Source organism: Erigeron canadensis, chromosome 8 (genome assembly GCF_010389155.1).
Source record: "Erigeron canadensis isolate Cc75 chromosome 8, C_canadensis_v1, whole genome shotgun sequence".
Lineage (NCBI taxonomy): Eukaryota > Viridiplantae > Streptophyta > Magnoliopsida > Asterales > Asteraceae > Erigeron > Erigeron canadensis.
In genome coordinates this window covers 33,368,563-33,439,757 of record NC_057768.1, presented here as the reverse complement: position 1 = coordinate 33,439,757, position 71,195 = coordinate 33,368,563, and the positions used below count along the sequence as shown (strand labels likewise).

Genomic DNA, 71,195 nt, shown 5'->3' with positions numbered 1-71,195 from the left:
GCTAATTTACTATCCAAGTTACGTTGCTATGTCATGGTTCTAGAAGTCATTCACGACTTGTTATACGAGTAGTTCGGATATTGTAGTATCGACCAACACTTAAATTGTTTTAAGTTTTGGAATCAAGAGTTACTTAAGTTTTTTGCTTTAACTTTTAATTGTTTAGTGTTTGACATTTTAAATGGTGAAATGTCAATTGATGGCACCACTAACACTTTCCTAATATTCCTCTTGAAGTTTAATTAATTACTATAATGATAATAAATAATAATACCGTCATAAAATTCCATTGCTTAATGATTATGCTAATGCCAAGAAACAATATCTCGCTATGTAAAGATTTCACCGTATGATGATTATATTGGTGAAGCCAAGCATATATCCCTTATCTATGGTCTATAATCCTTGATAATCAAGAAACGCATATCAACTAGCCAACTATAGTACAAGAGCTGTAGCTCAATGGTCATCAGATAGTAGGATAGAGCCTTTAGATAGTATGATAGAGCCTTTAGATGTGAATACATCATGGGTTCAAGTCTTGCAACAAAAGGGTTTTTCCAATTATTTAAGTTTCTTCTTGAAAGGTATTTGGAAATGATCGTGTGCCTCACTAATTGCAAAAGGTGATGACATGAGTAATCTTAATTGCATTTAAAAATTAAAGACTAGCCAACTATAAAACATGAAAAATGCATGTATCAAATGGCAATGACATGAGGTTAGTTAAAAAAAATTTGTTAACTAGTGTCTCTAGTGCACTTGTTAAAAAACATTTAATGAAGTCCAATTTTTCTTAAAATATGAAAATATGTATTAATTATTCATTTAAAAATAGAAATTGTTAGGTTGAATTAATACAAATTAAACATTAAAAAGAATGGTTTTGCTAAAACAAAGCCCTAAGGCTCTCATTAAGATGCATTAATTAGTTTTACACTTATCATAAAAATCAGGGGCCGACATTTAATATATAAAATTGTACAACCTTTTTATGCACGTTAAGTGAAGCCCTTATTTAGGATTTTCCTAAATAAAAATACACATTAAATATAATTTTTGATTAATAAGAAAATAACGAGTAGTTCATTAAATATTTTTTAACTAGTGCACTAGCAAATTCCTTTTGGCTATGACTAGTGTTTAATGAATTTATATAAAAACAATAAAAGTTTCCGTATATAATCGTGTTACACTTAGAAAGATTTGAGTTATTTAATGTGTATTGATTACATTTTATAAGTATAAACAGAACTAGTAAGATCAATTTTTTTTGTAACAAAGTTCCTATAAGGCACAACTTTGGAAGATCTCCGTTTAGGTCTATCAAATTACATATCAATAGGACATTTTTTTTTTATAATTATATCTGAAAATTTTAATACGTTCATGTTTGAATATTGTCGAATAGTTTTAAACAGTGTATACAACTCTATTAGATTTATGGTTGCGTGATTTATTGAAATTGGTTTGATGACCAAACATGATTATAACATAGTTTACATTTTTTTTTTATTTGGAAAAGAAAAACTCAACAACAAATTATACTCTGTAAGTTAAATAGAAGTACATGTTGGTAGGCCAGTCACCAATGTATATTCACATTATAAAATAATTATGTTATATATTATGTATATATAAGTTATGGTTTAAATAAAATATAATTACTTTACAAAAATAAAAAATTAAAAAATAAAATATAATTAATATAATATGAATAATTTTATTGTTTTAACCTTGTGTTTATAAATTGTGAAGTAGTATATTTACTTGCATTCTACGGATCTTTGTACATCAATTTTATTACTTTCCAACAATCACTATGTTATTATATTTGTTTATACTTAAAAAACAAAATGTTGTTACACTTGAAAGATTTTACTAGTTTTTGTTTACAAAAGATTTTACTATCATTAGTTCTGTTTTATAAGTGTACCAATTTTATAATTTAATCGAATAGAAAGCACCATTTGATTAAGGTGGATAAAGTGAATTAGATTGGAGACAAAATTCCCTTTTAACAGTAACTCCGGTGATTATGCTATCGAACAAACCATTAAATGACATTTTCAATCGACTAATGATAGTATTCGGGAACCTTTGAAAAGCGAAAGTTTGGTAGAGAACCAATTTTTTAAATAATAAATATTTCAAAAGTAGATAAAAAGGAAAGAAATTGTGAATCTTCACTCTATTTATTGTCTAAGAGCTTTAGCTCAATGGTGAGTGGGATAGAGCCCCTAGATGTGTATACATCACGGGTTCGAGTCTTGCATACAAAGGGTTTTTCTCAATTATTTGGGTTTCCTCCTGAAAAGTATCTGAGGATGATCACGTGGCTGCCACTAATTGCAAAAGGTGGTGCTGTGAGTGATCTTAATAGCATTTAAAAAAAATGTAATATGTTCAAATGAAAATATAGATGAAAAATTCAAATGTAAAAAATTTAATTAGAATCTATGAAAATATTGAAAACATAATTTACTAGATGATAAACTATTGATATATATGATTTTATCTTTTATTATAATTGTTTGCATATTTGTAATACTATTTTTTTTTCTCGATATGCCACTTTTGCCGCTTTCATTAGAACCTTTTTTTATTTTATTTTACTAGAGATATTAAAAAAAGATTATATGTTTTCGTTGTTGTATGATATTAAATTTTAAACTTTAATGTTTTAATAAAGTATATGATATATATATATATATTATATTGTGTAAATATTAAAATAAAACAAATATGATAACATTTCAACCAAAGGATTCACATTGATATGCCAATAACTAGCCCAAAGTTGATGTTAGAGTGAATCAATGCTTCAATGTACTCGTTTTAACTTAAAAGAACCTTAGAAACCATTTATTTCGTGTGGTGATGGTTCTTTTGGAAACACATAAAGGTTATTCACGGGGCTAGTAATGACTTGTTAATGACGTGTTCCAGTCTATTGTCTTCGTTTCTTATTGTTAGTTGTCTAGTCGTGATAGAAAACTAGTTTCTCGTGGCCTTTATGGGCAACGAGTCCTTCTTTTCTATCTTAATTGTACTTATTCCTTTAATTGCGTAGGCGTCTTTCCGAAGAACATACTTAATAAATTTTTAGCTGTTAAAAAAACACATTAATGCACGAATGCTTCCATGAGCAAATAATTTTCAGCTAAGAAAAGTAATTGCTTTATTTGTTTTATTTGAATTATAATCATTTTATGTAATCGTCTATATTATCTACATTCGAGTATTGAAAGCAAGTTGAGTTTCTTTACCCAAAGGGTCTAATGAGAGGTTTAGATGATCATGTCGAATGTATTCCTCTTCCTTTTTTCCCCCTTATATATGATGAATATATCAACTCATTCGATTAACGAATTGTTAACATAATAAACCATTTTTTGCTCTGCTTTTCTCATTTCCTTGCTCGATCTAGTCATCTTCTTCTTTAGTTGCCGTTAACATAGTAAAACCAAACAAAATTTCATAATCGCATTATTCGCTCCTAATCACCTATACGTACGTACTACTTTTAATAAAATTTCACAATATATTTTAATTTTTTTTTAATATTTTTAAAAAAAAAATGAATTGGGTACAACTAACATGTGAGATATCCCCGTTGCTATAAGATAAGAATAAAACCAACCAATTAACAATCATTATATTATTAAATAACACATTCAAACTCACCTACGTACGTACGTTTTATTTTATTTTTACACTTTGCTTATAATTAAACACTCAAACAAATTGCTTATAATTAACCACTCAAATAAATGTACGTCGTGTATGTGGGTGAAGCAATCCGGCCATATGCAGGGGGAGGACGGTCACGGTCCCCATCAATTCTTTTCTAGACAACAACGGCACAAGAAAGTCACCGTCTTTTTAAATTTAGTTACTTTGTATCACATCATCAATTAAAACTTTGTCAAATAAATATTACCTCATCTACTTGAAGTACTTTTATTTGTTTTTAAGCAACCAAACTTTTAAATTATTTGTTTAATAAGCTATGCATTCATCAGAACTGGTTTGCTCGATCAATATATAATTACCAAGTCCGTGTATGATGCAATATAATGCAGATTCAAATGTGATTCAATGTTCTTTGAGTAATAATTTACCTTCACGGCTTTACTTATTTAGTCGTGTGCGCCGGGCGGGTTAGCGGGATCGATTTATCCGTATTTGTTTACATTATTATATGTAAATAAATAACTTTGATTTAGCCTACAAATCTCTTTATTTACAACTAATTAAAGAAGTGAAACCTAGTGGTACAAGGCGCTAGACCTGACTATATTGCAGATAATAACACATGAGAAAATGCTATTTAACTATTTATAATTTTTTTACATATCTGAAAAAGAAAACGATACAATCATCATACAAAATATTGATAGAAGCTTTGGATAAAGACGACAAGCGCTAAGGAAGAAAAATTGAACCGAAATAGATAAACTAAAGTTTGCCGTTATGTTACTAAAAATACACAATCTAAAAAACACATAACTCCAAGTTAAGTTCGTCATTGTTACGTATGTTTAATCTGTTAATTATTTATTTCATTATTTGATTATTATAATAATTATAAAAAATGACAATTATAAAAAGTAAAAGTCATACACAGAATCCATGGCCCCAGGAATAGCCCCATTCCCACTTGAACCGCGTACCGGTACCACCACCACCCACCCAAATCTCTTCTCTTCTTTTGCTTAATACATATATATAATCTTTCACACAATATTTTTCCTTTTCATTTCCACCACTCTAATTCTTTTTTTCTTTTCTTTTCCAAAATGCAAATGAGTTCAATATCTCCAAGTTTCACTAGCCATTCTTCCAACAACCTAGCGGATATTGCCGCTAGAGTTGTTGAAGAATTTCGTATCGAAAATGGTCATGACGACCAACTTGATGATATCTTTAGTAACGATTTTTATGATGATATTAGTCTTATCACGGAAAAACAAACACAACATGAAAACGAACACAAAAAAGACCAAGAAGAAGAAGAAAAAGAGTTTGAATTTGCGGTTATTTGTAACAATAGTTCAAGTTTATCTCCATTATCACCAATTTCGGCTGATGAAATATTTTTTAATGGGGAGATAGTTCCACGGTACCCTTTGTTTGACCAAAGTTTGTTATTAGATAGCAAAAATGATATAATTGCGTCTAATAATGAAACAAAATTAGTTGGTTTGAAACATTCGCCTAAGGATGTAAGGCGACAACCTTTGAGCATGTTTTTTAATGAAGATCGAGATTGTAATAATAGTACGGTTTCTTGTTCTTCTTCTGAATCGGATGATTTAGACGGAGCTGCTCCAGGGACGTATTGTATTTGGAAACCAAAAGAAGAGTTATTGTTAGAAGAAGAAAAGTGCAAAAAAAGTAATTCGACTGGGAATTCTTCGAAAAGATGGAAGTTGAGAAACTTGCTTAGCCGGAGTCATAGTGACAGGAATTTTAGTAAAGATGATGCGGCGTCAATTGTTGTTTTTAGTCCGAAAAAAGGAGGTGAAAAGATGAAATTTGAGAAATCGGCAAAAGTCGCCGGAGCTGAAGATGATGATGATGAAATAGAGTTGCCGGCAAAGACGGTGGTAGATGAAAAAATCAAATCGAAAAAAGAAGGTAATCGTATTCGATCATTTGTTTCATTTAAAGAAATGAGATTCTGATGATTAATTAGGGTGTGTTAAGAAATGTGACTTTTATTATAAGGTTTTAAGATCTATAGTTTTTTTTTTTTTGATTTGTATATAAACATGTATGTATGTATCTATTTTTGATCAAATTGATATGGAGTGTTTTTGGTTGGAAAAACTTGTTGGAAATATTGTAACCGGAGAATTGCCCGGCGACGGTGTGAATGGGTGGTGGGGCTAGTAATGCTTTATTGGAAAAGTAAAAGGGGGTAAAGTGGGAGTTAAGAAAAGTTAAAGGGGTTTGAGGATTGCGGAGCGTAGGAAAGAGGTGTGGAACTGTGGGGTAGTTGTGATCACACTATATTTGTGTGGGGGGCAAGTATGTCTTTTTTTTTTTTTTTTTTTTGTGCGTATTGGTTAATGAGCTACAAATGTGGATTTCATTTGAGTTTCTACAATGTGTAATTAGTGATTTCGTATTTATGAAAGTTCCTTCCACTATCAATTTGTTTATTTGATACTCGTAATTGGTTGTCCACTATATCAATGTGTAATTAACAATTAGCAAGTGTTAAGTGTAGTCATCTCAAATAGTAGATGTTTTTTTTTTTTTTTTAAATTTTAACTATAATTTATGCTTTTTAAATACTCTAAAGTGACAAGTCTGTACTTTTTTCATAATTCATGACTCATACCTCATAATCTACATCCCGTAATCTAGTGATCATGTAAAACTTCACCATTATATGGTTATGTGTTTCTTGATATCGAATACCGACTGATTGTTAAAAAAAAAATTTGTTTTTTTTTTCCAACAAAAATGGTAACAATTTTTATTTTGTTATCTGATGAAAATACTGAGATGATATTAAAACCTTGCATTAATTTATCTAATGTAAATTATAATTTCGATTTATCTATTTTATATGAGAGTTTGAGGGAGGATCCCATTGATATCGATGGATGAAACAATAGACAATTTGTTATATATTTCAATACACATGTGTTTTTTTTTACTTCCCCTACACAAAATGCTTTGAACTTTTTACGGATATTATGATTAGAGACATTTTATGATTAGAAAATATAGTCATAAAAAAATTAGGAACCCACAGTATTTTCAATTGTGCCAACACAATATAAAGTTCAATTATTAATTTATTGAAATACAAAGTTAACCTTAATGACAAGTCAAAATAAAATGTTAACGATTTCATAATTAAGTCAATGTGCAACAATAAAAACTTATTTGCTTTTACAGTAAATCAAACTCCTTTTTCTTTACTATAACAATATATATTATAAGTAATAATTAGTATTGTCAATGTCATTTAAATCACAAGATATAATAAAATGTTGATATTATTAATTCAATGTTATTATCACGAACAGGGCATGAAATAGAGAGCCAAAACATTGAAGATTTTAATTTAATTTGGTAAAATGTAATTAATATTGTCATGTCATAGTATAACTTGTGATGATAAATATAAACTGTTCAAAAAGGATAAATATAAACCCTCAATCCATTATTTATCAGGAGTTTGGCATTAAATTATAAGAAGTTTTCGTATATATATTTTGTAGTCTAGACCATGCATACGGATCTTCATGCATGCATATATTTACGAATTAACATGAATATCTTTGGCCTAGCTATTTGAAATAATCCAAATCATTAACCTTCCTAAAAAGTAAATTCTTGATTTTTATAAGTTTTTTTTTTTTACTCAAGTTTTGTTACGCAAGGTAACACCCCACCTTTAGGCTTTAGGTTACCTCATTTTTTGAGAAAAGTTAAAGGGATCATCAACACTTGAAAGAAAGAAAAGAGGAGTTTGTAGAGGCAAACACTAAAAAAAGAACCAAATATAGTCAATTAGTCGTTTAGTCTTTGTCTTCTTAAAAGAATAAACTATAAAAACACCACATCCCCCACCGAAAATACTTTATAACCGGTTTGGTGGAAATATATAGTAAATTAAAGGATTACTAATTAAAAGTATCTTTAGAAGGAACGATATCGTAATGTAAACAAAGAGTTGGTTTTTATCGGACAATTACATTACAAAATGTAATCAAAATTCAAAAGTCTTTATATCGATTTTTTAAAAAATTTTAAAGGCAAATTAAGGCATATGGTAACACGAGCAGAAAAACAGTAACCCGACCAGGGCATCAACAGCGCTGATGACGTGGCGAACCCGACATGCCAACATTAGTTACCCAATACAAAGATGCCACATCATAGGCATTAGCGGCGGCGCTAATGCCTATGACGTGGCATCTTTGGATCATTTACTCCCAATTTTGAAAACACGTTCTGATTAGAAAACTAGAAAATATGATTGAGATGTGAGGGGATGGGGAGGAATGAAATGGAAAATGAAAATGAAAAACAAAAAAAAAATGTTTTCAAGTTTTATATGAAAAAATGGAAAACATTCTTACAAAACTATGATTAGAATCTGTTTTTCATGTTTTATTGGAAAACAAAAATGAAAAACAAGAGGTACCTGTTTTCTGCAACCAAATGCCTCCTTAATCTTTGCATAATTTTAAAGAGATAACTTTTATTCGGTGAGAAAAAGGAGTATATTGGGGAATGAATGAACGACTGGTGATTGACGAAAAACTCCAAGGAATATTATGCAATGTTTCTAAAGCTAAAAGGGTCCCATATGAATCTTCTCGAAAACTCACAAAATCAAAATGGACCAAGAAACTCCCAAATTCTCTCATTGTGTATGTTTGGAAGGAGATTTTTGGGGATTTTTAGGGGCTAGGGGATTGGGCTTTAAAAAAGAAACTCCTCCAAAAACAAAAAACCTGGTTTGGATATAAAGGGCTTTGGCTATTTATTTTCAAAAAAAAGCCCCAAAGAGCTAGAAAAAAGAATCCCTATGGAAGCAGCGTTTAAAAAAAATCCCCATCCCCTAATTATCAAAATTACCCCAATAACCTCCACATCTAAGCCACGTTCCTTTTGGTTTTTCTCAGTTTATATGCATGATTAATAACAAACTCTACATATATTTTTCCTCAAAATTTTCCTCTCTTTGAAGTTCTTTTGATGTCTATGGATCTGCAACTGTAAGTATACACTATTTTCTTATATTTGTCCTTCTCTTTAGTTGCTTGCTAATTGCTATACTTGTTTGAACCTTACTTTTCGTTATTATTTCATATATATATATTGATTTGAGTTTTTATGAGCATTTATGTGTTCTTTATCTTTTCTTGTTCTTGATAAAAAATAATAATAATTTCGTTAACCTATATGAAAAAGGATAAGTATTGATCAATATTATTATGTTGCTGGTAAATCGATTTAATGATGATATAGTTAATATAAACTTTATATGTGCTTAGATAAATTAGGTGTAATCAATTACATAAGTGGACTTGATAGTTGAAATTGTTATATAATTCTCATCCGTAGTTAATAATACATGTGTTTTTTTTCTAATGTATTAATTAATATAAGTTTAAAAGAGATTAGAGAGTTTTTGAGATAATTCTGAATTGAAACGCGCTCTTGTTGTTTGTGTAATTACGAATTGCATAGTTTGCTTTGTTTTAGCTACGATTGCTATAGATGAAGGTCCTACATTTTGTGTTTAATGCTCTGCATGTTTTTGAGTAGAAGTGGTGCAGATATGGAGAATCTTCGAGATAACATATCCGGTAGATGTAGGTGTAGTTATACTATCAGTTCATGTGCTTTCATGTACTAGTTTAGGTTCGATTTCAGCTTAATGTCGTTGCATCTGGGCTTTTTAAAGTCTTTGAAATTCCGAATAAGTTTGATTGCACATGCCAACCTATTATCTGTCATTGTCTTATTAATTTATTAATCGAGCTACTATTTAGTTGTATAATAGTGCATCGTTATCTCTTCACTGATTAACTGAATATATGTTCATTGCTTATTCTGTAGAGTTCTATTCTTATGTAGTTAATAATATATGTAGCACCTTATGGTAATATTTTCTCATCATCTACATATGATGCATCTATATGGTTTTCTTGCCCGTTATGATAATATAGGATCATCAGTTGATTTAAGTATACTTAATAGCTATCTTTATTTACTATTGATATTGATCTGTATTTTATTTCATAAGAAGACGATACATAACACAATATGGGAGAGAAAAGAAGAAGATAAAAAAAGGATAATAGTGTGTTAATGTTTTACTATAAAAAACATAAATAGATTCTTTTACTAAAGAACATTTGATTAGCCTTGGCCTTACCAACAGCAGCTTGGTTGTTCTTATTTTCAATGTTATGAAATCAATACTTGCTACTTAATATAGTCTTATGTTTTTTTTATAGAAAATTTATATGTTTTAATTGATATAATCTTTATAGTTGGACCTAAATGATGATGAAGACAACAGTTTTACTTGGACGGATATAGCTGTTATTACTTTATGTGCTTTCTTAAATGACTACCTTGAAAAGAATGGTCGGACTACCCCATTTAAATGGACTGAACTTCAGCCATAATTTGAAAAGATTGTTAAGCACAAGTTTCAGAGTGATAGAGCATTAAAGAACAAGTATAATGGCATGAGACAAGACTACAACCTTTGGAAGTCATTAAAGCATAGTGAAACTAGCCTAGGATGGAATGAAAGTTTGGGACAAATTGTTGGTCCAAGTGAGTGGTGGAAAAAGAAAATTAAGGTAATAATAATAGGTTATTTAACTTATTTGAATAACATACCAATTTTTTTAATTATAATGAGTATTTTGTATTGTGTAGGAAAACCCCCATCTTAAAAGATTTAAAAAAAAAACAACCTTCTATTGAAGTACAAGAAGCATGGAATAAGTTATTTGGGGATGTAGTTGCTAGTGGGGTTAATTGTATAGCTCCTTCTATAGACCCTAGTGCTACTAATCAGGTACCTTATATGAATCTTGAAGATGATGACATAACGATAGATAATGCTCAAAATATTGATGGAGTATATAATAACTATGCCTCTCGTTTAGATCATCTCGAAAAGCAACAAGAAAACTTCTTCCCATGTTTCTTTGGTGAGATGGAACGAGATCCTATAGGTAACTCAAACCATGCAGAGGGTTCTAAAGAGTCACATAAGTCTAGCAAAGTGAATGATAAACCCAAGCATGTTAATATGAAACGTAAATTGAGAGAGTCCTCGGGAGCTGCCAAGTTTAAAGAATATATGACTAAACAAGAAACTACTGAAGAAAAATTTTTGGAGCTACTTATATCAGATATTCGTAATGTCAATCAAGCTCCTAGTGTCAATGATCAAGCTCCTCATGTGAATCAAGCTACTAATTTTAGTGTTAGTGCTGCTATAAGTGTCGTTGACAGCATGGTGAACAACGGATTAATGGAAAAAGATGAGTTATGGTGCTTTGCAATTACCTTATTTGAAGATGCGCTTAAAAGAGAAATTTTTATGAGTCTCCCCAACGATGCTGGTAGGCTAAAATGGTTGCGATATAAACATGAACATGAAAACTGAAGTATCTTTTTATAGTCGTTTGTGAGCAGCAAAAGTAGAGTTTTTTTTTTTTTGCTGCATTTAGTTATGTGAACTTCATTTGGAGCTTATTGTATCTTTGACTTAAGTGTTATATTTTGGTTTGAGTAATGACTTTGTAGTTAAATATCTTGGTATATGTTTCTGTTTTATTAATTGTGGAATATGATTTATATCTTTCATGTTTTAATAAGTTGTGAAATTATATAGGTGTACCTTTGTTTTATTATGTCTATTTACATTATCTCTAGGTTGTTTTTATCTTCACATCTTTTAATATGTTTTGTGCAATAATTGTTGAAAATGGCATGTTTTTGGTTGTTTCAACGAGCAAATAAGTTGCTTTCTATTTTTGTGGCCTTTTGGACATCAACATAGCTGCTACCAAGTTTTACTATCCTGCAAATTGATTGTTTTTCAAGTTTATGAATGTTTTTAGACAGCAAAAATGCTGCTTTATGATCAGATTTATGTGGCACGCTAATTTATATGTTTGTTTTGGACAGCAAAGAGCTTTATGAGCAGATCTCTTTGGCAGCTCAATTTTTGTGGCATATTATAACGTAATTATGGATATTGAAAGAAAAAGGAAAAGAAAAAGACTATTATTTATATTTGCTAACGGTTTCACGAACTAAACGGGCGATAGCAGCTTGGTACTTTTATAAGTATATGCACAAGGAGCCATGCATGACATCTTTACAAACAGGTAAATCTTGGATAGATGAAATTCTGAGCGGTAACCCCATTCGATATGCATTCAGAATGCATCCTGATGTATTTATGAAATTATGTGATGAACTAGTATCAAAATATGGATTGAAGCCAAGTGATAAGATGTCCGCTGTTGAAAAGCTAGGGGTATTTTTATATACACTCGCATTAGGTGTATCGAATAGGACTGTCGGGGATCGTTTTCAACGGTCAGGGGAGACTATTAGCAGAGCATTTCATGATGTTTTGGAGGCGATCCTTTTCTTCTTTTATTTCTAGTATCCTCAAATTTTAACCGACATTTCTTTCTCTTTTCTTTTTTAAAATGCAAAACATATTTATTCACATTGGCTCTTGCAAACTGCAAGCCAAGGCCGGTGGAGAGGGTGACCAAAGTGGCCGACAGGCCCGATTTTTTCTAATTTTTACTGTTATTTATATACATGTATAATTAGTTAAGTGTATTGTAAACTCTAACCATCATTTAAAAACTAAAACATATAATTTAACCCATAAAAAACTCACGTATATACCTTTTTTTTGTATTAAAAAAGGATGTATTATCACTTACCGGAAACATGTAATCTTTCATTATTCCACTTTTCATTTATTCGGTATGACAAGTAGTTATTTTTGTTTATTATTTATTGTAAATAATATATATGTATATAAATAATATATTATTAAATGATATATAAAATATTATCATGTTTAAAAAACAATAACATAGAAGTTTGTTGGTTGTCATTTTTTAAAGTCTTTTATGTTGTTTTAAACCTATCGAAATTTAATTTATGTTTTTGGGTTTTAGATTTTATTTATTGATATAACATTTATTATAGTTTTTAGAGATTATTATATATGATATAACTTGTTATGTTTAGCTTACGGACCCTTATTTTTATGCTCGGCATGGATCCATAAATCTTCAGAGACGGCACTGCTGCAAGTGGCCGATAATTACAAGTAAATACAAAACTATACAAGTCTGTAGAAGTCTTTAATTGACATTTCTTATTCTGAACTCTAAGCAACTCTTTTCTGTAAGTCTTTATTAATAAAAAAATCTATGGGATATAGATCATGAGCCGTCACAGAAGATTCAAAGAAAAAACTCCGAAGACGCGTCACTCTGGTGAGTAGAATCCGTGACTTGGAGTAAAACTCGAGATGAAAGATTATGTGGCATGCACCTTAAACAGCTGAATGAACGTTTGCAGAAAAACTTGTGTTACTTGATAAGATGCGGTAAAACTTAATACATAATAGAGCTTTTCAAAGTTCGATATATATAATAGCAAAAGGTAACGAAATTAAATATTTAATATAACTTCATTCACGAATTCTTATTAAGATCGAATAAGGTTTGAAATTTGATCGTAATATACAAACTTGGAACTTGTTATAATAAAATGAAATTACAATTTTACAACCTGACTAAATCTTCTTTGAATCCACCTCATTTAAGTTCAACTGGAGTTATTAATTATGATTGTACTAATCCGAAATGACAAAAATTAGTATAAATATTAATTATGATTGTACAAAAATATTATTAATAATGTCATGTTGCCCACATTGGAGTGGGTTGTAAGGGTTCTAAATTAAAATCTTCAACGCACGAGAGTAGCTCCAAATCATTCGGCCAAAGAATTGAATTAGTGCACAATATACATACACAAATGGCAGACAAGAGCTAATCCCATCCCTACGCAATATTTTTCTATTTAGTTATTTGATCTGTTGTGGTCCTATGGACATGAACTAACCTCCATAATTATGTATTAGAACTTCTGTATGACGACATTGATATATATAAAATGTGTAATATAGTTTTTAATTATTTTTATTTTTTTGTATACGGGTATATTTTTAAATTCTTTGTGTCCGTACATTGTTATATATATATGATGTTTTCCTTTTCCTTTAAAGTCAAGTATGAGAGCAATGTGCCTAAGATGTGCGCGCGTAACATAGAGAAAAATATCATGTCAAATTTCTGGTTTTACCTAAGGTCTTGAGTTCGATCCTTAGGGATGACAACATTTTGGGGTTTTTCCCTCTGAATAATTGTAACGGCATGTTCAACATCTCGTTGTCTAGGGTACGTGCAAGGCTTCACCATTATACGGTAAGGTTTTCTCGATGTCGTGTTCCGGCTACATGATAAAAAAAAAATTACAAATTCAACTATCGAATTAGTTTAACTGATATTTGTGTCATTACTTTTCCCTTGGCCACTATCCCAAATTCCCATGTTATCTTATACTAGCTACTTACATGTCCGCGTGATTCGATAGTATGGTGGTGGTGGTGACAGTAACAGGTGATGGTGGTGGCGCACCAGTGGTAATGACAGTGGCGGTAGTGGTGTGATTATTAATATAAATGAAGCAATTTAGTTATTTTAAAGGGTTGAAGGATATATATTGTAGTCTTGTAGATAATCTCATTAAAGGTATTATAAATATTTTAAGTTAAAATACTTTAATTGGTGAATAAAGAAAATGATTAGTTTTTATAAAGTTATTTTTGACAATGAGCCTGTGAAAAAGAGAATCAATATATTATAAAATATTATAAATATAGATACAGATGGGTAGAGATCGAGAGAGAAACTAGCTTAAACAAAGAAGAGAGAAATGTATATTTTTGATTTTTTTAGCTTGTTTTATTATTTTTAAATATTTTTAATTCTTTATATATATTTTTTTATATATAAACTCATTCAAAAAAAAAAAAAAAATTAAAAATGTTCTTAGGTTCTTTCATTGTGTCTTTGGATTGAATATAAACTTTGAGAAGTCGTCGAGTGTGTAAAAATGAGGTTGAGAATATTGGTCAAAAGATTGGCTGCAAAACTGAATCACTTCCTTTCAAGTATCTCGGTATCCCGATTGGGAGTAGAATTGGAAGTATCTCTACGTGGGATCCTATTGTAAATAAATTCAACAAAAGGTTAGCTGGGGTGGAAAAGTGGGTTGCTCTCTATGGGTGGTAGAACGACACTTATTTCATCTGAATTGGGTTCACTTGGTATATATTTTTTGTCCTTCTTTAGAATGCCTAAGAAAATTAATACCAAATTGGAGTCTCTTAGATCCTTTTTTTTGGGGGGGTGGCTAGGGTAACAAGAGAAAGATGGCTTGGGTTAAATGGAAGTATGTGAAGGCCGCCAAAGATGATGGGGGAGTGGGTATCGGAAGTCTGGATGCAATGAGTCTCGCACTTTTGTATAAGTGGAGATATGATGGCGTGCCATTTCAAAACCGTTGTGTCTCCAGACTAAGGTGCTTTCTGCCATCCACGGTAACGATTGTTTCATTAATCTCACAGCTTCTAATAATGGTATTTGGTCAAAAATTGCGGAGTCCATTAGGCATATACATTCACTTCCTAACATTGCTAGCGACTTTGTAAAGAAAGAAATCGGGAATGGAAGGAAGACCAGGTTCTGGAAAGACTTGTGGTTAGGCGAACAAACATTGGAAGCAACTTATCCTGATCGTCTATTTGCTTTGGAAATGGAAAAAGATTGTATGACCAGTGAGAGAATTGTTGATTCATGTAGGAATTGGGTGTGGAGAAGACCTATTCGATCGGGGAGAGAACAGCAGCAACTCGACGGCTTGTTAACTATTATATTCTACCCAACTCACTTAATGTGGCGAAAGATGATAAATGGTTATGGACACTTGATGCGAAGTCTGAGTTCACGGTGGCTCAGGTTTGCACTCTAATTGATCATACATTAATTGATAAATTCATCGCTTCCAAAACTAGATGGATTCCTTTAGTACCAAAGAAAGTGAACTTGTTTGTTTGGAGGTTGCTGCGTGAATGTCTTCCCACATACTCGAACTTATTTGCCCGAGGTATAGACATTGACACTTTTCGATGCACTATTTGGCAAAATGGGATTGATGCGTTGCTACATGTGTTTAAAAATTGCCAACTTGCAATAGAAACTAGTAGTAAGATCAGGCAGTGGACTCGCATGGATTTCCCTCACATGTCACCAAAAGTTGTCTTGGAATGGGTTGACGACTTGCACCTTCCCTACATTATCAACTCCAGATTGAAGGCCATTTAATTTGTTTGTTTGGTGGTGGTTTATTTGGAAAGCAAGAAACAACTTTATACATAACGGGTCAAGGAAAAACCTGAGAATGTTCTTGACTCTATCATGGCTACATCTTATCTTTGGGTTTCAAACCGAAGCAGGCTACACGTGATATCGTGGGTAGATTGGATCACAAACCCATTATGCCATGGACGATGACATTTAGCGTTATTTTGTTTCGTCCCCTCAGTGCCTGTTTGGAATCGTAACAAAAACATATCGGAGTGAAAACCAGTAGCGTGGTCTCTGTCTGGTGGAGGTTTTTAACCTTTTTTGCAATCTTTGCTGTTAAGGCCTGAGTTCGTTTCCTTATTGTAATGTTGAGCTTTCTTTGTTCTTATAACTTTTATTCAGGATCTCTAGTAATTTGCTAGCTGATCTCCTCTTAATAATATATTATTTGTTGTTCCAAAAAAAAAAAAAATATAAAAAATACAATTTACACATAGGTAAATAAAGAAGAAAAAATTAAAAATCTATTTATTTTATTTTTTTAACTTTTTTTTAACTGAGTTTTCACTAAAAGTATAAAAAAAAAATTAAAAATGAAAAATAAAGAAGAAAAAATTAAAAATCTTTCTTCTCTTTTTAAGCAACTTTCTCATTTGATATCCCTCATATACATATATAGATCTAAATATATGTTGTAAATGTAATAGTGACAAGGGGATGTAATTTTTAACACTACCTGTCGCTCGTATGAAGTGATAAAATCAAGGGAAATATGTGAATAAATTGTTGAGCAAATTACTGAAATGATGCCTATGGTTTGGTTGAAATTACTAGTTCCATACATGTTAGATTTAAATTACGCTCATCATCCCATGGTTTACGATTTCCCACTCGGAACATACCTCACGTTGACGGTCGTTAGTTGTATCGTTAAATAACCAACGTGTCTTGCACGTGAGGTATGAAACGTGTAATATTAAACAAAGCACATGTACCATCCGTGTAAATTACACTTACTAATTATCAAGAGATTTGTTTTTATAATAAATATAATATGTACTCCTATATAAAGCAAAATGCCTATTTTTATTTTTAGAAAGTTCTGTCTTTAAATTACTGAAATTGCCTTTGGACATTTTATGTTTTTAATGAATTAATTTACACTTCAACCATTATCTTTTAAAATATTTTCACTATCACCTTTACATCAACCTAGAGTCCTACACCAATTGACACCACTGCCACCACCAATAATACTACCACCGACACCACAAGACCGTTGTCCCCGCTAACGCCGTCGCATTGCGCGGGTACCATGCTCGTGCTAATTTAAATAAACTATTATCATTCTAAAATTATTTTATTTATTTAGAAACTATTGTTGGTTTACGAATTTTGTTATAAATTTATAAAAAAAAGTTAATATTATATATACTTTTTTTTTAAAAAAATTGTATTAAAATTCTAAGATTATTATTTTTAAAAATATTAAATTATTATTATCACTAATGGGTTGATAGTTCATTTATAAGGTCTTTGGTCTTTTGTTATTTCATCAAGATTAGAGTTTCACGTCTTACATTTAATTACTAGCCAAAACTTTAATTAACTATTATTATGCAACAAAAAAAAATTTATAAAAATTGAATTGATTGTTTAATAAAAATCATTTTAAGTTGAGTTACTTTTTTTAGTGTTATTTAAAATACTCCTACATTTTTATTTTTATTTTATTTTTTAACATTCAATGCTATTTTAATAAAAATAAAATAGACTATAATATATATGTATCATATTAATTATGTTTTTATACAATATAAATAATATATACTTTGTAAATTTAAAATACTATGAATTTATTTTAAAATAGTAATAGTTTTTATAAAATAATTTTTTTTTGATAAATAATAACTGTAAATTACACAGATGGTACCTATAGTTTGTATGATATTACATGTTTCATACCTCACGTGCAAGGCATGCATGTTGGCTACTTAACGATACAACTAACAATTGTCAGCATGAGGTATCTTTCGAGTGCGAAGTTATAAACCATGGGTATGATGGGCGTAATTTAAATGTAACATATATGAAACTAGTAATTTCGACAAAACCTCATGTATCATTTCAGTAATTTACTCTAAATTATTTTATAGCCCTACTTATGTCTTCAAAGACTTTAACATGAATAACAAGCATCGCACATTCACAAACACACATGTACAACATATATGTGGTGTGGGATTTGTGTAGATACCAGGTAGGGAAAAGAAAAGAGGAAGTGGGTGGAAGCAACATGGAAGGGGAACGGAAAGAGGTGACCATATATGATACATGAAAAGCATGTAAGTCTATTTCAACGGGTACAATGCACATGCATCTATATATTCATTTATATGCACATCTCAATCAGTTTATATTTTCTGGTTTGATGTTACTATTTTTCTTTCAACAAATTTTGGGGAAAATGAGTAGCGTTTTCTAGATGGACATTTGTTGTGTTACTGTAGAACATGATAGAAATGAAGGTTTGAAAATTTGAACTTGGTCTTTTCTTTAAAGTTCTTGCATCAACCTATTTAAGTGAAATTTGTAAAATTGATATGTGGTATCCACTAATTTTCTTTCCTAATCTTGTCATATGAATCTAAAAATCATCCTAAAACATTAAGAAAGTGACATGTGGTATTCACTAATTATCTTTCCTAATCTTGCCCCTTGATTTTTCCACATGTCATCATATTATGGTTAGGAGGATTATTAAGCTATTTAGTTAGGAGGATTATTATTTTCCCTTAGAAATATATATTTATATATATATACAAAGTTTTTTACCCGCAAGATGTGCGAATATTAAATTTATTTTTTAAAAGTTTTAATATTGACATTGAAATCAATAATATATATAATGTTCAACATTTAAATACCAAAAAAAAATTAAACTTAGTTGAACATATTTAGAAACCTAATGGTGTTGTGTTACTTGGATAGTAAAAATTAGTTTAAATGAGATTGACAGTATCTTGTGGCTGCATATTTGTTCTAAATATCGTATTTGATCAGGAATAATTGTAATTACAACCCATGTTTTTATTAAAACAAATCCTACCGGTGAAAGAAATAAACCCGCATAACCCGTAACTTCAATGAATCAAATTGTGATATCATTATCTAGTTAGAAATATTTAAATTCCTATAATGAAACAATTTTGATAATATACGATTTGATTAAATGAATCCAAGATCAAAAAAGTTAGATAAAGAATATTCCCTTTACAGGGAAAAAAAAGATATATAGAAAATTTAAACTCATATTTAAGTTTATCCGGTTTTAGTTTTCTTTTTTGCTTATGGGATTTGTTTCTTAAATATAAAGGATTTGGTTTCTTAAGTTTGTATATAAATATTCTTTTTATTTAATAGTTAATGGATAAATATTGTCAAAAAAATGTGATAATGACACATAGGATAAAAACCTATGTGGCAAATTTTAAAAATAGCTTTATATTGAAGAGAGCTTTAAAAAGTTAGGATTTCTATTGTTTTAATAAATATATATATATATATATATATATAAAATAAGACTATGAATTTATAAAATAAATATATAATTATAACTGTCAAACAAATTACAATCCAGTGACGAAGCCAAAATTTTCAATATAAGGGTGCCAAAAAGTTTTCATGATATCAATATTAACAAGCGTAAAGTCTTTGGGATTTAGCCAAACTAGACATTTAATGCACCTTATGTCTTTCAGCTAAATGTTGGTCACGGGTTCAAAAACTTTAAAATGCATATTTGGAAGTCCTTGCCAATGAGGTGGGACATGCAGATATTCTCTAACATTTAGCTGATTTTCTCTAGAACGGTAGTCATGCCCTCGGATTGACTGTGTTGGTGACGTGGTCGATCTTTACCGGACGATGAAGAGGCCTGAGACAATGCCGCTGAGTTCAATCACCCCTTCTTTTTAACAAAAAAATTAACAAGGGTAAAATTAGAATTTTTTACACCATTCTCGTGCCCATTTACTTTTAATCAAATAAATACATGATATAGTACTAAAATATATAGTTTAAGATACATTTTAGGATTTCCATGACTACCATGGATCACCATATAACTGCGACACTTTACAATTCACGTCTAACCAAATTTGAAACAAAAGAACAGAAAACGATTATTGGGCATTTGGGCCTTAATTTGCTCATCTCAACCGAACGACGACTACCATACGATGATACACTCACGTGTATTAAAAACCTAAAATCCACTACACCACAGATGAAATGTTATGGGCCACAGTTTTAAAGACCCAGATAGCAAAATTAAGCTTTAGCCCAAATAAGAAAAAAGATAAAAATCCAATCATATAACGGACGGATCGGTGTTACCTTCCTATGGACCTCAACTATTTATTTGTGTCATTTAAAAAAATTTTTTTTTTTTTATTTAATAACGGACAATTAACTATAACCCGATGGCTAAAGACTACCGCAAGGCGCAAGCTGGCACAAACGAGTGGACGGAGCCCAGACCCGTTAGCCCTATGAACCGGGAAAAACCTATTAACCCGTCCGTACATATGTATAACACTGAATTAATATTAAAATCCGATGATTGCTCGACTTGAACCTAAATTTCCACATGCCAAACCATCATTGGAAGACTTCCATATATGTCAATTCTTCTATGAAGGAATTGACAGTATATTAAAGTTTTAGATCTATTTGGTGTTTAATCAATGTCATAATTGTTACATATAAATGATCTTATATATTCAGGAAGCTTAAACCTTACCTATTCATTTGTTCAACAGCCACATAACTCTGTAATTACCATCAACCCTGGGAGTTAAGCAGGGGAAAGGAGCTATACTTGCAAAAACTTTACTAAAACTAAGCTTAATTTTTCAACTACTTTCTTGTTTCTCGATCTATGGACTATGCCCTCTTATGTTAGTTAACTAGGTGAAACTCGTGCGTTGCACCGGACAATTTTTTCCTACATAATTCGTCATGAATAACATGTAATAAAAAGAATGTTATACCCGTCAATTGAAGTACTCGTTAATACTAAAAATCACCCATAATTATTATTCTTATTACTCGTTAATACTAAAAATTACCCATAAACGCCATGAAATCTCACCTCTACGTCAAGTACAACATCATGTGGCCTTTAAAAATTGAACTGATTTATCATAGGCAAAATAAATACTATACCATACAAAAGTTAAAATTGTTGATAATTCAAATGTATACATGTCATAAAATTTCACCAATCGCCACCCATATCAATTATCAAATGAAAGGGAGAATCATTAAAGAGAAGGTTCAACAGATCCTACGTACGTAGAACGTATCATCACTTATAGAACCAAGAGTTATGCTAATTGATCAACTGCAAACCTTGAATACTTAGGAGTGTTGCATTATCATGTTTTTAACTACCATAAAAGATATACCAAAACAATCATAAAGTCATGCATCCATCTATATAACAATTAAAATTAGACTCAACCATCCTGTTTAGTGATCCACAAGTTAATCACCCAAAATGATTGAATTGAAGATAAGGAAAATACAAAGAAAAATATGATAATTATATTTGTTCAAAGTTATTTGTACGTATCTCTGACTGGCAAACTTTGGAACCTACTACTACCTCAAAAGTAAATGAAAATGAGGTTGGCCATAAACTAAGAGCCAAGCCATCCGTATACAATGCACCACGAATTGCATATTCACATATTTTAAGTGAAGCAAACACAATACAAAAGCGAAATTGCAAACAAACCAAAAGCCATATTGCAGACATGCTTTATCTTGTGATGAAATGAATAAAAAATGACACCTTAGTAATCATAATATAACAGAGATACATGGTATTTTGGTGTAAGATCCTCTATACTGTTCGTTTATATCATACAATGTTATATTCGTTTATTCCCAAATTCAAACTCAAAATAAAAATTATACTAATAAATTAATGATAATGTTTGAATTTAAATAGTATCATTCAACAGATTAGTTTAATCAACATTACAAAAATATCTATAAATCAATTAGGTACATAACTCAAAAATTCAGAAACGGATGGTCCGTATATTTCAATATCACAAAGTCATATGATAAGCACATTTATACTTCGTCAAAACAGTAATTTGATATGGAATGCATAATCTGACAAAATGGGCAAGTTGGGTAACGGGTTAAAACTCATATAGAGTTACTCACTTAATCATGATACAAAAAAACTATTAGTACGACGATAAGTTTTTAAAGAAGAATCAATAGAAATCTGTATACATTAATAATACCTTTTCGATAAATTTCAAACCACTCAATCTGTTCCCCCTTTTGATAAATATTTTAATAGAACCTATTAACTTGTATTAGATAAACACAACAACAAAAAAATCAATAGCAACTATATGCAAACTGCGATATCTAATGACTATATCTAACCATTAACACATATTTGTGTGAACCAACAACTAAGAATGTAAAAAAAATAAAAATAGTAAAGGACTTCGTATATGCACTGTCGGAAGAGAAAAAAAACACACTATATATTGAATATAAATAGTTTACATTCTAGGTTGTACCTCATGATTTGCATAAGCAATGTTGAATGTTAGTGGGTTACTCATCAGTCGCTCTGTGACTTTTTTCAAGTTAAAGACAGACTGTCAAGCTTCCTTTGAGGCTGAACTGAAGGAATAATGCAAACCCTACCATGACTGCAGCATCTCCAGTATAGTCCATGGAACATGAAACACATTGACGATGGAGATGTATGAACAAATTAGACAAAAATGCGTTAGACACCGGGATGGCCAACACTACTTGACATGAAAAGACTTGTATATATATGACCAAATACGACGGGGATGCATCAGACACCGAGACAAAAAGTAACAACAAAATCCCAACTTCTAGCCACCAATAACTAATATCAAACATTAAACTAACAAAGTATTGTGAAAAGCAACCCAAACAAACCTATTGTCAATTCCAACTCTAAAAGTTAAGAATAAAGGCAGCCTACTGATGAGAACGACTACATCGTTCATTTAAAGAAGTGGTACTAACGACACGATTTTTGTGGCCCAATCTCATCAGATCAAGAACATCTTTAGTACATTTAATCGTAACTAAAGATGCATTAGAAACATTAGGACCATTCAACTGGGAATTACTTTATAATTCTAACATGTTGGTTGTCAAGGATCAACAAAGATTAATAATAAACATTAAAAATGCAATTTATTTGAAACATAACAACTTTCAATCATTTGAACTCCAACCTCGTATGTTATAACACCTTTCCTTGCCCCCGACAATTGAAATAGATCTCGCAGAGCTCGATGGTTTACAACCCCTGTATCCTCTGTTGTCAAAGTCCGGATCACTCCACACTTATGCACACGAAAATATGTAAGGGTCAATCTCATTTATAAGAAGACAAAAAAGTGTGTATAATGCATGATACCAAAACTCCAAATGAAAAAATGGTAACAAATTGCACTAGAATCGTCTTATCATTGTGTAGAAACTTTATTATCTTAAACATAGAACTCAAACTTTCAAAGGTCTTATTTTTGGGTAATCTTAATTGTTAACTGATTTTCATTTTACAAGCACTAGACAAGCTTCACATGAAAAGATGGTCAATATACTCAAAGTAATGGAAGACCCAACTGTTAAGTATAGAATGAAGAAAAGGTTTTTGACCATTATAAATTGGTCCACACATGTTGACAACTACAAATCTGTTCTCGCTTAGGTCAAGATTACTGCCATAAAAAACTGAGAATGCATAGAATTAATTTCCATTACATATCATTCAAAGTGACCTGCATATTGTGTGGCACCAATTCCGCAAGTCTTTAATATTCATGATTTATATCTCCTAAACACAATTTAAATCAAATATGATTTATATTTACAAAACCCAACACCCATACTCAAACGATATAACCTATTAACCCATACCAATCTCTATATTTACAAACATATAAATAAAGATTCAACTAATATACAGATACACTAAAACAAACAAACATAAGGTCGAAAAACAAACCTGGATGAAAGGATCGAAAGTGTGAAATTGACAATGGAAAAAAGAAAAAGTTTGAATGTTGCTCGATACATATTAATAATATCCATCTAGTTTAAAATCCTAAATCCGGATTTGAGGTTATCAATATCAACGAAATGGGAAATAATATTGGGGTTATATGTTTTCTTTACTAACGATCTGGGATAATTATTTAATAAATCTGTGTAGCGAAGGAATGATGATTTATTACTTGTGGCTTTCCAAATTAAAAACAAAATCAATCTTGGTTCAACCGGTAATATGCAATCATTATATTCGGGGGGTCGTAGGTTTGATACCAACTCCCATTTTTTTTAAATAAAGATTAATTTATGGCTTATATTTGCTTAAGTGGACACTCTACGTCAGTAAATAAATTGTCGACGTAGCTGCTGACATGTCAATCCAATCGTTCTGGTAGCGCCACGTAAGAAAACGCTAACATGGCGGGCTCAGAGATCGCCATGCGAGCACTTTGTGATAGGCTTTTATATATAGAGAGAGATAGAGATAGAGATGACTATAATTTAGTAAATTAATATTTATGTTTTTAGAAAATTTGTTTATGATTTGGAAGATTCACTAAATTTTCAGTAAATAAGTAGGAGTCTCTAAATTTATATCCAAATTATAAGTTTGGCATAGTCCACAGAAGAAGGATATGATGTGATATATAGTTATTCTTGAATATATCTGAGAGTTTGAACTAATGTACATATATGCTAGGTAGGTCTGGGAGCCAATTCATATAAATGTGTCCCATACATGTGGATCTTTCCCTAATGGAGTGAAGTGATGTGATATATAGTTATACTTGAATATATCCGAAAGTTTGAACTTCTTTAAATATGTTTTTTTTTTTTTTTTTTTTTAATTTCGCTGGAAACTTCATCAATTGTGGGGGTCTCTCGGGTGTCTGATCCGATGAGTCTCGTGATGAAGAGAATTCCGATCCCACTCTGAAGAATTCATGGGTCGGCACTCGGCAGACGGACGATTTGACAGCGGAAGGTCTAGCATACGTTGTCTTAACCGGATCCGCGCTAGAGAGCTCCCTCAAAGTAGAAATGCCTATTTCAAATACCCGATGGGGTAAAAAACCCCCTACTAATCCGCCCAAATGCACGTCGATTAATAGGGGTAAACACTGCCCCCTTAGACTTGAACCTACGTATACCCAAACATAGCCCTCATAAGGGACTTGCTTAATTCCCCCACAAGACCTTAACTTTTATGTTCTCCCCCACAAGACCTTTTGTAAGAAAAGATGATCTTTCGACCATTAAGCTAAAGCTGAGAGAAACTTCTTTATAATTTATATGCTAGGTAGGTTTGTGAGCCAATTCATATAAATGTGTGCCACACATGCATGTGGATCTTTCCCTTGGAGTGAACTTGAGCAAATTAATATATTGTTTTGAATGCATTTTGTTTGACATCATCGATATCTATATATATATGGTATTTCTTTGATCATCTAATGTTTGGTTCCGTCAACTTCAGTTAATTAAGTTTGAAAAGTCAGATGATTTAGGACGTTTGAAGTTGATTATGGAAAAATATATATAAAGGCAGGGTACTAAATAACTTCATATGCGTGAATTTGGTTTAATTTGTCAAATTCATGTATGTATTTCAAGTAGCTAGAATTTGAGACGTGTTCAGGACTTTAGGTGTCGACTCCATGTTATATGTTTTCAATTTTGATCCATGGGTTGTGATCATTTAATAAAAAACTGACCAAACACACTGTGATATGAAACTTAACACAATGTGTTTATAAATGTCCTCCTTCACCACCACCAGCACCACCACCATTGCCAAAAATTATGATACGCTACGGGCAAAACCCTTAAATGAATGGTTGTGCCGCTTAGGGGGCTTCACCCTTCTTGGTAGCTTACTCGAGGTATTTATAAAAGATTTGGAAGCCGGACGCATATGAAAAATGGTATGGCTGGATTTGATGGGCGGCGATCCAAGACATAGTGTGACGGTTTGATACGGTAGGAGTGTTACCCTTACTGCCATGGCTCCGCGGTAGTAGGGGGAGAGAGAGAGAGAGTAGCGGTGAATAGCTATAAACATATTGTCTTAAATTCAAATCATATTATGTTAGAACATTTTTATAATTTTCAAACAAACTTTAATTTTTAAATGAAATTTTCACTTTGATCCATTCACATTTGCTCCGTCGTCCGTATGTTCATTTAATTAATTGTTTGTTTTCCTTTCCATCTGAACTAGGTTTTGTGCCCGGGCTTCGCCCCGGGACACATAAGAATTGAACACGTAAAACTTAAGTGGCACATACATAATACATACGAGGTATTTATTAAAAAAATGTCCATATAAGTATAACTTAAATTAAATCAAATTGTTTTAATACAAACAACTTTGTAATGATTTATAAAAGAAATATGAGTTTTGTTGAAAAATCATACATAGAAAACAAATATTTGATTCTTTTTAAACATTACAAGGAAAACGATTAGTTATACCGATAACATTAATGGAAGTAAAGTCATGCATATATACGTTTTTTCCAAAAAGAAATTATAAATCTATGTACTTTAAATATAAAAACGTCTATCTTTTAAACATGAGAAAGATTAAAGTTGGATAGGGAAACGTGGAAAGGAAACGACAAAAAAAAAAATAGAATAAAAAAAGATGAGTTTGTGAGTTGCACGCAAACGCACGCACGGGTTTTAATATATATATATATATATATATATATATTTACCATTGTTGTGCATTATATACTTGTAAAGTATACTATAAAATATTTACAATATGGTAAATGCATCAAAATATGTGGTATGATTATCACTTTCCTTATCAAAAATATCAAAAAATAAAAGACGAAAAACAAAACCTCAAAGTGAGCCCATAAAAAACATTCGTACCACCAAAATTTGATAAGTTTATCATTGTTGCATTATATACTTGTAAAGTATACTATAAAATATTTACAGTATGGGAAATGATTAACCCTCTTAAGGAAATAGCCTAAAAATCCTCCTAACTATTGGATCATGACATGTGGAAAAATCAGGGGGCAAGATTAGGAAAGAAAATTATTGGATATCACATGTCATCTTGTTAAAGTGTTAAGAGATGTTTTAGGCTATTTTGTTAAAAGAATTAATCATTTTCCATAAATACATCAAAATATGTCGTATGATTATTACTTCCTTATTACGAGTAAAAAATAAAAGAGAAAAAACAAAACTTTCAAAGTGAGCTTCACAAAAAAATTAAAATAAAAAATGTTATGTTTTGAAAAAAATCAAACCAACAATATAGCTAAAGTAAAATATAGCTAAAGTAAAAAAAATAAAAAGCTCATATGTGTGGGCTCCATGAAAGTATTAAAATAAATGACTATTGTGAGTGGGCACACAATCTCACACACGGGATTTAATGTACACGAGATATATCACCCGGGCGTTGCCCCGAAAGACATTACATTTGTTAACGATTTAATAAAAAATATTATTCAAGAGATAATGTGCCATAAGCTTTTTGAAGAAAACATGTATTATTCAAATTATTAACAACTAACATTTGTCAGTTAAAAAATGAACTGTAAAAGTTTTGTGTGAAAGTAAAAGTCGTTCACATAAAAGTTTAGTGCTAAAAATGTAAGAGACTTAAATGTTGTGGTGAAAATAAAAGAAAATCAAAAAGTTTAAAAATTTGGTGCTAAAAGTATAAGGGGTTAATATGTTGTGGTGAAAATAAAATGAATAAAAAGTTTATTATTTTTTACAAGTTTTCCCGTACATTTCTTTTTAATATATGTGTTAAAAAGTTTGTTGTTAAAGTGTAAGAGGTTAAAATGTTGTAGTTAAAATAAAAAATTATAAAAAAAATAGAAAAATTTAGTATTAAAAGTGTAAGGGGTTAAGATATTATGGTGAAAATAAAAACATTAAAAATTTTACTAAGAATTATAAAAGTTTTGTTCTAAAAGTGTAAAGAGTGAAACTATTGTGGTGAAAATAAAAAATAAAATTAAAAGTATACTATTATATACACGCTTTCTTGAATCTTAAAGTAAAAGAAAATTAAAAATTATGAAAGTTTAGTGCTAAAAGTGTAAATAGTTAAAATATTGTAGTGAAAATAAAAAGAATACAAAGTTTACTAAAAAATATTATAGTTTAGTGCTAAAAGTGTAAAGATTGAAAGTTTTGTGTTGAAAATAAAAAGAATAAAAAGTTTACTAAAAAGTGTTATAGTTTAGTGCTAAAAGTGTAAATATTAAAACTTCTGCGGTGAAAGTAAAAACAATAAAAAGTATACTATTATTAAAAAGTATTATAGTTTAGTGCTAAAAGTGTAAAGATTGAAAGTTTGTGGTGAAAATAAATAGAATAAAAAGTTTACTAAAAATTATAGTTTAGTGTTAAAAATGTAAAGATTGAAACTTATGTGGTGAAAATAAAAGAAATAAAAAATATATTATTCTTTACACGCTAAAAAATATTATAGTTTAATGCTAAAAGTGTAAAGATTGAAACTTCTATGTTGAAAGTAAAAAGAATAAAAAGTATACTATTACTAAAAAATATTATAGTTTAGTGCTAAAAGTGTAAAGATCGAAAGTTTTGTGGTTAGAATAAATTAAAAACAAAAAGTTTACTAAAAAGTATTATAGTTTAGTGCTAAAAATATAAAGATTGAAACTTATATGGGGAAAATAAAAAAAAAATTAAAAAATATATACTATATTCTTTACACGCTAAAAAGTTTAATAAAAGTATTATAGTTTAGTGTTAAAAGTGTAAAGATTGAAAATTCTGTGGTGAAAGTAAAAAGAATAAAAAGTATACTATTACTAAAAAATTATTATAGTTTAGTGCTAAAAGTGTAAAGATTGAAAGTTTTGTGGTAAAAATAAATTGAACAAAAAGTATTATAGTTTAGTGCTAAAAATGTAAAGATTAAAACTTATGTGGTGAAAATAAAAAAAAATATATATATATTATTCTTTACACGTTTTTTGAGACTTTGTTTTTAATATATATTATAATATAGGATGGAATGTGTATTTGTATGTCGATATTGTGCTATGGCTTTATCACCTTTATATATTTTTGTGAAACAGACTATCATTACAACTTCAATCTAAGTACTTTCAACATCATGGATATTTTTTTAAAAGAAAAATTAGTTGAATGTAATGCATAAGGTTTTTTTAGCTACTAGAAAGTCGCAGGTTAGGAATGTACCTGTTTTTATATTTATTTTTACTTCCGAAAAGATCACAAATTGATGGCTTACCGAATCATGCACCATAGACGAGAAAAAAACTTCTTAATTACTGATGTATTATTAACTGTGGTATATTATCAGATATGTGGTGTATTTATATACATTTACTAACATATGATACATGTACAATGCGACGGTAATCGTGACGACGACAATGTGACGGTAGGGGCGTCTGTTGGTGCTGGAGACGGTATCGAGTGTTATAGCCAATTAATGTAAAGGGTTAATGTAGATTTTTTAAAAGATAAAAGATTGATGGTATAATCTAATCATTGATGTTAAGGGATGGTGTATGCAAAAATATTTTAAGGGGTGGTAAGTGAAAACATGTAACACTTCCAAAAATAAAGGGTTGTTTGTTTTAAGGATTAATATTTTAAAATGAATAAGCTTTACATGAATTATCATAGTATATATCGAACTTTAATCATGTACATTATTGTATGTAATGAACTTTTTAATTTTCTGCATTATTTGTATCTAATCAATCAAAACTTACAAATAACAGCTTATATGGTGGTCAGATGGACGGATGTATTCAACAAGTGACGGGGAAAATGGCCCCAATGGCTCAGAAATAAGTAGACATTTAATGCTTGTCAAATTACTTTTTATAAACCTTCGGGTAAATATGCCCTCTATAAATGAACAAGAAAAAAAAATATAGGAAAGTCAAAGTTTAGTTATTTAATGTTTAATTCTGTGGTCTATTATGTCATTATTAGATAGATAAAATATCGAAAAACTTATTTGCCTTGGCGATAAGGCTTCATACCATTTCTTTCGCTCATTTTTTTCACATATTAATCAAAGATTTGTTCTATTTTGGTGATACACATAACATATTTACATTTACTATTTGATACACAGATAAATGATGAGTTATGTACATATTTTAGTTTGTAAAAGTTGATTCTTAGGCTAGATTTTGTTTAGGCATCTGCATCTTAGTAGAAACTTTTAGAAATATCATTAAAAGTTAAATTTAAAACCTTAAATATATTTTAACACTCTAATATGATATTTTCTTTTTTGTTTTTTTACTCTAAATTCACTCGAGGGTATATAACTCATGCTATCATTTACTTATTATGAGTTCATAACTATTTATTTTACTAATTATGTAATTTAGTATTATTGATGACTGAATGTCTTAGTTTTATTTTATCTTTTTTACTAATACATCAAACAATAAGCTATTTTCTGAAATATTTGTTGCTTCTTTTTTTATCCGGGTGTAGCTGCTTCACGTCTTTTTTTCGTGTGTTAATAATTTGTTTAGATGATATTGTCGCCGCTATAATAAAAAACTTTGCCCACCCCCCACCCCAATGACATCTCTACATCTGTCTCTGGTCACATATACTCGTAAACATAAAAATACACAGTATTTGAAAGTACATTACATACAATGGATAATATTGAAGTTGTATAAAAAATATTTGAAAGTCCATTACATACAATGTATAATATTGAAGTTGTATAAAAAATATGACAATTCATGTAAATCTGCTTACATTTTAAATATCAATTTTTTTTAATTAGATTGTATAGATAATATTATCTTTGACTTGATAAATTTGCATCTTACGATAAACTTTTATCTCATTAGAGTTCACAAATTGTCAAGTTACTTTGCAATTCTTCGCCCGTCATTGTTTTTTCTTTTCTTTAGCTCAGCTATTCCTAAACTCTGGTTTTGCATCATGATTGTCCTCCGTCACTTAGGGTGGACGGAGTGGGTAGGGGAGGGGACCGGTTGGCACACCACGCCAACCCTCCGATACCGGTGGGGTGGGGAGCGATTTGGGCACAGTGGTGCCGGTATCCATGCCTCCTTATTCGAATGTTGGGCTGCTTAATTAAAAAAAAAAAAAATTTCAATGTGGCCCACCAAACCAACGGCTCCTTCACTCCTCTTTTTTCTTTTCTTCTTCATTTTATCAGAACCTCCATTGTTTTTTTTTTTTGATTTCCTATCAAATAATACAAAAAACACACATACATATATCATATATACACATATAATTTATCAAACAACAATTATGAACCCTTTCTTCAACAATCCTATATTTTCGGAACACGGTCCAACACCCCCAAATATGCCATCGGACTCGAGTTCATCCGACAAGACGGAACGGTATATTAATCTATTCACAGTGGCGCATTATGCGATTCAACAAGATGTCTGTGATACTGCCTCCTCTTCAAGAAAGTATACAAAACGCGACGATCGTATTGAGTCTCACAACCGTCTTTTTTGAGATTACTTTGCCGAGGAACCGAAATTTGATGAGACTTTATTTAGACAACGGTTTCGTATGAGTAGACGGTTGTTTGTGAAGATAGCTTCAGATTTGGAAAACAATTTTAGTTTTTTTCAAAGGAAGATGGACGCTCGTGGTAAATGGGGGTTTTCGGCTTTACAGAGATGCACATCTGCAGTTCACCAGTTAGGATACGGTAGTAATCACAACAGTTTAGATGATTACTTAAATATGTCGGAAAGATCGTCACGTGACACCCTTAATGTTTTTTGTGATGGAGTCATTCAATTATACCGGCATGAATATTTGCGTAGGCCAACGCGTACTGATACGCAACGCATTCTTGATCATCATGCGTCTTATCATGGTTTCTCCGGCATGTTAGGTATATATTTACTTATATATAAATATATATATATATATATATATATTACGTAGTTTAGTTAATAATGTGTATATATATATTACGTAGTTTAGTTAATAATGTATATATATATATATATATTACATAGTTTGGTTAATATTTTCGGTTTAATAAATGTGTTTATAGGGAGTCTTGATTGTACACACTGGGCTTGGGATAATTGTCCAGTAGCTTGGTGTGGCCAGTACACGCGAGGTGACCATCACGGGCCGACGATATCGCTTGAAGCAGTTGCGTCACAGGATTGTTGGATTTGGCACGCATACTTTGGTGTTGCCGGTTCAAACAACGACCTTAATGTGTTGAACCAATCTCCTTTGTTCAATCCTTTTGAAGACGGCACAACACCGTTGGTTCCTTTCACTGTAAATGAAACCGAATATCCGTATCCATATTATCTCGTGGATGGGATCTACCCAAGATATGCGATATTTGTGAAAACGATTTCTCATCCAACCGGTGAGAAAATGATTCGATATGCTAAGGCACAGGAGGCTGCAAGGAAGGATGTGGAGCGAGCTTTTGGCATTATAAAAAAAAAGGAAAATACTTAGAGAACCGGCACGACAAATGGAAGAAACCCCCATCCGTAAGATTATGTATGCGTGTTGTATTCTTCACAACATGATTTTAAAAGACGAGGACCACGCTATAAGTCCTGATTACATTCCAGATTCCCCGGTTGCGCCACAGCCATCGGATGAACGTCTGGCAGATATACAGAACCCAAATGTTCACGAAGATCTTAAGATGGATCTCATTGACCATATTCATCGCACATTCATCCCGGGCATCGATCGCTAATTCATTTATGTATTGTGTTGTCGTTTCGTTTAATATTGTAGTTTGATGTTTTATTTTGTTGTTTGTTTTATTTTTAATATTGTATTAGTTTTAATTATTAAATAAAATGTTTTGATTTTAAAAATAAATAGAAATTAAATTAAATAGAAAAGGGTGGGGAGGGGAGGGGTAGCGAGGTACTCCTAGCATTAGGGGAGGGGAGGAGAAGAAAAATCGGGGAGGAGAGGAGAGGAGTGGGCAAGCTCTCCCCCACCCTTAAAAACTATAGTTGCCTTTTTCTTTGTTGATTTTTTAGTAATAAAATTCGCTTTGATTTGTAAGGACATAATAAAATTTAAGTTTTCAACTTCTAAGCCAAATGATTAAATGGTTTTTATATATAGTAACAGATCGAGATAAAATTAAAATAAAACATGATATATCTGTCTTTGTCATATTGCCAAGTCTTTTGGTCAAGACATAAGGGTATTACATACTTACAATAATTAATAATTTAGAAAATGTTTTTTAAAAAGATGATCGGATTAAAGTATATTTGTAGACTAAAATTATATATATATATATATATATATATTTTAAATACAAATTCGTACACTGATGGGTTATTAGCCCATCCGAGACATGAAACTTTTTTTTTTCTTTGTCACATACGATATTTGAACTCATAGCTTTTAAGTCACTTGATATATACTTAAAAGTACTAGATTTTTACATTTGGGATGAAAATTACATAATTTTACATTTCGAACCTTTTAAATATTGAAATAATGGGTGAAAGTAATAAACGAGAAGGGTAAAAAGAAACTGTTATAAGTATGATTGATTAAGAACGAAAACAACACAAATAAAAGTTTCAAGTTTTGTCAAAAACATGATACTAATTCTCTCAATCATAATGCTCATCATTATCTTCCTCAAACCAATGTTGTCTTTCTTTCTCACCAGGTGCACAAGCTCTAATCTCCGGCCCCTTCTGCCTCCGGGTCCAAAACCCTTTCCCTACATTGGTTGCTTAATTACCATGCTCCGGAACAAGCCAACTTTCCAATGGATACATAGAATGATGGATGACATGAACACCAATATTCTATGTGTCCGTCTTGGAAACGTCCATGTTATAGTAGTGAGTGATCCAAAGATAGCTTGTGAGTTCTTGAAAGACAAAGATAGGATGTTCTCGTCAAGGCCAGATTGTGTGTCGGGCTATTTAACTAGTGGTGGTTACTTGAACGCTTCTCTTGCTCCAATGGGTGATCATTGGAAGAAGATGAGGAAAGTTCTAGCTACCGATATCCTTTCCATGGCTAGACATGAGTGGCTTCAAAACAAACGAGACAAAGAAGTTAATAATCTGCTTAGGTATGGAAAGATTTGTAAGCTTAATTACTTGCTATATGTTTTTGATGTCTTCTTAATTAGACATGTGTTTAAGCTTACAATTATCCCCTTTCATTTCCTTACCAAACTAAGTCAATGTATGTATCTATTAGGTACATTTACACTCAATGCAAGACCTGGTGTAGTCTCAGGAAGGGTAGTGAATGTGAGGGTGATTGTGCAACAACACTCGATCAACATCATAAGAAAGATCATCTTCGGGAGTAGATATTTCGGCAAAGGGGATGCATACGGCGGACATGGACAAGAAGTGGTTGAGCATTTTGATTCTTTATCAACGATTGCCGGTCATGTTTATGCTTTTTGTGTGACAGATTACTTCCCTTGGTTAGGATGGATAACTGATTTTGATGGGCATGAGAGAAACCTAAAGAACGCTCTTTGTATTGCAAAAAAGTATTTAGATCCTTTGGTTGATGAAAGGATTCAACAATGGAACAATGATATTAAGACGAAAGAAGATGACTTGCTTGATGTTTTCATCAACCTGCAAAACCCTCGACTCAGCGTAGATCAAATAAAGGCCCAGATCCTTGTAAGATTGACTAACATGATTTTTGGTTTCAATATTCATGTGTTACAATCCTAATATATACGCATTCATTATTTTTGGTGTCTTATTTTCAGGATTTTTTTCTAGCTACTTTTGATAACATTCCAAATAATATCGAATGGACATTAGCGGAAATGATTAGCAACCCAAGAATCTTGGAAAAAGCAGTCCATGAGATTGATTCCTTGGTTGGAAAAGATCATAGACTCGTACAAGAAACCGATCTAGTCCATCTCAGATATATCAAGTCATGTGTGAGGGAAGCGTTCAGGTTGCACCCAGTTGCCCCTTTCAACCTTCCCCATGTGGCGTCTGAAGACACTATTGCTGCTGGGTACTTCATACCAAAAGGTAGCCATGTGCTTTTAAGCCGTCCTGGGCTAGGACGAAATGCTAAGGTCTGGAATGACCCATTAACTTTTAATCCAGACCGGCACATAAATGGTCAAAATGAGGTCGTGCTAACTGACCACGATCTTAACATGTTGTCATTTAGCACTGGACGGCGTGGGTGTCCTGGAGTGTTGTTGGGCACAACCATTACTGTAATGCTCATGGCTAGGCTCGTACAAGGGTTCACTTGGGAGTTGCCGCCCAATGAACCACACGTTGATCTCAAGGAGAACATGCACAATTTATGGAAGGCCAAACCATTACTAGCCTTAGCGAAGCCACGCCTGCCGCACCATCTATATCCCACTTGTTAGACGCAAAAAAATGTCCTCACATTTAGTACATGCATGTTCATATAAATCAATAATGTGTATTACCATTAAAGGCTCGAAAAATTATAAATGATGGCAATTTTTACATATCATAGATCATGATGCATCTCATGTAATGATCCTGTACAGAAGTATATACTTGAGAATATATAGAGAAATGTGTGTGATAAGTCACTACAAAAGTTCTGTATTAGCTCAATAGATATGTTAATCCAAACACCCCCCTTAACTCATCCGAATGGCTTGTCCATCTCTGTTTCTTAGCTAATGGCGAGTAATATCCACTAAATTTTACATTTGTGATGATTTATGCAAGATACTGCTTTTTCGTTCTGATTTGGCATTTGTGGTGGTAAAAATTGTTCCACTCAGGCATTCTTTCAACTGCTGTATGTTTTGATAGATGCTGGCATATACGTGTTCTAGCTTTCGAGGACACGGAGTTAGATGTTGCCGGTATATCTCTATGGAAGATGTGATATAAGGAATATAATTGTGGTTGATGATTGAATATAATGCGACTGAACATAATTGTGTAAATCGTATAAGACCATTTATGTACAAAGGAATACATAAATTACTAGCAGAAACAATATAAATACAAACTCAAATAGATCAAGTGATCTATCTTCAGGATAAATATATATTAATTATTATATTATGTGTCTATAAACTTACACAATACATTGCTGCTTTGAGGACAACAATAATCATAATCACACATCAATGACCTCATTGCTGGTTTTTGACCGATAATTTGAATCAAAAAGGTTTTCTAATGATTTAGTTTTTCTGTTTCTTACCTTCCCAGCAACTTTTAGCAATTCCGCCAATCTTTTTTTCTCTTCATCCACATCAAAGCCTGCCGTCCCGAGCTTTTCCTCCCTCATCTCAACAATATGTTCCAAGATATCTATTGCATCATCCAACCTGCACAATGTGATCAAATTTTTATATCAAGGTATGTGCCTACCATAACAGCAAAAAGATCACATAATACAGTTTCATATCATTATCAGTATATGCTCATTATGAAGTTTTGAAATGTTTTATCAGTCAGTTCGTCCCAACTCAGTTTGATTTTGAGTTGCATGATCAAACAGTTAAATAGAGCACAAAAACACAGAGAGTCCATACCTGCCTACAGCATCATATGTACCCGCAAGATTGCTATAAACGGCAAGGGTATCAGTGTGAAGAGGGCCACACTCTCGTTCCAAAATGATCCTGGCTTCTTCAAAGCATTCTATTGCCTCAGTTAAAGCATAACGTTGCACACAAGTGAGTCCCATTTGGTTGAGTGCGATCCCATAAAATACAGATTTCTTCTCACTACTTGCACGAAGCTTGGAGATGGCGCTTTTGAAAGAATCATAAGATTCTGAATACTTTCCCAGCACGTAATACATAACTCCCATTTGGGCTTCAATACCTGCAATCGTGCTTTGCTGCCCAGGAATATCGTTGTATATCTTTAATGCTTTGAATAGTAATTCTAGTGCATTGTCAAGCTCATTCATGGACTCATATATAGCAGCGATGTTAGTAAAACCACAAGCAATTTCCTCTAAAGGGATCCCAGAAACAGGGTTGTCATATATATGGAGAGCGTTTCTGCAGTAAGATTTTGATTCTTTCAACTTCCCGGTTTTGTTGCACAAATCAGCCAAACGGGCCAAAACAGAAGCAACAGACGGATGGTTTTCCCCTTTGAATGATTTGAGAGACTTAAGTGCTTTTTGATATGCGGCAATAGCTTCATCATATCTCGATAACGATAAATATGAATCTCCAATGCTTAAGTCTACAAAGGATACCTCATTTTCTAGCCCGTTAGCCACCATAGCCATGCTAGCTAAAACTAGATGCTCAAGCGCACCTTCATGGTCACCTTTTGTCTCACAGATTAGACCCATGAGTCTCCTATCCGCAGCTTCTTCTGCTTGCAAGCCCATATTTGAATGAATCTCAATAGCCTTTTGACAAAACCTCTCCGCTGTGATGAAATCCAGTGCTTGAACATATGCTTCTGAAAGATACCTACAAGTTTCAGCGATTCTTGGATCAGAATCACCTAAAACCTCCTGTTGCACTTCTAAACCAAATGTGTAACATTTTAGGGCATTTTCGAGTTGACCCAACATAGAATAAGTATCACCCAACTGCATCAAACCGGAAAATTTAGCCAGTGCGTGATCTTGACTTTCATTGACCACTGGGATCCTGATGGACTGTTCAAGAACCAGTATGGCTTCACTGTATTGGCCCAAACTACAGTGTACGGCTGCTATAACATGCTGACACATGACAACATCTAAATTTGATTTACCATTAGCAGATTTCTCAAAAGAAGAAGCTGCACGAAGAGCCAAGTCGAGGGCTTTACGAGGGTTAGAACCAGATGCCATCAAATCCCGGGCTTGCTTAATCAAATGTGGGCCAAGATCCACATCTTTATCTCCAACAACTGATTTTCTTGACATCTTATTGGTTTTTTTGGCTGAAAGAGTGTTGGTTTGATGGTGTTTGCTCTTAGGACTCCATCTAGAACTTGCTTCTGACTCCACTTGTGAAGGGGCTGCTTTCTTTGAAACTTTTGATGAACGCGAATTCACACTTTCTTCTTCAACTTTCTTAGAAACATCTTCAGTTTCTTTCAATATCTCTACTTCCCTCATCTCCCCTCCCACTATATGCCTCAACTCGGAATCAATCCTCGACTCTTCACCATCCGACTCATAGCTAAGCCTAGACACTGACTCATCAGAACTTTGCATATCACACACATTATCATAAAGCTCTTCAATAGACAGCTCAACACCACCACCACCAGAAGCACCCACATTACCAGGACTTGAAGGAACACGGCCAACATCTTTCGGATACTTGATTAAATCCAACTTCTCTTTATTTTTCGGCACATTCCCATTCTCGGGCATTTCATCAAACACCTTCTCTTCATGAATTTCATCAGTAACCAACCCAGGCATCATTAAATGTGCAAATAAACTCACAAACAAAAACTCTGTCCACAAATGTCCAAAAAGGTAGAAACTTTATAGCATACAAGATACAAACACTAAAATTCAAATATCAGATCTAAATAAATACGGAGTATTTGAAATATTCAAATATAAATAGTGACAAAAAGGATAAAACCAATCACAGTTCAAATTCAAATGTTAAAAAGCATAAAGTTCAAATTCCATAAAGTATCAAATACACACATATATAATAATTACACAAAAAATACTTCAAAAAGTAAACATTTGACCCACAAAGATTTGATCTTTTTAAAATTTGCACACATTCCTTGAAAAAATTCTTAAAAAATATTTAAATAAAAAAAATAGACATAACCCAGATATATAACAACTAAAAGATTGAAGAAACACAATCCCATATGAAATAACTTAAAAAGATTGGAACTTTAAGCATATTTGACATTAAAAAAGACATATTATCAAGAATCTCGAAGAAAAAAAAATCATACCTTAGTGAGCACCCATGAAGTAGTTTGCAAGATTTTGTAAGATTTTTTGGGGGGTTTTATAATGAAGAGAATAAATAATATATATTTTTATTATAAATTTGAAGTGATTTGGGAGTTGAGAGTCTTGAGGCAATGAAAAGAGAAGGGTAAAAACGGAAGATGGAGCAAAGTTTCTTGGGCAAAACGGGAAATTTGTGGGATTTTTATATTTGCAGGGTGGAATGTCAGAAAGAAGGAAGGAGTTACAACTTTACATTGGTTGTTTTAAAACCGAAAGTCTTTTTATGCCAACCAGCCTAGTTGTTTTCTAGGATTTCTAGATATAGAAGTTTCTAGTAGTGAAATGACTTCTTTGGCCCTTGGTTGAAGTAGTCTGGCTTTTTACTCATGCTGGAAGGTAGAATGTTGGAAAAGTAGAAATGAAGTCATAGTCGACCATAACATAACTTTGCAATGTTGCAAACATTTTTGGTCTGGTTAGGGTTGTAAACGGTTCGGTTCAGTTAGCTTGAAATTTCGAACCATTTTTTGAGTTTCGGTTCGGTTAGTTGGAAATTTTAAACTGTTAATTTCGGTTACCTAAAAAAGTCTGTTAATTTCTGTTTTATTTTCGGTTAACCATTTATTAAAATTATGATAATATAAGTTTAAGTTTCAATTATAATAGTCAATTTACATAGTATTGATTAATTTTTCTATGTGTAATAGTTATTTAACTACATTAATATTTTATTTTAATTAATAAATATACATTAAATCTAGTTTTAAATTAATTTTTTTTCAAACGTTATATTTATACAATGCAAGTTTTTATTTAAGAGTATCATGATTTTCACCTTAAAATATCTTCTATATGATATTACTAATATTTTTGATAAATATTTTAAACAAAGTTAACAACTTTTCTTAAAAAGAGTATATATATATATATAAGAAAATTACTTAGAATATTCAAAACTAATCATAGATTGTAAAATAAAGTTTGTAAAATTGTTGATATTTTAGGCAATAAATACAAAATTTAGCTACATTGATATGTAAATGATGTATTCATGTAATAAATATGATTATATGTAGGTATATATCAAAATTCGGTTCGGTTCGATTAACCGCTGGGAATGAATATTGATAACCATAACCGAACCGTTACACATCGGTTTTTTATTTTCGGTTTTTTCAGGTTTCGGTTTCTTCCGGTTTCGGATCACACAGTTCGGATCGGTTTTTCGGTTCATTTCATACACCCCTAGGTCTGGTTACCATATCTTTGGTTTAATTAAGGTTTTAGAAAATAATATAGAGAAATGAAACTTGTAATGATAAACCAACTATTAATATGTTGAAATGGTAAAGGTGGTGTATTGTTAACATTACCTCAATAGTTAAATTTGATCTCAGCTAGACCCTTATTTATGATTATTAGTTGAGCGAGGTTGGCTATTGAATTATAGCCTCAAAGTTTGTGGTGAACGTGAATATAACATTTATTGGCTCACATGATCTACGTCACCCATCTATTATTGATGTTAACTGCGACCAGCTCGTGTTGCTATTGATAGGAAAACAAAGATATAAGATGTTAATATATAAATTAAGGGAGAGGTTGAAGAGTTTGTCTCTCTACAGGGTTCGGGTTTGATTAACATTTAATTATTATTTTCATGGAAACTAAGTAATAACAAACTAACACTTATGATTAAAAAAAATAAAAAAAATATGTAAGATTGAATCTAAACAGAAGTAGTGGCAAACAAAGAGATTTTATTAATTACTAGAATTGTATCCAAACAATCCATATAAGTTGAATGTTTCAAATAGTTTATCGATAATACAAGGCTAAAAGGTTTGAGAGACTCCACGGGCATCACCAAATAACAGCTACATCATAATCGGGAGTTACAAGGGTATAAGGTGACAAAAAACATTTATTTATTTTTAGTCTAGAGAAACTGGATTCGAGTATTGTCAAAGGCAAACTTAAGAGAATCAGGAAATTATAAAGTGGTTGAAATTCACCTGGACACTAGCTTGACTGAGAAATTAATGGGTATCAAATGGTATATAAGATCAAGAGGTTTCCATCCAATTATCCTTTTTTTAATAATGAATTATTTTTTATATTACTCAATAAAACATGATTGAGATCCATAGGTACAGTTCATGATTTTAACTTTTGGATTAAAATCAAAGGTCAAAATTCAAATATTAACTTTGAATCTTAACCTTTGATTTTAATCTAAATGTCAAGATTCTCTCAACTTCATTGGTGAAGTTAATAATAACTTTAGAGGAATAAAACATGGCTCATGATTACCTGCTTATATATAATTTGAATGCACTACTTTTTAATCTTTGAAAACAGATTGTCACGACAATATGCGATCCTACCTAAATCCTTGTTGCGTCTAATTTATCAACTTGAAATGACAACTATAATTTGGACTCCCAAGCCTGCACAACATTATTTCTCTAGGTCCATGTAGCCCACATTAAAAAACAAGAAACACCAATACAGATTTTGCTTTCCTATTGTTTTTCCTCAAGTCAAAAATCTCCCACAATCTTAAAATCAAGAGATTTTGCTAACCTGATACAAGGTCTAGAGAGAAGGAAGAGAGATGGGAGTTTGAGAGATAGTGAAGATGTGAAAATGAAAGAAAAATTGTCGACCAAGGGTTTGATGTGGGCGACTAGGGTTGTTGAATCGGCTCTCTCTTAGGAATTTGAGGGATGCTTCGGCTTAAATAGGGACATAAGTCGGAAAGTAGTTATGATTGTTATCATCGGGATGTATGTAAGTCCAGGTTTCATTGGACTGATCCAGTCTCCTGAAGCCTTTGAAGACTTGTCTAGAAATAAGTTGAAAACTAGTGAACAAGTCACTTATACAAAAAATCTGGTGGCTTTCAGCTCACAAGGGGTTCATATTAACATGCGACGACTTAATTTATTTATTTATTTTGTGACACATCATTTATTTATTTTTTACTTTTAGCATAGAGAATTATGATTTCTTTTTGTTTTATTTTTTTTTTATCTCGGAAAAGGATTTGTTTATTTACTATCACAGCTAGCCGCCTTTGGCAATTTGCAGCTTGATGCTCGTTCCAGCGGTCGTTTGACTGGTCACCCGTCGAAATGGTGGCTGAACACAACAATTCCTAATTCAGAAACTGGAGACCATAATGGGCATACCAGCAATTGCTGCAAAATTATACCAGCAATTGCAGCAAAATATCAATAGTTTCCAAATTAGTTGAAACGTGGAATCTGTTGTCATGCCCATGCCTAATGCAAATGTTTCCACTTTTTTGGGACCAAAGGTATCCACCAAAAACCGTAGCATGGAAGGTGTAGCCAGATATTCTGGCATGAATTTGACAGGACGATGGAACCCATTTCTAGCCATATGACATGAAGCTTAAACAGGTTTAGCCCGTTAATGGAATCAAAGACAAACTCAAGTGCAGAGAGCACTTTTCCTCTTGGTTTTGATATCCAATCCCATCATCCATTCCAAGTACCATTATACAACACCCACAGACCTAATCCTCTTCTAAGGAACCGACTATCAACATCGAGAGCATACAACTTTAGGAAAGGGTCACGAAGACGTTCCTTCGAAGCCAAAAAACTTCCCAAAAACATGTATCCCTCGCCATTGTTAACCTCACGAGTAATGGAACTAGATATTGAATATCCATTCGTCAAAAACCAGTTCTGTCCCGCCAATATTATGCCAAACAAAAGTCCTCAATCCTGCACCCAAAGCCAATAGATAACCTCCATTATCTCCCATGTAGCTCTCTCTCGAATATCAAACAAAAGAACCATTTTTCTGGGAAAAGCCTCCATCACCATTTAGCAAGCTTTTTCCGTCATTAGCTAAAACCGAACAAATATAATGAAATAAATATAAATAAATAAAAAGATAAGTATATCTTTGGGTCAAAGTATGCACCTAAGGAGAATACGAAAATGTAATCAGCAATTTACTTGTTTTAGCCAACACATGAAACTATGGCCCCTTATATGGATGCAAATAATCATTTTACTTCACCCAATTAGCAGAACTGTTTTACAGACTTCAAAAGAAAAGTGGTACTTTGATCCCTCTATCAGATTGCCTATCTGTACAAACTGTACACATTTCAGTTCACCTCTTTGAACTCCATCATCAACCTACTATTTATCATTTAAAACCTGATTTGGATGTTCATAAAAACGATCAGATAGGATTTTGATTACAGAGATCGTAACCAGATATAAGAGAGCTAAATGCAAAACCAAGAAAAGCCAAGAAAGACATCACTGTAGATGCAGAAGCCTTTTTTATAAACTCGTCACTACCCCAATTTAAAACCCAATCATTGATTCTTGTGACTGCTGAAGATGATGATGAGATCAAAAGATAAGCCAATATCTGTGACAAATTTGCACATTAGAAAAATATGAACTATATAATGCGGATGTTAAACGCGAGTATTTATAGCACTTGCCTGATCTATTAGGAAGTCAAAATGACTACGAAGAGAATATAAAACGATATGTCTTTTGTAAACTAAGTGGTATGTCAAATCAATGGCTTGAAATGCAGCATATGCAAAAGCAATAACATTCACTGCTACCAAGTACCTACACGGGAGTTAAAAGACTATGAAGAACAAAATTGCTCTAACACAATATTATTAATATACAATTTTAAATTGTTTAAGACAAGACTAAATACAGTTCAGCAAAATGGGCTTTCATCTAATCATTACGAAACAGGACAATTTCTGAGACAAAAAGGAAAAAAAAAAAAAAATCCAAATGAAGGGTCGTTGAGCTTAAAGATTCATATTCATTACGTTACCAGACAAAAATTTAGCTATGAGTTGATATTCACTAATTACGCCAGGAGAACGCCTAGCACACCGCCCCGGGTGGCGTTCTCCGTCAAAAAAAATGGGTACCCCACCTAAAATCGGAGGGGATGAAATGGCATAAAGAAATGAGCCAACGGCTCTTGTAAGTTGCAAAAAAAAAAAAAAACCATGTGACCCTTCCAAAGAACCCCTTACTCCAAGGATTGGAAGAGATCACCCCTTCTTATGACAAGGATGCCACATGGCACAAAAAGGTGGAGGAGAAGGGGTCTAGAGAACCCCTTGCTCCCAATAGTCTAAAGGAAGTAGTCAAACACTGAATCGCTAGCTAATACAGAAGAAATCCAAAACATCTAACCAAAACTTAAAAAATACTTCAATCTGAATACCAAACATCATAAAGTCATTTACTTTTCAACCAATTGCATTTGGGTTTTTCAAAAACTCAAATCATTATCTTCCTAACAAAAACCGAAAAACAGCACCACACTTTCAAGGAGTAAGCTATTTCGTCAACGTAGCCAAGTATACTACTTTTGTCTACCATTCACATTTTCAAAATATATACTTCCAAATTCAGGGGGCCTCTTGAAGCACAACTTCAAAATAGTCATATTTTGTTCTAAGATCAAATACTATCACATTTCATATTCCAAAACCTAAAAATAAACAGCAAAAATCAATAAATAAATAAATAACGAAATATATGAAAAAGTACACACACACACACACACATATATATACCTATATTCTTTGTATCTATAAAAAGAATCACCACTCCAGCCTTGAGTTTTATCAGAAACCATAACACTAAAAGCAATCAAGCTAAACACCGCTTCACAAACCCTAAACCCTAACCCCACTTTCTCAACCATGGCCCACTTTCTACTTCCGGCGACGGCGACCACCACATCTTCCCGCACCGGCCGGTTAAAGTTTCCGGCAGGTGATTTTGATTTTGCTAATGGAGCGACATTGTTGGAAAGTGGAGATCGGTAAGGAGTGTGATTATCGGTGATGATGGAATCGGAAAGATGAGGTGAGTTGGCTCGGAGCGGTGAGTGGAACTCGTCGAGTTGGGAATCGGCGTCGGAAACTGATCGGTTGCTTGTGGCGGAGCTGAGGTGGCGATTGTGGTGGTATTTTAGAAAGTCCATTGAATTATTACAACGATTTGGTGTGAAACCACTGAATTATTATTTTGTACTTTTATATTAGGTGGGGGATGGTGGCGGTGGGCAAGTTATGCAAGTAAATCTCGTTTAATTTTCTGAGTTTTTTTTTTATTTAGTTTTCAAAGTTGGATCTCGTTTATTAAACACACTTCAAATTAAACTCGAACTAGTGTTCAACAAAAAAAAAAAAATAAATAAATAAAAAAACTCGAACTCAAATCGAACCATTTAGACTCGGTAAATTCGAGCTTTTAATTGTTAACAACTCTAATTCTATCTTTAATATAACTTTTTACAAAATTCAATCTAGTTGCATAAATACGTAAGCATAATGTTATCATATTTAAAACTTCATAATCTTTTCTAGTATATATTTATTAATAATAATGAGTACGGTTTGGTTTGAGTCGATTTTTGTTTAAAACCAACAACTGAACTGAACAAAATCTTTTTATTTTTGAAATTCAAAAATGCTTAAATTTCGGTTTGGTTTTGATCTTTTATAGGATCATGTTTACATTACAAAGGCATTGTGGACCGACTATAATAAAAGTTATGAGCGATAACGAAGCCAAGCTGGATAGGCTTTATGTAATTATGTTACACAAGCAAAACTTTTGATATATCCTTGTAAGGTGAAATCATCTACTACTACTCCGTATTTAACTATTCTTTGGTTTAATTGTAGAGTGATATCTATATTAACACCCTAGTCAACATCCCATAAGCAGACAATATATTGAGGTCTCTTGAAGTGGAAAGAAGGTCAAATCTGCTCATAGTTACGGCTGTGATGGGTCCCTACAAATTTCAATTCAGTTTTGAGAAGGTGTACTTTATTGATAAATTTAAAATCTATCTATCAACTTTAAATTAGTATTATGCTACCTACATCATTATAAAATGTAGCTAACATAAACAAAATTATTGTGCATGTTTATAAAGAAGTCAAGATGAGGATCTAACTCCTTTAATTTGACATTATAAATTTATTCATTATAAGATACATTATTATAATGAATAAATTAGGCTAGGACATTTATGTAGTATACATAGAAAAATAGAAGTCAAACAAGCTGTAGTTATGATTTATGAACCTTTGATTGTAACTTCATAATTTACATGGTCAGATAGACCTTTAATCTCTATTTGTCCATAACATGACCAGGTATATAAACATATGGATTATCATAATTTTATAAGGAAGGAAAATTAAACGTATTGATCATGAAATCTATTCAATCATCAAAGAAATTAAAATGCTTTTGCTATACTAACTCATATATTCGTTGATCAAGTACCAAATTATTCGTAGTGAATTACAGAGAGGCTACTTATTCTATCTCATCTTATGCAGCCCCCAAAAGATTGATTTTCCAGAAATACACAACAATTATATATAACAAACCACACCCAATAAATGAAGCATTGTATTAATTCACATCTCGCAAATAATGACTGAAATATATTACAATAACAACTACCAACGCGTGAGAAGCCAACATATACCCTCTTACAAATCTAGAAATTAAACAAAACTACACATTCTAGATTCTTCTCGAGACTTTAACTGCAAGGACTGTAAAATGGATGAAAAAACTCTTGCCAATTACAGATAAACAGAGACAAAAGAAAAACCCCCACCCACGGAGGCCGTGTCACCGGTTTTCACTCCATAGTGTTTTTGATGCAGTCCCATACAAGCCTCAAGGAAGTGCTTCTTCAGCAAAAACCAATATGACGAATGATCCTTTCGAACTTGAGTTGCTTGATCAATATCCGCAGCCACAAACACCAATTCATACAGCAGCGCGCTAGCACTCTTAACATGGTCTCCTTAGCAACATAGTTATAAGCTGTCTTACCAAAGCAGAATCTTCACAAACATATATTCTCCTTAGCAAGAGGATGACACATGATCCATTCGAACTTCAGTTGGTCAATGTCCCCAGCAGACAAACACCAAAGCAGCACTCAACTTGGTCTCAAATAGTAAGCAAGTTCAAGTCCCCTGTCTTCACTAAACCAGAATCTCCACCATATAATAACTTCACTTTTATATTGTAGCTTTGTTCCGTGCTTCTTCAGGAATAACACTAATTATTGAATCTAAATTTTGGACGCCAAGGTTGACGCTGAGGCGGCGTAGGTTCTGATGAAGTAGTAGTAGCAATATTGTAGGAAGAGAAACAAACGACAATAGCAGTGAGGTTGTCGCTTGTATGAAGGCGTAAGGCATGATCGATGAGCTCTTTAGCACTGCGTTGAGGGTCGTTATGCTGCCTTAGTTGGCGTTGAACAAGGGCCACAGCTTCTTGATTCGACATTACATCCCAAATACCATCACATCCAATGATCATAAACTCATCATCTTCACTCAACATCATTTGTTTCACTTCCGGTTCTGCAATGAGAGGAGATGAATTTGGTGACGATTTCTTCATGTGCCAGTCTCCAAGGGCACGAGTTACGGCTAGTTCGCCATTTAAGTACCCGTCTTCAAAGAAACCTCCTAGTTCTTCCACTCTTTTCTTTTCTTGTAAACAAGATGGCCTATGGTCTTGAGACATTTGAACCGCGACTCCTTTTTTACATAAGACCGCACGACAGTCACCAGCGTTGGCTAATATCAAACGTCTCCCGAGAATTAAAACAGTTAAAGCCGTGGTTCCACAATACTCGTCAATACATTCATTATCAGCCAATGCTTGGTCAGCCCTTAAAAACGCTTTGCAGTGTGAACGCTCCACTCGTTTTACAAACATCTCATCTTGAAAATCGGCTTCTGTCATTCTTGTTATGTGTTGTAGATCCGCGTCTTGAAAGAATAAACTCATGGCATGTTGTTTAACATAAGATGATGCCTCGGACCCTCCGTGACCATCAAAAATAGCATAAAAGGAGCTTGGGAGAGCCCACTTGTAAACTTCTCCAAAAAGCTTAGATAGATCGTCGATGTGGATGTGTGCATCCTCGTTGCATCTTCGTGGTCCGATGTCTGTGTGGCTTCCAGACCGAATGCTTGGATAGAACGTCGTCGTTGAGGTTGTTCTTGGTGATGGCATGCTCTCGATAACCTATATATAACATGACACATAAATCAACGTGAGTACATACTCCATATATGTAGGCTCGTACGTACAATCAATCAATCGAAAACATTAAATAAACTAACTATTGGATCATCTAACAATGGAATCATATCATTCCCACATATAATACAATGATTTAATTACTACGTGTAATCAATTCGTTCAGTTCCTTATTCGTAGGAAGCATAATTAATCAACGTATAATTCAAAGTAGTCGAAGAATGGTCGAATCTAATCACAATAGTATATTAGTCGATAAAAATACAAGATCATGATTGATTGACGATTTAATTATATATCGATCTTTGTTAATTAAAACAACATAAAGTACTTATGAATTTATGAGTAAAGATATATAGAGGAGAATACGTAAAGAATTAAACTAAGAAAGTAAGAAACTTACAAATTCGATATTGTCGACTTTTGGGACATGCATATGATGATCAACGTGTGTGTAAAACATCGCCTCTGTTACTGCTGCAACCGAAACCATCTTCTTCTTCTTCTTACCGAAATCCAAATTAATTAAGCTAGGTGTATTAGATCGTTTAATCGAAAACTTTCTTGTGATTGAAGGAAATTAGGGTTTAATTTCGAAGGTATGAGTAAATTTTTTGGGGGATTTTTGACATATAGAAACTATCCTTATATATGGTACTTAATATATATATACTTGATTCTAAAAATTATCGTTCTAATTAAATGAGATACACTATGCATGGTCGGTGCTTTCTAACTAGGAAAATTTAGTTTGGGGGTATTTTATTGGGCTTTTCTTATCTATTGGGCTTTTGATTTTTTGGGCTTGTGATTTAAATTTAGCATCTGAATTCTTTGTAAAATTTGGGCCTTTAATTGGGCCTATGTTTGATATGGCCAAACTTAACGTCATTGTAAACAACTCTTTCTCCTGGACGCTCCCCTCTCTTATACGCTCAATTACACAAAATACACACACAAACCTTTTCCCTCCCTCCTTCTCTATCGATTACACATACAAAATACCTCACCTTCTGTTGCTTCAATTAACACCGCTATCCCGCAATCGTTCATCATCATCGGCGACAAACGCCACCGTCGTTTATCATCACCGGCGTCAATTGCCACCATCGTTTATAATCACCGATGTCCATCACCACCGCCGCCCGTCATCATCATCGGTGTCCATCACCACCGCCGCCATCACTGCGTTACGGCCGCCGCAATCAATAACCAGCGCCGTTATTCAAATCTGGGCACCGCTGTTAAGTTGGTATATATCTTCTTATTTTTACCCCGATTAATATAACTCTATCTTCTTATTTTTATTAGTTTTTTGACAGCTTTTGAACAATTAATCATGGTTTCTAATAATTTATGTTATAATATAGTGTATCCACACATTTTTTGTGGAACTGCTATAATGAACTATAAATTATATATGCTCGCTAATATGTTATGTGATTGGGAATTTAAAAGCACAAATGATGAAAAAGACTTATTTCTGGTTGTATCTTAAGTTGCATCCATGATTGTTGTTGCAGTCGGAGTTGACTAAATAAACGGCGCCATCGTCCATCGATGTTGTGTGATTTGAATTTCAAATATTTGGGGTCATTCACCCCGGTCCAATCTGGTATTATTTCACCCATCGATGTATTATTATTGTATCTTATTATTATTCCCAAACTATACATCTTTATATTTCACTTACTAATATGTATTATTATTTACAGATCCATAGCACGGCTACCACAAATCACTATCAAACTAATACCACTTTTGTTGTTGTTATGTAGGTGTAACTTCATTTCTGGTATATATCTATTTCTGTATATAGGATGATTAATATTAACTTTTTTTTTTGTAAAGTTTAAATTTTAATCATAAATTCATGATTTGCTTGCAATTAGTGTTGAGTTCAAAAGATTGAATCTTATTTGTTTTCTCCTTTTACTGCTTAGAGAAAGAATGTTTGGTCATGCACACAATGTGTTTGATAAAATGACCAAAAGAGTTGGGGGTGGGGGGGGGGGGTTGATTATTTTGATGCTTTTTATACAGGTCTTAAGAGTTATGATTTGGATGCCACCATTGCTTATAATTTCTTGAGTGATATTAGTGTCGGGTTAGGAAGGTTGAACAGGCAGTTGACTTATTTTTTTGAATGTCCAAGCTGAGTATTCCATAGTCAATGTGAGTTAATGAAAATATCAAGCTGTTTGATTGATTATAAAAGATTGATATGCTAACACATGTGTATCAAGCATCAGCTAATGATGGTTGTTTTCAGGATTCAATTATGAATTTATTAGGCAAGTTTAGGATTTGAGTTCTATAGAGAAATTATTGGAAAAATGTTTATGCCTAAAGTTTTGGGTGTATATTTATGTAAGGAGGTTTTATGCAACAAAAATTGCATTGGTTCCATACATAACAAGTTTAACCATCCAGGTTTCATATTTATAGTTTGTAGTTATTTCATTTGGCAGGAGAATTTTAAGAAAGAAGACAAAGTGAGCATTGTTCTGTCACATAAGCTAGCGGCAGTAAGTTTCTCATTCTGTTATGAAGGCTTCATCTTTGGAATGTGACATTACATGAAAAATATCTTTTTATATTGTTAATAAAGTTAAAAGAATCATGTCACGGTAGTTCTTTAGGCAGTTTCACAATCAAGCTAGGACATCACTATCAGGTATACCACACCAGCAGATCAACACCACCATACACACATACTAACACCACCACTATCACAACCACCTCCATCCTTCATTCCATGACGACCACCAACCGCAAATCCTTCAGTTCGTCTCCATCTTTGAATGCCCTACACAGATTTGATACATCAGAGTTTTCTTTATTCATGATCTTTTAATTTTTCTTGATATGTTATCTGTTTCTAATGTTTTTTTTTCTTCCTTTTTCCAGATTTGGGATCGCCGACATCAATTACCACAACCGCCATCAATCGGTGATAGGTATAATTCTCTCTCTTTTTTTTTGGTTAGAGGGTTTCATCAAGTCTTATATATATCATCGTGAAATTGGCTAACGATTATCATATCCCCAATTTATAGGAACTAGGGTTTTTTATATAAATGGATTTTTCATATCATGTATAATACTTCGATTACACACACTGGTCTTCCCCAACTAGGCTACCATCGTAAGGATAGAAAACCTTAATCTTTTAGAACCACCTTTCTTTCGAGCTAATATGATGCATCTGAAACAAAAAATTTGTATATACTTTTATTGGTCATATTATTGTTTTACCGCTCCCGGATAGTTGAACTATGTAGTTGTAAAGGATATCAATCTGGTTTAAGTAATGTATATTGGTCAGTTTCTAGGAATAACATCATCATTACTTTGTTTTATGTAACCAGCATAGGTACTAATAAATAACGGTAATACAATATTATTCATTTTTCTTTTCGTGTTGATATCTGTATGCCCAATATGCTAACTTAGCCTACTTATAAGTTTTTAATCTCCAAATGTGACGGGTCTGGTTTCCTTTTCCCTTTCCAGCTACGGGAAGTCTTAATAGGATGCTTCGGATCAACGTGGCAAGAGGTAAGTGACACTCCCTCTTTTTATATGTACCTCTGACCCTATTTGTATTTGCATTCAGTTAGTGATTGTTTCTATTTGGTAAAATTCCAGTCTCTAAAGTTTTTTAAGATTATGTTGAATGAGTCAAAAATTTTCGTGTTTGCTTTGTTTTGTTTGTAAGATTTACAAATATGTTCCATGGCGATTGTGTTATTTTACATGTATTATATCATCTAATAAAGAATATAGTTATAATAATGCAGAGTAGCTGACTAGGTGTTACAGATTATACTCAAGTTCACGGTTTCCCATATTTCTATATGAGTTGGTTTACAAGGCTCAAACCTCTAATAAGTAATGCATACCCATATTTTTATATTTTTTTTTATATGGAGGATGGGTGCTGCTTTCCAAGTGTTCTTTTTAATTTCTCAAATAGATAGTTCTGTGAGGTAATTTTCAAAGATCGAGATTCACACTGTCAATCATGTTTGCTAACTTGAAATTTTATTCGCTACATATTTAGGTAAATCTTTTCTCTGCGAATAATTTTTTTTAGCAATACAACTATACTTAGTTTCACCTTGCTCACGCTCTTCTTTTGCAAGCGTTGTAAAATATTTCGTGTATTTTGGCATTACTCTTACGCGTTTCATTTTTTGTTTTCTCAAAGTATCCTCATCTGGTTGTTGATGATCTTCTGCTACTGCCATTGAAAGGGAAAAGGAAACGAGGGATGGTAATTCAAAAACTAACCTTTTGATCTAAAATTTCAATTACTTATCTGTTTTATGCATTTTGGATAAAAACTCTTTTATTAAGTCTGTTCATGGCTCATAAATCTCTTTCATTCGAAGGTAGCCCGGGGCTTGGTGATTTTTTTCTATCTTTGATGAAGAGTGGGAACAGAAGATGGTGTTGTCATAGGTGTTGGTTTGCACTATATTTTAGGCACTATTGAGTATATTCCTTTGTGTTTGCTTATTGGTACAATAAATTGTCTATTTTTACAAGGCATATCTTTTCAATCCAATTCTCATGACTTACGAGTTGCAGTGGATTTGTTCGAGTATCCTTATCAACCTTCTTTGTATTTGGTATTCATATCTACATTATTTTGGTAATTTATAAAAAGGCGGAATATTATTTCAGTATCACTTAATTCTACATATCGGAAATCTTGAATCACTTGATCCAGAATAAGAATGACAACTGCATGGAGGTATTTGTTTTTTCAATGTTTCTCAACTCTTATTTTGTCTCAAATTTGATTTTCTTGCTAGATAATGTTTCTAGGTTTAACAGAGAACACTAGAAAACATTAACCAATTTCAAAACAAAGAAGTGGTTGAATGTCACTATTACGAGCTGTAGTGAATTCGAGTAGTTTTTATCAACAAATTGCCCTCTTTACCACCAATCCACATTCTACAATTTTTGCCATAACGATCACCATCTTACTTTCATATTTTTAGCATATTTTAATCTTTAACATCAAATTTGTCACCATGATAGATGATGTTTTGTCATTTATATCAATTTCATAGTATGTAATGCGCGGTGGTATACGTATGTCCATCCGATAATAATCAAATTTGTCACCGCGATAGATGATATTTTGTCATTTATATCAATCTCATAATATTTACAAGGAAAATGTGAATATAAGGTTGTTTCATACCCAAGCTTAGGTATGGAAACCTTCACATCACAATATTTTAATATTTGTTGAATAATTAATAAAACACATGGCCCCATAATTTTTATGATTTAAAACGTTGTGATGTGAGGGGTTCCATACCTAAACTTAGGTATGGGACAACCTTATACTCCATTCCCCCTATGTATAATGTGTTGGTAGACGTATGTCAATCCAATTATATGTTTCTGGGTTTACTTACCTCCTTATCTTGGTATCCGTCAATGCGCGGGTACCATGCTAGTAAAAAATAAATCATTTTGCATTTGATTGGTCTAGTTAATTTATCACACCAGTTTAATTGTAGATAATTATTATAATTGGTTTGTGTATTTAGTGATAGTTTTACCTATCTAGTTTATTTGTAGTTATTTTCCCGTTACTTTAATAACGTATATTTCATACAAAATATTAATATTGAGTTGTTTTCAATTACGGCTATGGATTCGACCCGTGTAAACTAGTATTACGAAACCGTATCAATAGTAAACATAAGTGTAAAACAGATACCCGCGGCAACACGTGGGTTGAACCTTCTACTTTATAACGGATTAAGAAGATGTGAATATGAATGTTCACCAACGCATGCATCCTAAAAAGACACAAAAGGTTTTGAGGTGCGTGACCTGCAGGGCACTATATATATAACAATCACCACCGCATATATATATATACCTCTCCTTTTCCATCTAATTTTGTCTCAACCTCCGTTACGTATTTTCACTAATTAAATGCACTGCTACATACATATATGTACAGTGAGTCATTGATCTAATAATAAATATATTGATCTAATTAAAAATGGAGAACAACGATTTGGATTTTGTGTTGGTTCCAGCAGGCTTACTTGTGATGGTTGCGTATCATTTTTGGCTCCTTTACCAGATACGTCACAATCCTACTCGCACCGTCGTCGGTATGAATGCTATTAATCGTCGATTCTGGGTTACCTCTATGATGGAGGTATGTATATTTTTTTTTTTTTTATTATATGATAATGGAATTTGCAAAAAGGGCATATAATTTTTTTGTAAATTTGTAGCTAGGTTAACATAAATATTTTGGCCCATTGCTAAAATAATTCAAGCCTTGATCGAATTCTCATAAAGATCTTCAACTTTCATCATTAATTCATTTGCATGCAATGATATCTGTATACATATGCGATCATATATCTTTGGTTTCTCGTTTCTTCATCAATTTGGTTCCATTAATTAATAGATAACAAATTAATTAATTTGGGAATTAGTTAGAATGTATATCCTCGTATACACTAGTCCTGATACCGCATACAGTTAACAATTTCATTCTATAGTGTTTGATTACTAATTTCCTATATGAAAGTTGTAGCTAGGTTCTATTTTTGTTTATTTCATTCTTTCAATGCACTAATTATTATGATTATTTTTTTAACAACAATTCTACTGTAATCCTAAAGTACCTAGATAATATAATTAATCTTAAAAATTAAAATCATCTATGCTAAGAATTAATCGAATTCTGGACTTCACTCTAAAAGACATTTTTTTAAAAAAACCAAAGTAAATGAGCCATCTTTTTTTGGGGTAAAGATTAAATGAGCAATCTTAAATTTGATGAGTCGTGTGTATGACAGGACGCGTGTGATAACATATGACTCCATTTGTAACAACCAGTCAACCATCCATGGTCCATATATAGTCTAAAGACATGCTGTGTACATACTGGAGCCAGTTGCATTTTTACTTTATATGAAAAGAAGATACGTGTGTTACAATAAAAATTAGCAAACCAAATATAGAATGAAAGAAATGGAAAGTTAAAATGAAAGGAATGGAAAGTTATAGAGGTACATAAATCGGGGGTAAGAAAATCGATCTATGGGATTAATATGGAACAAAAATTGAGTGTGGGCTCAAGAAAATCTTTGGACTTAAATTGAAAGGAATGGAAAGTTGGGGGTAAATTTGAACATGAAAATTGGTGATCGATGTCGGGTGGGTGTAAAATACTAAAATCTGACTATATAGAATAGAATAGGAAAAAACTAGCATTTAAATAAATTATGGCCGGGCCTAGTAAGTAATAGTATAGATTTTATAACATATATATGATAACAATAAGTATCAAACATACATATTTGTATGTACGAGGCTATTATTCTGGAGAGAACTATATGTATATGTGTATATTAAATACATGCATGTTTTTAAGGATTATTTTGTACATAATTAAGGAATGGATATGATTATGCCATTTTGGGTTAATTACAGGACACTCAGAAGACTGGAGTTCTAGCAGTACAAACGTTACGAAACAACATAATGGCATCCACGTTGCTGGCCTCTACAGCCATCATGCTCAGCTCCCTAATTGCCGTTCTCATGACCGGAGGAGCTACCGGGCACAACACCAATACAACTAGCACGGACCACCACTGGATCGGTCTAACATTTGGTGAGGGAACAAAGCTCCGGTTAACAATCAAGTTCTTTAGCATTTTGGTCTGTTTCTTGGTCTCTTTCTTGATGAATGTCCAGTCAATTAGGTACTACAGTCATGCCAGTATGCTCATCAATGTTCCTTACAAAAAGATCACCAATTTCACCAGCCATCGTCTGTCCGCTGAGTATGTTGCCTCCACAGTGAACTTAGGTAGTTACTTTTGGTCTCTTGGCCTTCGCGCTTTCTATTTCTCATTTCCATTGTTCTTGTGGCTATTTGGTGCTATACCCATGTTTGTTTGCACCATTTTGTTGGTTTTCATGTTGTACTTTCTTGATTTTACGTTCGATCTTGGCTGGGTAGTTGATGATTCGGTTAGTACAGATGAAGAAACTGGTTAAGAAAACTTCAAATGCTAGCTAGAGGATTCAATCCAAGTTGAATCTCACATTATATATGTAGCTTATGTAATTTCGTTTTTAAAACCGATGAATGAATAACACTTCACTTTTATCTCATGTACGTACGTTGTTGCTATCTTTCCATTTTCCACATAGTGTGTACATACATGTATGTTAAAAAGTAGAGGTGGCAAATTTTGCAGGTCATTTTGGAGCGACATGTCAAATTGGGCTCACATTACAATGGGTTGTCCTTAAAATGGGCTCATATTTAACAATATGTCGAAATACATTTTTCTTTGGAATAATAACTTTTTACTTATCACTTAATTTTGATACAATAAACGTTTTAACCACTTAACCTTTTTTATAAAAAATGAAATAGTATAATATTATACTTTGATTATCTATCCAAGAGATGTAGGCCGATATTGAAACAGACTACTAGTGTACAGTAAAATGTTTTATTTGTAGTAAAAATGTTATCTGACAAAGTAAAATCTATAATAGTAAATAATAATCTCTATAAAAGAAGATTGTTTCTTATAAGTATTTTTAGAAAGTTTTTGATGTGACAAATCTATATTTCACCTTAAAAAACTTTTTATTTAATTATGATGTCATATATAGATAAAAAAGAAATAACCCTTTACATGTTTAATAAAATATTAATCATTTATTTAAAAAATAAAAGTTCTCTCTTATATAATATTACAAATAAAATATTTTTTTTATTTAGTTGATTTATTAACTATATAATTATTGTATTAATTGAATTATTAGATTTATATCAAGTTATAATGTTTTAAGAAACAAATATTACATAAATTTTTAATATATTTTATAATTTTAAAATTTTAATTAACATGCCCGGGTTGAACCCGGGTGATTAACCAGTATAAAACTAAAACACTATTTAAAGTGGTCATTTTCGATAAGTATGATCAAAGCAAACCCATATTAATTACTTTGAAATAATCTTAAATACGTTTGTGTTAAAGATTGATCCTTATACTTACACCATGTAAAGCAAAAACTTTTACCAAATTTATTAAGCTAAGACTCCGTATTAACTTATGTTTCCTTCTCTTCATTTGCTTTTATGGCTTTGATTTGGTTTTCGAAGAGCAAACATTTGTCTTACTGACACGACTTTCATTGCTTTAATTTTAGTCTTGATTTTACCCCTAATTACCCACCGTAATGTGCACAAATAACACGTCATTTAAGAAGAGTCTGCATAGATACATTGCATTCAATATAAAATTTGTAATGCTAATTTCAAGTAAGTTTGAATATGTTATATAAAAAAATATGAATAAGACCATCGAGATCATGGTCACCGGTTGAAGCTAGCTATTACGCCGGCTCTCTGGCATGATATGTTGGAGGGCCGGTGCAGTGACTGATATGTTGCATTCGTTTTTAATATTTATAATTTATAATGGTAGAAAGAGTACTACAATAAGTATGTCATTTTTTTACATTTGTTTTTTTTATACTTTTAAAAAGTATGAAAAATTTTGTTAATTTAATCAAATTTAAAAATGTGTAGAAATGATTTACTTTTAAAAGTATGAAAAAATTTAAGAAATCACAATATTTACACATTTATACATGTGGAAAAGAAAAGTTCACAATTTCAAGTGTGTAAAAATATATCAATTGTGTTCACACTTAAGAGTGTTCAAGTTAATTTGTAACACATATGTTTTTCGCACATGGGGAGTGTGAAGAAATCATGTATTACAAATTGACTTTCACACTTTTAATGTGAAAATGACAATTGTTCACACTTTTAAGTGTTAACATTTTGTTTACACATTTATAAGTGTGAAAAAATTATAACTTTTAAAATTTATTCACACTTTTATATGTAACTTTTTTTTTATACACTTTTATATTTGATTAAATTCATAAAATTTTTCATATTTTTTATAATCAAGTGTGAACAAATGCATTTATTTTTTTTCGATTAGGCCTAATGATATATATAGATATATATATATATCATAAAGTCTTGGATATGAATCTTACAAAGGGGTTTTTCTTGGTGACATAATTTTGAACATGATCTGGTGCTACCACTCGTAACACGATGATACGCCTATAGTACTCCATTCCAAATTAGCTTTAATAAAAAAAAAAAAAGTTAAACCGCCCCCTAATTTATTATAGTCAACCAGAGATAGTGCATGTGCATTGCGGCGGTGAGATGATGAGGTGATAAGTCAAGTCATAGAGTATGATATCCAACTGCTTTAACCGTATGGGCTCTGCCATCGGATTTAAAAATTCGCTGAAAGTATATCGAATGACGTTTATATTGAAAGAGTATGAAATTTTAAGAACAACCATACAATTTTTATAATTTATCGATTTACGGTTTTTGAGATAGAAGATTTTGAATGAATTAGAAGAATAAAATGATTTATAGAAGAGAGAGAAAAAATGAGTGGTTGAGAATTGAAGAGAGAGAAAAATGAATTGTTAAGATTTAAGGGTATTATAGGAATATTAGGTAGAAATGTTTAAATTAATAAATAAAGAGAAAGGGTAATTTATGTAGTTCAATTACTTAACTGAGATTCGAAAAGATTGCATATACATATGCAATAAAAGTTTTAACTTATAGCGTGTGACTGGCATGACCAGGCTTATATATATAACACTATCATCAATCACACACCCTAGCTAGCAAGCTCCTCTTTCATCTTTTGCTGCAGCCTATTGCATGCTCCAATACTTTTAGTAAGTTCGGACCCAATTATATTTGATCATCAACCTGAAAGTATTCAGAAATGGAGAAAGATGACATAGATTTGGTTTTAGTACCAGCAGGATTACTTGTAATGGCGGCTTATCACGTCTGGCTCCTTTATCAGATACGTCACAACCCAACTCGGACAGTCATCGGTATGAATGCTATTACTCGCAAATTTTGGGTTAGCTCAATGATGGAGGTACATGCATACATATATATATATATATATCCATACGACATACATCTTGCATATAATTAATAGTGCATGCAGCTAGCTAGCTATATACAGTATGTACGTGCTTTTCGTGTCAAAATCTGCATTCATATATACTTTTAGTAATTTGTTAATGACACCGGCCAGTTTTCAGTAATATATATGTAATTAATTACATGTATAATAATGTGTTTGTATTTTTGTTAGAAAATATAAGAGTGCTTAGTTTACATTTTTTTTTATATATTATTCACAATCCACTCCAGATATCATAATTTGAACTGACTGATAATTTGGCTGATGATATAGTAAGAGACGACTTATTACGATCGATTTAAAAATCAAATTTTATGTCTCGATCTAGCAAACTGAATATAGTTAGATGATTGCACAAATTTAGACCACTAAAAGAAAGGATCGGATTTGCGTGACAAGTTATAATTAAGCAATGACGACAGAGCTAGTAACAGGGGCGCAGAGGATGTTCGCCTCCCTCCCTCCCTCCAACTAACATAACTTATTTATTAAATTTTCATTCAAAGTTAGGTAAAATCAACATCATTTTCTCTAATCGGTTTATTCCAATCAAACATCCAACCCCCTTAATATCAAATTAATCTTAGATTTGTCACCAATTTGTTTAATTAATAACAAACCGATCTTTAATTATGTCGATCTATATATTAAGTTGGCCTCAATGTCTTGTAATTAGTCGAATAAACTACTATAGAGTGGTGGACACAAGGCATGTTGATAATATTTATATGAGTTTTGCAACAAACATCGTAGTGATAGGTACATGTATGCGTGTATATCGGATCGATCGAGTATTTAATTTCTCGAACCTGAGGCTATTTGGCTGTAGTTTATTCAAACGAAACGAAACAAATAATATATGTAGTTGAAAAACCTAGCATGAGCCTATTTGGCTATAGGTTATTCCAACCAACCAAACAATATTATTATTATTATTATTATTATTATTATTATTATTATTATTATTATTATTATTATTGAAACTTTAAAAAAAAATTTACAAGAAATTAGTGGGGAGCAGCGATACTATCTGGGCCCCCACTCCTCTAGCTATAGCAAAACCAATCCTACTAAATATATGAGCAGCCGAACGTGCTCCAACATCTTGAGTCACGGAGAACTTTCGGATCCGTTTCAAGATAGTAACAGCATCCTTTTCAAGTTCCCCTAAAGAGGATAATGAGAACGGAAGAAATCCATAACCAATATCCGTATTATTATTATTATTATCTATATCTCTATCTCTATTACATTATAAAATATTTGTTTCTTTTAAATTTTTTCAACTTTCAACTTTTCAACCACTCATTTTCATCTCTCTCCTTAAATTAACCACTCATTTTTTTCTCTCATTCATAAATCATTTTATTCATCTAATTCATTCAAAATCTTTTACCTCAAAATCATACAACGATAAATTATAAAAATTATATGGGTGTTTTTAAAATTTCATGTTCTTTCATTACAGATGTCATTCGATATACTTTCGACGAATTTTTAAATCCGAGGGCGGAGCCCATACGGCTAAGGCATTTGGCTATCACTGTGTATGACCTATCACCTTTTATGAGCTATCACACTGTATGACCTATCAGCCCCACCTCTCACCGCCACAACGCGTGGATACTCTCTCGTTATACTTTATCTCTACTCCTTAATAAAGCAAATCCCCCCCCCTATTAAATATTTCTGTCTTTAAAATACCTTATTTGCCTTTGGACTTTTTTGTTTTTTTCCCTTTACGTAACTACCCAAAATCCTTAATAAAACATACCGTCTTCCCCACTACTACCGCCGTATTGCGCGGGTACCATGCTCGTATATATATATATTTAAGAAAGGGATAAATCAACTCAAGTCCTTGGTGGTCTACCAAAAGTTGTATACTACTTAAATCTGCTAAAAGGTTATACACAGAAGGCAATTGACGCAAATGGAAACAAGAGGTAAAGGGATAGATAATCGAACCTGTTGATTTCTAAGAATACCATGAACGATTCTTTTAAAATTCGTTGATTATAAGAGAACACCGGAATTTATGAATTTTCACACTAAAACACATACTCATGTGTATTGTGGAAAAATGAATTTTTGATACATTGAAGTCTGATCTTTCTCCATGCTTACATTCATATTAATAGACAAGAAAAATTCAAAAAGGCCCTATAATGTAAGTGGGCCGAAAGTTATTACAAAAACAAAATCCAAAAAAACCCGAAAATCTTATCTAAAAAAGGCCCATAACTCATAGAAAATGATGTTTTTGGGCCCAAAGTCTGACCCAAATCGCCTTCGGCCGTTTGCAGCTTGATGCTTCTCGTTTCAACAATCGTTTTGACTTGTCGTACGTCGAAAATGGAGCCTTGTAGCTCAAGTTATGACCATTTAAGTGAAGGCCTCTTTATTTCCCAATCTAGGCTCTCAAAATACAATAAAGCTTGTTCATCTACACTTGGGCCTACATCGCAAATCACTAGTCCTAGCACATTACTAGGCCTACTACAGTTGCACACAGAAGGCAAATCGCACTGACCATCATGTAGAAGGTAAAATGTACTAACTACATACAAGAATCATAAGGATAGGATCTGATCCCCCACATCTGTTTCCCATTGTTTGACTTAAGTTTATTAGCAGTATCTGCATTATCACTAGCTTTATCGATCACTAGAACTTCTTACTTCATATTCTAACATAGCAACTTGACATACCTTCTTGTGGTTCTGGATCTGTTATTACCACACATAAACATACCTTCTTACTGGTTGTATTCATTGATAAATGTTATATCTCAGTTATATTTGACCTAAGGAATAAATTTTGGGTGACAGGACACACAGAAAACTGGAGTTCTGGCAGTACAAACATTGAGAAACAACATTTTGGCATCCACACTACTGGCCTCTACAGCCATCATGCTAAGCTCCCTAATTGCTATTTTAATGACCGGGGGAGCCGTTGGACATAACAGCAGTACCACCAACAGCATCAGGACTGACCACCACTGGGTCAGTCTAACGTTTGGTGAAGGAACTAGGCTGAGGTTGACAAGCAAGTTCTTTAGCATATTCGTGTGCTTCTTGGTATCTTTCTTGATGAATGTTCAGTCGATTAGGTACCTCAGCCATGCAAGCATGCTCATCAATGTTCCTTACAAAATGATAACCAATTTCACCAGCCTGCCCCTCACCATAGAGTATGTAGCCTCCACGGTGAATCTAGGTAGTTACTTTTGGTCTCTAGGCCTTCGTGCCTTCTACTTCTCCTTCCCATTGTTCCTATGGCTATTTGGTGCTATACCCATGTTCATTTCTTCCGTTTTCTTGGTGTTTATGTTGTACTTTCTTGATGTCGCTTTTGATCTTGGATGGGTAGCTGATACAACCAGTACAGATGAAGAAACCTATAAATAACTTCAATGTTATGTGATCCGATCCAATCTAAGTTGAACCTCATATGTTTTTAGCTTATGTTTTTCTTTAAAAAACAAGATGAATGAATAAAAGCTTCACTTATATCTCATCCTGTGGCTCCATACAGATTTCCAAAATGCATGTAAGCTTAAAAAATGAGGTTACAAACTGGGTGGGTTGGGCATGTCAAAATATGTTTGTTTTTATTACACCCCGAAATGAGACACATAGGTTGACCTGTAAACATAATCTGTTATAAATAAAAATGAAGATATTAATAGTCAATATAGTAGTTATGCTTAAGAAAACTAAAGAAATCTACTTTTCTTTTTTACGAATGAAAGAGTTGAGAGGCTGAAGCATTACTGATACAATGTCAATATGTGCAACTTTCAACTCGTTTGACATGTCCTTTTAGCAGAACTTTTCATACAGACCTGTTACGGTCGAAATTACCTTCTTTGCACAAAAATCTACATAACTATGAACCAAACTTTATACGGGTCAAAATAACCATCTTTACACAGAAATCTACAAAACTGCATCACAATAGTCATATGGCATCAGTGCATCACTAATGTAAGCATGAACATTTTTTCGGAACCATTACATTAAGGTACCCAAGCAATCAAGATGAAAAAGTAAACTTTCTGAATCCTAAATCTCATATGAACTGTACAACTGCACTAAAAAGTATGTATTACAGTTCGTTGCCAGATATAGCCACTGTACATGGTTGACCTCCATTTTCAACATATTTTAAAGCAGTAACAGGACTGTTGCTAGAGGTGGAGGTGGGGGTGGGGGTTGGGCTTGGGCTTGGGTTTGGGCCGGGGGCTGGGGACAAATGCGGCTGAATTATTTTTTGCTAGGAGTGGAGGTAGAGGTGGGGGTGGGGCACAGACTTGGGCAGGGTTCATATAGTGGTGTACTTGTCTTGCAGGTAGAGGTAGGGATGGGGCTCGGGATTGGGCAGGATTCAGATAGCCGAGCATTTTTGTTGCTTGTGGTGAAGGCAGAGGTGGGGATGTAACTCGGGCTTGGGCAGGATTCTAATACCGGTGCATTTTTGTTGCTCAAGTTAGAGGTAGCTGTGGGGCTCGGACTAGAGCTATAGTCAACTGGCGGCAAAATTCCATCAGTGGACATGGAGGTGGGGTTCAGGCTCGGACTCAGGCTGAAGTTGAACGGCACTGTACTTTCTCCATTAGCTGGTATGAGAAAACTTTGCATTCTCACAAGGTAACTTGAGCTAGAAGGTTGCGTTATCAAGTCGTGAGTTGTTGAGATGGCTGCACGGTCAGGATCCACTTGAGTTTCATTTTGGTTGCAAATGGGAAAGACCATACAACGGCACCGAGGGCATTTCATATTTAGTCTAAGCCATTTATCGATGCATGCCACATGAAAGTTATGAGCACAAGGAAGGCCACGAACCTGGAATTTAACTCTGTTCATTAGTTTTCATGTTGTGCGTGGCAAACCAAATACTAGTAAGGTCTATAAACAGAAAAATATTACTATGTCTATAAACAGAAAGAATATTACCGCTTGCCCAACACAGAACTCTTCTAAACAAATTGGACAGTCACTGCATTCAGCAGGGACAGCTCTTAATACATAAATTGGAAGTCCTTGAATCATAGTCTCGGCTTCTGCCCTCTATATACCAAAATGAGAAACAAATAATTAAAAACAATTGGAAGCAAAAATTAATATTATTATATATATATAAAATACTATACTTCCAAACTTGCTAGATTAATCTAGATAACTCTCGGTTAAAAGTTGTTACCATGGATTCACACGTATCCATTCGTGAATTATGCGGGTTGGTGTCTTGGTCCGAAACACTCATATCATGAACAGGGGTTTCGTATACCCAATCTGGTTGACGAATCATGTTAATCAACACCTAGAAAGAATACAATTATCTGTTGTAAGAACTTCCAGAGAGTTATTTAGTAATTTAATGCTATTTAGTCCTACAAATGAAATCTACAATTTTTGCTACTCAATTAGAAGCTTGCATATATACTTGGGCCTAATAATTGGTATATGTAATATTGACAAATATAATAATTCTATTTATTAAAAGATTAGGCATAAAATTGTAGGAGTACTCGGCATTACCCATAGTCTAATCTAAAAACATCAATAGGTTAAACCAGAAGATACCCAAAAAAAACATAAAGATTAAAAGATTATGGAAAAACAATTAAGTATAAAGAAAACTATCAACAAAAGAACGACAAAATAACTCTTGATATATTCTATAAAAAAAGCTAAACACACAAAAAGTGCATTTTACGACTCCCAAATAGCATAAGGATCATGATATTTTAAACCATGTCTGATGTTAACTTGATAAAACTTGTACCTCACTTATGAGAAGAATATACATACTCAATACGACAAGTGTACAACTAGTTTTCATGCAACAAAGGCTTAAGTTTTTACCCATCATCTATTCATATCTTTGTATTTCAAGAAAATTGCTTACAGAAACTCTGATAGGAATTTCAAGAGATTACCCTGTATCCTGAAACTCGAGTCCCTTGTCGAACAAGTCTTAAATGCGCCTTCCTTCTTATTAACCACTGCCAGAAACAGACTTAAATTAACAAACACCATGGTAAAGATTATATCATAAGAAGCAACAAGCAAGATTATGTCATACCCGTTTCCAAAAAATACCAGCTAGGCAGATGAGTCCACAAAAGCTAAAAAGTAACCATACGGTATAACCCCATTTCTGGTGTCGTTCAGGCAACTGCAAGAATATCACATATAATAATCACAATTATCATTCACGTTAATATGTCACCAGTGTCCCTAACTAACTAACTAAAAAGAACCAAAATGGTGCACATACACATTTCATAGCGCCAGCAAACCAAACACCCCCAACAACACTCCATATCCAAAGAAACGGATAGAGTACTGCATAAAGAATACACAAAACCAATAATCTCCCATAATAACGAGAACCTCTTAGCTGCCGACCATCATCCCTGCACCATTTCACACAATTGGCATATCAATTATGCAATCACTAACTTCTGTTGATCTATATTAATCAATTAATAATAACGCAAAATAGATCATCAAAAGTTCAAAAGTATTGGTTATCCAAAGAAGGGAAAGTAAAACTACCATTAACAAAATGTATAATTTACAAAAAACCACCCATCTTTTCATGTTTTGACCTGTTACCCAACCCGACCCACCTGCCCATTTTGCCATTGTTACACATTGCATAATTTAAAATAATCAAGGGTGTAGTGAACTTACAATCCAACTGAAGCAGCAATAGCATTGTCCACAAGCATCAAGAGTCGAAAAACGAACACAACGGCATAATCAACCTGTCATCAAAACCACAAATCAGTCTTTAAAAATTTACAATCATAAACCCAATGAAAAAAAAAAAAGAAAAACATAAATTTTAAAAAGATGACTAACCACTATCCACAAATGCAATGGTAATCTACATTTATGATATTGCTCCCAACTAAGCAAAACCATTATTCTATGAAATCCCATTTGGGTCAAGCAAACAAAATACATACATATACATATACATATAAAATGTATAACTTACATGTGGGTGTGTACAAATTGATTAAAATTGCAAAAAAGGATACATACTAAAGGCAAGCATTGTTAGAAAGAATCCATCATACCTGCAAAATTTTCAAGATTTTACAACCAAGATTCTAATTTTAATAAAAATTTACAAGATTTTATAATCAAGATTCTAAATTTAATAAAAATTTACAAGAAATGTAAAAAATGAAACTAACCATCGAAAACCTGTATTTCTGAAAGTCATTTTTACAGTGATTTCAAGAATGAAGTAAAAGAATTACTATATTTTTGTTTTAAGTCTGGATGAAAATTAGGAATAAGGAATTAAATTCGAAAAGGATATTTTAATAAAAAAAAAGGGCACCGATTGGATTTAAGAGGGAGTCAGGGAGGGAAAGTAGAGTGTAACACACATAGTCTGTGTGTGAGAGAGAAACAGACAGAAGATGTGATGTCAAAATTGGTTAATTTTTATCTTTTTACTTTTTGTTATTTTTGGATAATGATAAAAATAACTTATATAGTGACAAGACAAACGGTGCTCAGTTAGATTTTCTTTTTTAAGTATATGGTGGAACGTAAGTTTTTTTGTTCAAATTCTGATTTGAACGAAATACTTACAGTAATAGAGAGAGGTTTTCACATAATGGGCTTTTTCTGGCATTGAAGTTTAATATATGAAGAGACGTGTCACTGAGCCAAATTTGACGTTCAAAAAAATTTATATTAATATTAACAATACAAAGAATAAAAAAGAGATATTTAGACAATTATCGAAGACTAGCTCTACGAATAGTTTGTTCAAGACGATGTCAGTTATCTAGTCATAACACAAAAGTGATAGGTGATCATTGAGTATCACAATGTGATCTTAAAAGTAACTGGATCAAGATATTTGTTAGTCATTTAACATATTCACGAGTGTAATCGGTGATTGCAAATGGTCGCAAGAGTATTTCACTCGTCTAATCTATACATGAGTATGAGCGTATGACAGTTGGATAGTCAATAGTGTTGTGGGCAATAGCGACAGCAATGACAGTCATCTAGTCTATTCATGGATGTTATATTTAGTCACAGGTAGTCAAGTGTGTTCTAATTTCTAAATGTGGGGAGTGATCCCCTCAAGTTGGAAATAACTTGAGTGTTCAAGTTAAAACAATCTTGACCCTTGATTTATAATCAAGATTAAAACTTTTAATCTTAACTCTTGATTATAAATCAAGGGTCAAAATTTCCTCAACTTGACTCATGTTGGGGAATTAACTTGAGGGAATCCCCTCCCTCCAAATGTGTGTGGTTGTATATATTTTACTTCACAGATAGAACGGTATAAAAATATAAATTCTTATATACTAAACGGATTCCGCACAATGTGACAGGTAACTTTGGGAGGTGAATGGCGACTGATGGTGACATGTTACAAGATAGAAACAAACAGCCAGCATATCTCGCCGACTACACCATCGACTATCTGCCACCTCCATGTGCCATTGACTATCCGGACTCACCTCCCAGAACCCCACCAGCCAGCATGCACCAAACCAACCCATTAGGTGAGTTTCACCTATATCAAACAAAACGAAAAAACCATACTATAACACCCCAATATTTTAAGGTAAAAAACACTTAACCCTTTTTATAGTTTTAACATTTAATTAATTTTCTAGTATTTTGTTTTAAGACAAGGGGTTACATTAGTTGGAACCTTAGTGACTAGCGGGTATTATACCCACAAAAATATAGATGGAACGTGGCAGGGAGGGGAAGTGCCCAACCAATTTCAAATGGTGATTCATAATATCACTAAGTCTCATTTTCTCAAACCTCCCAGTTCTTCCATTTACTTTAAATCTATCAAAGGATTTCATGCAATTCATCCTCCTAAATCCAATTAATCAATTCAATCAAATAATAAGCAAATTGAGGGCTTGTGGTGGTTTAGTGAGGGGCCGAAATTAACAAGGAAGAAAGAAAGAAAATCTGGAAATTTCAATTGAGTTGTTGTTCTTGAGGTAAGGTTTCTCCACATCATTTAATTACAAATTTTAGGGTTATTGATTTTAAAATTAGGGTTCTTGGCTAGTAAAATTGGGAATTTTGGGATAAGAACCCTAATGAAGTTATAAGAAGAAGCATGGGGTCAATGCATTTGAGATTTATAATGAACCCCATAGTAATAAACCTTATGTTTTTGGGTGTTTGGCTAGAATTATATTATGAACATAACATGGAATTTTGTGGAAATGTTTTGTGAAGCCAAACACCATAATGATAGAGTTTATGACGAATTCAAGTAGATGATTATGAAAGAGTTGAGTTTATGAAACTCATAGATATATATGTTGTATTATGTATAGGTGGTGAAGATCATCTAGTTGAGCCTTTAACCATAGTATCCAATAGCCAAATTTAAGGTGAGTGTATATGCATATAATAATGTTCTTGTTAATAGAGGTCATAGGTGGGTAAATTCCTATGACCCATTTGTTTGTTGATTGTAAGAGTTAGTAGATGGATAAATTCCTACTAGCCAATTTGGATGTAAGAGCTAGTAGGTGGATAAATTCCTACTAGCCAAATTGTTTGTAAGAGCTAGTAGGTGGGTAAATTCCTACTAGCCAAATTGTCCATGGCCATGTGAAAATGAATTGTGATGAATTCTATGCTTGTGATTGATATGAATGAAATGGCTATCATTTTATAGGCTATATGTGGTGCTTGATGCACATTGCTATGGTAACATGATTATGATTATATGTATATGCATTCACTAAGCGTTGCTTATGTTTTAGTTGTTTAACCCTTTTATAGGAGTTGATAGTAGCAAGAGCAAGGATTTGATCGAGTGAAATTAGATTTGAAGGTTTTGGCCATCTTGAAGGTTGGCAATTTGGGTAATTTCGGTAGATAATCCCTTTTAACTATTATGGCTCTTGATACAAGCTTTTGATTTGGAGGGGAAAATCTGTGGTCATGTTAAGTTTTTGGTCATGTTGGTTCTTATGATTTCAAAAGTAAGCATGGTCATTTTGGTTTGAATTGTCAACTTGGGTAAACGACCCATTTGGATGTGTAAATGATGTATGATCAAGTGGGCACTTGAGTTATGTTGTAAATTATGTCTTATGAAGGTTTGAAATTAGATTTGATGTGTGATGGAACTTGTGTTTGAGTTTGAAAAAGGTTGCAAATTGAGTTAATAGTCAAATTTGATGTTTAGTGTGTGCAGTAAGAGTACAGACGCAGACACGGCTGACCATGCTCAGCGTCTGCAGTATTTCCTCTTGGTGTTCAGTTTCTGGGAGCACGGACGCAAAACACGGTTGACCGTGCTTGCGGCCGCAGTCCCTCTGTCTTCGAGCAAAATTTTTCCGAGCTTCATCCTATGTTTTTAAGGTCTGAAACTTATAGGATATGTTTATTATAACATATTAAGGTGTTCTAATTTGTTAGATTTTGAATTTGAACATTTTGAGTTTTTCACTTTATTTTGTCAAAAATTTTTCTAAGTATGGATCGATCAAATAAAGTCAACTTGTGTAAAAAAAAATGGTCGAGTTGAGTTCTTACACATACACCAACAAATGACATTAGGATACACGATCTCTAGTAGCTAAGATGTACAATTATCAACAACATATTGCGTACCTTAGAGTAATGTTCATCACCCAAACATAGTTAAATAAGCAATCATTCATGCCTTCCAGTTTAAGATAGCCAAATAAAAAATGATCTACACACTCACGTTCACACGGGTAATGTATAGATTTACAGAGCTTGATACGACAAACACATTACAATCGAATCATAAACATTAAAAACTGATAGCCAACCCAAGTACTTGCTTAAAAACACGTCAGAACTGGATTGCAACATCTCCGAACATACTTGAATTCATGAATCAAACGAGCCACTAGTGAACGCCAACAAAAATAGGCATAACATAATACAAGCCTGCATCCCTAAATTCTATAGTTAGATGTGCAACCATGCACCAAAAACTTACACCTATGAAATAAAATTATCAATGTTCAGGCTCTGTACTAGAACGAAGATTTTGATTCATGGGTAATGGACCTCCATTTTCAATGGTTTCCAAAACAGTGTCAGGATCTGAGCTAGAGGTGGAAGCAGATGTGGAGCCTGAGTTTCCTGTGCGGATTGGACGTAAGAAACCCTGCATTCTCAACAAATAACTTTGACTGGATGGTTGACTTCTCAAATAACGGGTTGTTGAAAGGGTCAAACGGTCAGGGTCAGCAGGGATGGTGGATAGAGCACTAAGATCAAGGTTTGGGAAGACAGAACATCGGCATCTAGGGCATTTCACGTTTAACCGAAGCCATTCATCAATGCAAGCCACGTGAAAGTTATGAGCACATGGAAGACCACGAACCTGAAATTCATTTTGGCAAGAAATAAACCTTCATTTAATTATAATGGTCATTCAATTAAACATCAAATTACTATGGTTTATTAAGGAATGTATTTCATACTTTGAAAAATAAAAAGAAAAAAAAATCCAGTACCTCATTCCCCACATGGAACTCTTCCAAACAAATTGGGCACTCGCTACAATCAGTAGGAACAGCCTTCAGCATGAACTTTGGAAGTTCTTGGATGAGTGCCTCCACAGCTTCTCGCTAAAATTCAAAACTAGAAATCATTATCATACATGTGGTGGTAGTGTGATACATCCAGGTTTCCAAAGAACGGTATGCAAATTCTGATAAAAACCACCAGGTTCATACAACAAAACTACCAAAAAAAGAATCATACGCTTACCTGGGGTTCTGTTAAGTAGAGCCCAGGATGATACGAAGCGGTATCTTGACCCATGCCTCTCATCTCTTGACCAGCAGCAGTTTCAAATGCCCAATCTGGTACACGAACCATATCAACAAGCACCTAGAGCACAGAAATGACAATATGCTAAAATAA

At 32.7% G+C, this 71,195-nt stretch overlaps 10 protein-coding genes across 16 annotated transcripts in view; 5 read left to right on the top strand and 5 right to left on the bottom strand.

The window, feature by feature from the left end:
• Positions 1–4,754: 4,754 nt before the first annotated feature.
• On the top strand, positions 4,755–6,158 carry LOC122579204. Its single transcript, XM_043751319.1, has one exon. It carries the CDS (start codon positions 4,803–4,805, stop codon positions 5,688–5,690), a length of 888 nt encoding a protein of 295 aa, XP_043607254.1. The 5' UTR covers positions 4,755–4,802; the 3' UTR covers positions 5,691–6,158.
• Positions 6,159–33,632: 27,474 nt separating this feature from the next.
• Positions 33,633–35,545, top strand: LOC122610676 (phenylalanine N-monooxygenase-like). Its single transcript, XM_043783646.1, has 3 exons — positions 33,633–33,658; positions 33,811–34,798; positions 34,891–35,545. The coding sequence occupies exons 1-3, from the start codon at positions 33,633–33,635 to the stop codon at positions 35,521–35,523; spliced, it is 1,647 nt and encodes a 548-aa protein (XP_043639581.1). The 3' UTR covers positions 35,524–35,545.
• Positions 35,546–36,136: 591 nt separating this feature from the next.
• On the bottom strand, positions 36,137–39,290 carry LOC122579437 (protein KINESIN LIGHT CHAIN-RELATED 3-like). Its single transcript, XM_043751614.1, has 3 exons — positions 39,035–39,290; positions 36,679–38,566; positions 36,137–36,471 (listed from the first exon to the last, which is right to left on the bottom strand). Exons 2-3 carry the CDS (start codon positions 38,532–38,534, stop codon positions 36,258–36,260), a joined length of 2,070 nt encoding a protein of 689 aa, XP_043607549.1. The 5' UTR covers positions 38,535–38,566; positions 39,035–39,290; the 3' UTR covers positions 36,137–36,257.
• A 3,715-nt stretch (positions 39,291–43,005) lies between these two features.
• Positions 43,006–45,147, bottom strand: LOC122579672 (CASP-like protein 4A3). Its single transcript, XM_043751891.1, has 3 exons — positions 44,647–45,147; positions 43,534–43,669; positions 43,006–43,457 (listed from the first exon to the last, which is right to left on the bottom strand). Exons 1-3 carry the CDS (start codon positions 45,057–45,059, stop codon positions 43,263–43,265), a joined length of 744 nt encoding a protein of 247 aa, XP_043607826.1. The 5' UTR covers positions 45,060–45,147; the 3' UTR covers positions 43,006–43,262.
• A 2,026-nt stretch (positions 45,148–47,173) lies between these two features.
• On the bottom strand, positions 47,174–48,662 carry LOC122610675 (probable protein phosphatase 2C 2). The gene is made up of 2 exons (XM_043783645.1): positions 48,573–48,662; positions 47,174–48,154 (listed from the first exon to the last, which is right to left on the bottom strand). The coding sequence occupies exons 1-2, from the start codon at positions 48,660–48,662 to the stop codon at positions 47,174–47,176; spliced, it is 1,071 nt and encodes a 356-aa protein (XP_043639580.1).
• Positions 48,663–49,178: 516 nt separating this feature from the next.
• LOC122579450 lies at positions 49,179–52,742 on the top strand. Of its 7 annotated transcripts, none has more exons than XR_006320638.1 (8): positions 49,179–49,421; positions 49,693–49,784; positions 49,885–49,943; positions 50,641–50,697; positions 51,080–51,129; positions 51,686–51,730; positions 52,383–52,448; positions 52,567–52,742. XR_006320638.1 is itself a non-coding variant. In XM_043751634.1 (8 exons), exons 2-8 carry the CDS (start codon positions 49,730–49,732, stop codon positions 52,600–52,602), a joined length of 360 nt encoding a protein of 119 aa, XP_043607569.1. In that variant the 5' UTR covers positions 49,179–49,421; positions 49,693–49,729; the 3' UTR covers positions 52,603–52,742. The 7 variants fall into 7 exon arrangements, 3 of the variants coding, with proteins under 3 accessions (XP_043607569.1, XP_043607567.1, XP_043607566.1); XR_006320637.1 differs by having other exon boundaries at positions 49,885–49,964; XR_006320636.1 differs by having other exon boundaries at positions 49,885–49,964; positions 50,625–50,697.
• Positions 52,743–54,106: 1,364 nt separating this feature from the next.
• Positions 54,107–56,350, top strand: LOC122580474. The gene is made up of 2 exons (XM_043752745.1): positions 54,107–54,371; positions 55,661–56,350. The coding sequence occupies exons 1-2, from the start codon at positions 54,210–54,212 to the stop codon at positions 56,231–56,233; spliced, it is 735 nt and encodes a 244-aa protein (XP_043608680.1). The 5' UTR covers positions 54,107–54,209; the 3' UTR covers positions 56,234–56,350.
• A 2,684-nt stretch (positions 56,351–59,034) lies between these two features.
• On the top strand, positions 59,035–62,660 carry LOC122610674. Its single transcript, XM_043783644.1, has 2 exons — positions 59,035–59,196; positions 62,079–62,660. The coding sequence occupies exons 1-2, from the start codon at positions 59,035–59,037 to the stop codon at positions 62,658–62,660; spliced, it is 744 nt and encodes a 247-aa protein (XP_043639579.1).
• Positions 62,661–63,168: 508 nt separating this feature from the next.
• LOC122610673 (E3 ubiquitin-protein ligase SIS3-like) lies at positions 63,169–66,188 on the bottom strand. Its single transcript, XM_043783642.1, has 8 exons — positions 66,126–66,188; positions 65,955–66,028; positions 65,536–65,674; positions 65,341–65,433; positions 65,195–65,260; positions 64,456–64,575; positions 64,209–64,322; positions 63,169–64,097 (listed from the first exon to the last, which is right to left on the bottom strand). The coding sequence occupies exons 1-8, from the start codon at positions 66,186–66,188 to the stop codon at positions 63,519–63,521; spliced, it is 1,248 nt and encodes a 415-aa protein (XP_043639577.1). The 3' UTR covers positions 63,169–63,518.
• A 3,847-nt stretch (positions 66,189–70,035) lies between these two features.
• Positions 70,036–71,195, bottom strand: part of LOC122578663 (E3 ubiquitin-protein ligase SIS3-like) — a 3,191-nt gene continuing 2,031 nt past the window's right edge. Inside the window, exons 8-10 of the mRNA XM_043750679.1 lie at positions 71,040–71,162; positions 70,784–70,897; positions 70,036–70,650 (exon numbers count right to left, since the gene is read on the bottom strand). Coding sequence (XP_043606614.1) covers positions 70,279–70,650; positions 70,784–70,897; positions 71,040–71,162 — 609 coding nt within the window. The 3' untranslated portion in view covers positions 70,036–70,278. The remainder of the gene's footprint in view (positions 70,651–70,783; positions 70,898–71,039; positions 71,163–71,195) is intronic.

Excerpts from the sequence above, each read along its gene's own strand:
- LOC122579204 (XM_043751319.1), top strand. The coding sequence starts at position 4,803 with ATGCAAATGAGTTCAATATCTCCAAGTTTCACTAGCCATTCTTCCAAC.
- LOC122610676 (XM_043783646.1), top strand. The coding sequence starts at position 33,633 with ATGGGTGAAAGTAATAAACGAGAAGG. Across the intron at positions 33,659-33,810 it reads GAAAGTAATAAACGAGAAGG|GTGCACAAGCTCTAATCTCC; the intron begins GTAAAAAGAAAC and ends CTTTCTCACCAG. Across the intron at positions 34,799-34,890 it reads AAATAAAGGCCCAGATCCTT|GATTTTTTTCTAGCTACTTT; the intron begins GTAAGATTGACT and ends TCTTATTTTCAG.
- LOC122579437 (XM_043751614.1), bottom strand. The coding sequence starts at position 38,534 with ATGATGCCTGGGTTGGTTACTGATGAAATTCATGAAGAGAAGGTGTTT. Across the intron at positions 36,472-36,678 it reads ACATATGATGCTGTAGGCAG|GTTGGATGATGCAATAGATA; the intron begins GTATGGACTCTC and ends CACATTGTGCAG.
- LOC122579672 (XM_043751891.1), bottom strand. The coding sequence starts at position 45,059 with ATGGACTTTCTAAAATACCACCACAATCGCCACCTCAGCTCCGCCACA. Across the intron at positions 43,670-44,646 it reads TATAGATACAAAGAATATAG|GTACTTGGTAGCAGTGAATG; the intron begins GTATATATATGT and ends ACTCCCGTGTAG. Across the intron at positions 43,458-43,533 it reads TTGACTTCCTAATAGATCAG|ATATTGGCTTATCTTTTGAT; the intron begins GCAAGTGCTATA and ends AATTTGTCACAG.
- LOC122610675 (XM_043783645.1), bottom strand. The coding sequence starts at position 48,662 with ATGGTTTCGGTTGCAGCAGTAACAGAGGCGATGTTTTACACACACGTT. Across the intron at positions 48,155-48,572 it reads AAGTCGACAATATCGAATTT|GTTATCGAGAGCATGCCATC; the intron begins GTAAGTTTCTTA and ends TGTTATATATAG.
- LOC122579450 (XM_043751631.1), top strand. The coding sequence starts at position 50,506 with ATGTTTATGCCTAAAGTTTTGGGTGTATATTTATGTAAGGAGGTTTTA. Across the intron at positions 50,698-51,079 it reads TGTCACATAAGCTAGCGGCA|ATTTGGGATCGCCGACATCA; the intron begins GTAAGTTTCTCA and ends TCCTTTTTCCAG. Across the intron at positions 52,449-52,566 it reads GGAAAAGGAAACGAGGGATG|GTAGCCCGGGGCTTGGTGAT; the intron begins GTAATTCAAAAA and ends TTTCATTCGAAG.
- LOC122580474 (XM_043752745.1), top strand. The coding sequence starts at position 54,210 with ATGGAGAACAACGATTTGGATTTTGTGTTGGTTCCAGCAGGCTTACTT. Across the intron at positions 54,372-55,660 it reads GGGTTACCTCTATGATGGAG|GACACTCAGAAGACTGGAGT; the intron begins GTATGTATATTT and ends GGTTAATTACAG.
- LOC122610674 (XM_043783644.1), top strand. The coding sequence starts at position 59,035 with ATGGAGAAAGATGACATAGATTTGGTTTTAGTACCAGCAGGATTACTT. Across the intron at positions 59,197-62,078 it reads GGGTTAGCTCAATGATGGAG|GACACACAGAAAACTGGAGT; the intron begins GTACATGCATAC and ends TTTGGGTGACAG.
- LOC122610673 (XM_043783642.1), bottom strand. The coding sequence starts at position 66,188 with ATGGTTTTGCTTAGTTGGGAGCAATATCATAAATGTAGATTACCATTG. Across the intron at positions 64,576-65,194 it reads CTCGAGTTTCAGGATACAGG|GTGTTGATTAACATGATTCG; the intron begins GTAATCTCTTGA and ends TATTCTTTCTAG. Across the intron at positions 64,323-64,455 it reads TGGATACGTGTGAATCCATG|AGGGCAGAAGCCGAGACTAT; the intron begins GTAACAACTTTT and ends TTTGGTATATAG.